At 40.6% G+C, this 62,193-nt stretch overlaps 1 protein-coding gene and 1 long non-coding RNA gene across 2 annotated transcripts; one reads left to right on the forward strand and one right to left on the reverse strand.

Annotated features, from left to right (window-relative positions):
* Nucleotides 1-12,917: 12,917 nt before the first annotated feature.
* On the reverse strand, nt 12,918-15,729 carry LOC131088992 (uncharacterized). Its single transcript, XR_009115204.1, has 4 exons — nt 15,625-15,729; nt 15,369-15,513; nt 14,217-14,327; nt 12,918-13,351 (listed from the first exon to the last, which is right to left on the reverse strand). It is a non-coding gene; the product is annotated as an uncharacterized LOC131088992 (long non-coding RNA).
* Nucleotides 15,730-28,793: 13,064 nt separating this feature from the next.
* KLF13 (KLF transcription factor 13) lies at nt 28,794-58,272 on the forward strand. Its single transcript, XM_058033804.1, has 2 exons — nt 28,794-29,739; nt 56,365-58,272. The coding sequence occupies exons 1-2, from the start codon at nt 29,199-29,201 to the stop codon at nt 56,655-56,657; spliced, it is 834 nt and encodes a 277-aa protein (XP_057889787.1). The 5' UTR covers nt 28,794-29,198; the 3' UTR covers nt 56,658-58,272.
* Nucleotides 58,273-62,193: the final 3,921 nt, after the last annotated feature.

A 62,193-nucleotide genomic window follows, 5' to 3' on the forward strand; every position in this document is an offset into this window, starting at 1 on the left:
AACAATAGGATATTCTTTGCAGGGAGAGAAAAGGAGGAGGAGGAGGAGAGGAGAAATGCAATTTTTCTTGCCATGGCAATTTCCCAGAAAATGTCTGAACATCATAGAGAAGGCAGGCCTGTAGAGGGGACAAACACATCCCTTCAGAAGGGGAGAGTTCATAACAGAATTATATAGATGTTTTTCCTAATACCAAATAAACAAACTATACAGGCCAGTCAGCCAGTCATTGTAGACAACCTATTCAATAAATCATAAAACCACACTGTGGGATAATGAAATCAGATGCCAATTACTTAAGTCTTTGTACAATCCTTTCCCACTCAAGTCAGAGGCAAATTTCTAAGACAATTACAAATGGACACTTGGAGCCAGATTTGTTCCAGTATCTTTTTCTCAATAGATGCCTCATGACGCAGACAATACTTTAAAAACATATCACTGTATACCTTAATATCATTTGCTTTGCTGTAGACATTTGAGATGTGCAACACTGAAAATCCCACTAAATATTATCTGAACTTCTAGAAGCTTAAATAGCTTTGAAGAAATGCATTCCTGCATGAAATTCACCCTGTGTTGGGGCCAGAAGATGATTTTGCCATCTTTGTTGAGAGCTAAGGAATATGGAGGCCTTGTGATGTACTGAGCAATGAATCTCATCCTGATTACTCTCTTTGAAGTTACATGTGACATGCTCTCAATTAGAGCTAAAACTCAGATCACAGAGTATAACTTCTGTATGTGAGATGAATAGAACAGCTCACAGTACAGGCTGTACACAACAAACAGTAGCTCCTTCTCATGACACACAAATATTATGTTCACGGAAGTCCCACAGTGCCAGAAGAGATTCCCCTTGCATGGGAACTTTTCAGAGACCTCAAGCAAGGTCCACTTAGCAAGGGCTGGTGACACAGAGTCCTGCCCATGTACTTTATCACTGGTTGAAATGAGTCCTTAGTCACTACCTGAAGTTTCTGTTGGACTCACTGATAGCAATTAGGCCAACAGTTGAGTTTAAATTTTAACTCATAAGTAATAAACACTGTTTTTCTAAGAGTAGTTCAAGTACAGTCCAAATTCCATACAAAAATCTATTTTCCAATAGCAGAAGAGCTTCTTGGGTTGGACAGCACTGAGCATGTTCAAGAGATCACTGTGCTCCACCTGACTCTCACCAAATAATATCAATCAATAAACTCCATGAGAAGAGACACTGACAAAGTCAGTTTTCTGTGGACCTTACTGCTCATGATACAGTCTCCTTGTCACAGAATTATTTGGTCTCTTCCAGCCTAAGATGCTATTCAGCCTAGTTTCAGACACTGTTTTGCTGTCAAAGCCAGACAAAGTTAGCCAGGGAAATCCACATTACTCAGACAAACAGCAAGGTTGCACTGGGTCTCTCCCTGATTTAGAAATCTAGGCTAAAAATAATCTATCCTCTGCACAACTATGGTTAAATTACTGTTAGAAAAGATCCAGAAGATAAAATTCTTAGCATTCTGAGCATGTTTACTCTTACTTTCTGAATACAGAAATCAAATCAGAGTGAATTCTTTTCTGGAGGCCAAACTCCAGTCAGCCTAGGGAAATATAGGATTCCTCAGACCTAATACTGCTTTAATTAGCAGAACAGTGCCTGAGTCACAGGCCTACCTATGTATTTGAAAGTTAATATTTAACAGTTCTGGCCTCATTGACCAGGACAACCTGTGTTTCTTCAGGCCATCAGGGAGAAAAACCAACTTGCTTCTTTGGAAGACTGTGGCTGTGTTTCCATCCAGACCTTAAAAAAACAGCCAGGAAGAGGATAAGCTTTAAATGTTAAAAAGAGCATATAGTCAATTATCCAAGACATGCCCACTAACAAAGCAGTACTGCTAAGTCACTTTAGACCTGAATAAATTCATATTATGCCTCATTTAACAAGCAAAACATGATGGAAACAATGGTATACACCATTCTTTACTGCAATATATATTTTTAGGATTGTGTGTTATCTATAGAATTTTGAACATGCAACTGGTCAGAATGAACTAAATATTACTGTATCTTCAAGAGAAGGAAAATGAGCATATTTGGCAGATTATTTAAAGTGCACATGGGCAGAGATTTTCCAGTCCACATATTCACTTCCATCAGATGTTTTGGGGTTTTTTTCTAAGGGTCTCAACAAAATCACTTGCATTTTTCTTGAACAAATATGATATTTCAAAAGCCATTTGTTCATGAAACTGTCCAAATCTTATTGCCGTTTCAGACATACTAAAACAAAAGCAATTCTACAGTTTCAAGTCAACCTTTCCTAACTGGTATAACCAGCTTAAAATAAAAATTCTTCCCCATTTCTCTCTTACCTATACTAAAAGGTTAAATACTAACAGACACTGTTAAATGTATGCCTTCCTTCTGTGGTTCAAAACACATTTGAAAAGGAGTCTAACACAGATCTTTACTTATCTTCTGGATGGGGATTAAAAGGACATATGGCCCATTTTACCATCAGCTGTGAACTTCTGACCTCTTACTCCTTTTTCCTAACTACAATCTTCTCTTTTGTTTTTTCCATTGGATATTTTCAGCTATGACTCTGAAAAACTTCTTCAGTCCCTAAAGCTTCAGATTGTAAATTTCAAATGCAACACATTGTAAAGGGCAATTATTTGCAGTAAAATATGCATCAAAGTTTGATCAACACAAATGAACTTACCAAATGACTCCCATCAGATTCGGTGGGACTGCTTGACTAAGGACTTACCATTATGACACAAAAAAAATTGAGCAATGTCTCTGGCTCATCTTGTTATACAAGCTGCAGAACTAAGTGACATCTAAAGTATTTTCCATAGTACAAAAAATAATAATACTCAGCCAAATAGTCCAAAAGCAACCATTACAAAATTAGTTCAAGAGCAAAAAGTGAGAGTGTAAGCTGCTGAAACTGAGTTCTGAAAGCATCAGAAGATTGCTGTCCTTTGAAGAATTATTATTTGGTTTACTGTTTCCTCTGTTAGGTTCACTGATAATTCTCTTTGGTGTTTTGGAGTGATGGCAGGATGACATCAAGCGTGTACCTGGCTGATGATCCACACAGAGTTGCCTCCACTAACACGCCAGTCTCTGTGAGAAGCTTTGGCACCACAAAACTTCAGCAGCCCAAGTCTACCAAATGCCAAACCTCCTGTCTCCCTGCCAAAATGAGGAACATGCTGAAAAGACAGTAAGCAAAAGCCAAGGTGAGCCAAGCCTCATCTTTTGAAGCCCCCAATAGAATGATTTGCAGCAAGGCTACATGAAAGAAAGTTGTTACTCGGGCAAAGCTAAAGGCAGAACGTGGATATGCAAAGAGCTGAGGTCCAGCAGATGAATCAGGCCCACAGCACAGGTATTCTTATTGACACCTGAAGCTGCTCTAAGCAGTTAAGTTCTTTTGATGTTCAGAAATACAATTTGTATTTCAGCTTTACAACAAACAGACTATAAACTCCAGACCAAAATTCCCCACAGTACAAACTTTATCAGGAAAATCCCCTCTGGAAACATAGTGAGATGACCAGCCTCAATGCAGTGACTTCTGCTACCCAGCAAAATAAAGGTCTGTGGATACATAGCCCTCAGTTTATTTGATTCAGCTGTGCTCAATTTGTCAACTATTCAAAGAAAATATGACACCCCAGTACACATAGCATGCAAACAAGGCTACCCTTGAATGATTTACTAATTTTGTTTGTCCATTTCAGAATGCACAGGGCACTCAACCCTCTCACTATTTTCATAGAAGATTGATCTTTTTTTCCTGTCTCAACTGTTTTTGTGTGATTCTACAATCACACAGACCTGTATTTATGAAGACAGCATTTGCTTATGGTTATTTAACATGTTGCGACAGAAGCTCATGCTCTAATCCAGTGGGAATTAACTAGTGGACACTTTTGAAGAACAACATGGTGCCACAGTCTCAAGAGGTTCATAAAGTATTTGTGGAGCAAATCAATCCTCTGAAGAGCAAAGGGCAAAAGCATTACAAATGCACACTTGAGACTCCTGTTCTAATGCTGAGGTTTAAAGTGCTGAGGGCGTTCCTGCACTTAAGAGATTACTTTTGCTCTCTTCACCCTAGATACCTCCTAGGTAAACTCTCTCTCTGCCACTGGTTGATTTGTTTGATATTAAAGGAGGTGATAGCAAAGGGAATGGGAAGGAACACAACATTTGTGCTGAAAAGCGAGAAAATCCCCTAATACCCAGGGAAACCTATAAAATGAGTGTCTCAGATTCTCCTAACCCACTCCAACTCAGTGACTCATTCTCATTTGCTCTTACACGGCTTTGCTGGCAGAGGCATTAAAGCAATTGGCCTTATTTTCAATGCCTGTCACACTCGGGCAGTTGCTGATCAGTGAGATACCACTCCTGCCAAAGGGCTGGGTGCATCCAGTTGTGCTCCAGGGTAAAGGAGGAGGGAAGCTGTTCCATAAAGTGGTAATAACCTGCTGCTTTTCAGATTAAGACTTGTAGGAAAGGTGCAAAATTGAAAGCATCATATGTGGATGCCTGCTCCTCCATCTCTACTACTGACAGAGATAGAGTGTTTCTGACTAGATTTATCCTTTGTTAAAAACAGTGGCAATACAAAAAAAAACGTGTGGGAAGGGAAACTGTTGCCATACTCCAGTGGATTTAGAGTGAAATAATGCCATTTTTAAATTACTAACAGGAGTATTTATCATTGTATAGAAATAAAAAGCAAATAGAAATTAAGGTTCCAAGGTGCATGCAAACTATCAAAGTAATTTTTGCAATATTCAGCAACATAGAGCAGTATTTTTTGAGTTAAAAAAAAAAAAAAAAAAAAAAGGAGATGCACGTTCCCTTCCTCAACAGTGTTGTTTTTTTTCTGGCTGCATTCACACAGGATACTGATCCAGTATGGCAATTCCTATGTCTCATTCAGCACAGCCTCTTTTTCTCTTTGATTACAGGGGATATACAAATACATTACACAGTTACACAGCCTCTACAGTGAGATGAAGGCTCTTCACTGGTTTTACAAAGTACAGTGTGTCTGTAGTAAATGATATCCCTCTGCAAAAGGGAAGCATTCCATTCCTTTCTCCACAGCTCAGAGCGTGGGAGCACACGTCGGCCTTTTCCTTACATGTTTCCTACTGACCAGAAAGAAGGGGAAAATCCAGCATTTGCAGTTAGAACAGGTGGAGATTCCTGTGCCAAACCCCCAGGAGAAAGAAACGCGGGGGAAGGGAAGAAGACAAGTGTTCTGTCCTCAGGGGACAAGGGACAGGGCAGAAACCTTAGCTGTGGAGCAGTGCTGTTGGCTCGCCTTCCTCTCCTCAGCGGGAGCCGCGCAAGCCTCGGGGCTGTGCAGCAGGGAGGGACGCGCCGCCCTTTCCCCGCAGGGACAAGGGGCACGCACAGGGAGAAAGGGCACCCACGCTATTTGCCCCCGGGAAAGGCGCCCACACAGCGCTGTTCTCCCGCAGGGAAAAGGGGCACACGCACTGTTCCCCCCGGGGAAAGGCAGACAGACAGTGCGCCCCTACAGGGGGAAGGGGCATACCCACGCTGTTTCCCCGCAAGGAAAAGGGGCACACACAGCATTCCCCGGCAGGGAGAAGGGGCACACACGCTGTTCCCCCGCAAGGAAAAGGGGCACACACAGCATTCCCCGGCAGGGAGAAGGGGCACACACAGCATTCCCCGGCAGGGAGAAGGGGCACACACGCTGTTCCCCCGCAAGGAAAAGGGGCACACACAGCATTCCCCGGCGGGGAGAAGGGGCACACACAGCATTCCCCGGCAGGGAGAAGGGGCACACACGCTGTTCCCCCGCAAGGAAAAGGGGCACACACAGCATTCCCCGGCAGGGAGCAGGGGCACACACGCGGCTCCCCGCAGGCAGAAGGAAGGGACACACACGCGGCCCCGGGCCGGGCTCGCTCTCGCGTGTCGCCACAGCCCCGCCCCCGCTCTCTATGAATAGCGCGGCGCGGGCGGGGCCCGCCGGGGCACGCGAGGACAGCGGCGGCCGCCGCTTAAACGGGCAAGGCCGGCCGGGCCCTCCTGTGCCGCCGCTTAAGCGGGCAAGGCCGGCCGGGCCCTCCTGTGCCGCCGCCCCTCGGTACCAGCGCGGCCTCACCTCCCCCGCGGCCCCCCTGCCCCGACTGCTCCTCCTCTGGGTCCTCCCGCTCTGTGGCTTTAACGTCAAATTCCAGGCAATCCTTGAGATTGAGCCTAGTAAACAAGGATATGCCAGATATCAAAATCATCCACGTTTCGCATACTCCCTCATTTTTAACAGCAGGAAATGTAGAAGAGAAGGTTTCTGAAGACCAAGAAGGAAAGGTTTCTGAGGTTTAACCTGTCCTGCACCAGTACTTCTGCCTAAACTTGCCTAGAGTTAGTCCTGACTGACAGAATACCACTTGCAGTAAGGTACGTACATCAGGAGTGGAAATTTCCATTTCACAGGGAGACAGTTTTGTCGGGAAGAAAGTGGCTGAAGAGGGAGCCTGCCCCTCTTATGTGATCCCTACGTAAGGTAATTTAAAATGTTGGGATAACCCAAACAATGACCTTCAAAGCCTCAGCTTCTGCTAAGATCAGAAAGACATTACCCTGTATCTTCTGAACGCAAAACACATGCTCTAACCAAGGCAAAAACCTTACCAGACAGGACTTTGATCTTATCAGGCCCTACCTGCAAAACAGCAAGCATCTAACACGCTCCTAATGTCTGAATCTGCATTTCAGCAATAATTTCACCAGAAGGTCACTGAGGGCTGGAATCCATATTCCATGAAAGGGACTACAGAGTTATACTTGGCTGTGCAACTCACTTACCAGGAAACAACATTAATTGCTGATTTCCACCTCTCCCTCACTGTCAACAAGCCACAAAACTTGCTACACTACATTCAATCTTTAGGGCTTAAACAGAAACTACTGGCTTGGCCCTTTGCCTTCCTGAATTAAGTCAACCTTGAACTTTGCAAGATGACTAAATTTATATTGTAGTCAGCAACATTTGTGTTTCTCTACATCCTCACTTAGTGGCCTGCACACAGCACTTTGACATAAGCTGCTGACTGCTCTTCTTCTTTCTGGTCACTCAAGCCCAATCATGTGTAGAAGTCAAAATAAGAACAGAATGAACTCCATGTGCCAACCAGCTGGAAATCTGCCTCTTGCATCAGGATTGCTTGGCTATTGTACTACTAGCAGGATTACTGCTAACATTCTGAGAAATTAACTTAATCAGAACAGCAATAAAACTCTCATCCTAATTTTTCTGTAGTAATTATGCTACCTTTTACTCCATTTTCTTGCTGCTATCATGATGCCTGTCACAGACAGAAACCTGAACTTGCCTGTTTTGATCCATCTGAAGGGAGTAGACCCAATTCTATACCAACAGCTCTTTATCTCCCCCTCCTTGGCCACACAGAGATACATACATACTCTCATTTTTTATGGGTTTGGGATTATTTGTCACATTGAAATTTCTATGCAGGAAGAAAAGAAATAATCACATTACAGTTAAATCATGCTGCCCTTTGTGTTTTACATCATGTGGTTACAATAAAGATGCACACAGATAGACAGTTTACAACTGCTGCTGTAATTATTGTCATCTCACAGCCTTTTAAGTGTTTAGCTGACCAGCTACACTGCATGGTGGCACAATCACAGGAGATTTACCAATACAATGATTTTTCTACAAACCAAACTCTTCATTCACCAAGTGTTAAAACACACTTCAGAATTAGAGGCAAACATGATGTTCTGCTCCCTACACCCACTTGCCAGAATACCCTTATGGCAGACAATATATTTTGGTAAGTTTATTTAGTGCATGTGATTTTCTGGCAAGGTACGGTAAATTTAGTCAACCACACCTGGAACTAATACCTTTGATTTTCCAGTTTTCTATGCCATACAGCCATGTACACATGAGCTGGAATGCTCTGTTACCATTTTTAATGAATCTGCACCTTTGCACCAATGTGAAGTGAAATCCCACAGGGCTGGGATGGTGGATGTACAGGAGCTAATTTAGTTAAGCCTCTACAAACAAGAAGAGAATTATAGTTGGGTCTGTCTGGATTTATACACGTTTAATGTGGAAGTTTTCAAAACTGTTGTTTTTCTGGCCAACAGTCTTCAAGAGGTCTTTGCCAAGTTATGAACAATGCTTCATCAAAACACAGAACACAGTATTGTGCAAAGCATGTAAACATTTGCCATAAAGGTTATGCTGTTATTTTTTCCAGCCACTGAATTACTCTTGTTTTCATTGAGATGTTGCACGAGGAACATCTAATTCAACTAATGTGATTCTTTTGGTTTTGAAATTACATACATACTTTTCAGAGGCATCACCAAAGTTTAATCTCCAGCATGCTGAAAATAATGCACCACAGTTCCCAGAGTGGAGATTTATATGCAGTTAAATTACATATTCATGGTGAACCCAACAGCAAACAGACATACTGCTGAGAAAGGAAGTCTCAATCAAGTCAAAAACCAAAAGAATCTACTTGTTCCAAACAAATACAGAGATAAACTAACCTTCCTACTTGGGGGTAACATGGTATTTTCATTACTAAACTTTAGTCACATGGGTATAAACATGCAATGGTAACAGAAAAAGAGGTGAAAAATCTTTAAAAGAGAAGGAAAACAAAAAATAACAGGATAGAGAGGAGGTGTTATGACTGGCAAAAAGCATTCAGTATTTCTAGAAGAAAATAAATATTTTTCAACAGACAGACAATACTAAAGTTAATAGGAACCATGGAAGAAAACTTTTAATGGGAGGTCAACAGGAATGGTGTTGAGACAATTTAGTGAGGAAAAAAAAGATGTGTATATCACATACTTAAATATCATATATTTAAATAAATTAGCTGCATGAGCTATTTGGAGTCTGTTAAATTGATAGGAAATGGCTGACATTGAACTAAAATATAGCAGAGAATTTAATTCCATATAGTATTAAGGAATGTGCACAATATTCTTTGTTCTTCAGCTTTTTGGCATCTATAAGCAGCAGCCTGTATTGCAGTAATATCAAGCTCAGAAGTCTCTCTGCCGAACAGAGCTCAGCTCTCGTTATGGCCTGGGATCCTATGGCAGCAGGATTAGAAGTGGTGGTGCGACCCTGCTGTTGTAAGTGAGGCTGTGGAGGTCGGGCTGAAAAACCCAGCATTTGCCAGACTGTTCTTTAGTTTCAGACTGTGCAGTTTTGGATAAGCTAAGCACTGGCTTTGCAGACCGCCTCAGGTCCAGCTGGAAGTCCAGAAAGTTTTGTACTTGATTTAGCAGCCTCCAACTCAGCATCCAAAATAAAAAGTCCAAAAGGACTGGAAAGTTTTGATATACTTGAGATTAAAGGCTTGCCAAAGGCCACACAGGAGATCTGGCATCTTACTGGCTTTACTCAGAAAAGCAAACATGGCACATATGAACTTCACTGGGGCTTTATTATCTCAGTGGCACATTTCCTAGATTCAAGTAACGTAACAGACAAGATACGTCTATGAACAAACTTATATGCTTTTTAAAATGTTCCTTAAGAAGGAAATAATTTTGACCGTTCTGAAAACAACCCCTGAGACACTGTAAGGTGTTGCTGAATGCAAGAGTTGTTGAAAATTTAACTTGTGCAGGTTTGGACCAAAGCAGCCTGTTAGTCTTCCAATATTAAAGTAATTTATAATGGAAATTGAATATCTAAAACTAGAATTGGAATGGTTTTCACCCAGTGCAGGAGGGTTGGCTGCACTTTCCTGAACTGCACCAAAGCATTAGTGATAGAGCCTGCAGTAAGGATGGGCACAACAACCTCCAGCAGCTACCCCCTGGCACTGGAACACACCTCCATGGAAGCAGCTGGGCAGAACAACTTATACAGAAACCTCTGGCTGTGTTAATGCACTGCCGGGCTAAATAGGCAATGGCTAGGAAGGAATCACTGTTTGCAATACAGGAAACCCCACATCAACATAATTCATACTTGTGCCCCAAAATCCTAAAGAAAAGTTAAATGTCCCTTGGAGCTCTCGTAAACACTTGGAAGACTTTTTTGCCATGAATTCTTATTTCCAGCTCCCAAAGATGAGATATGTCATCTTATGCACGTCATCTATGCATAGCAGAGGTTAAGCCACTAGAGAGCTATCTAGTTGCTAAATTTAAAATAGAATTTAATTGCTTTAAATGCAACTTTTTGTTTCCAGTCTTGTTTCTCCAAAGTCTGAATTAATCTTATTAAACACTTCTCCAGCCTTCTTTGGGACTTGGGACAAAGTGAATCAAGGAGAAACAGAAGGTAACACAAGTTCAAGCAGTTTAGATAACACAAGTTCATGGGAATCCCTGGGGGATCTGTAGTACAAAATACATTTAAGAGATCCAAGGCTTGAACATTATTTACTTTTCACAGCATAGGGACACTGCACAGACTGATACTCCTGAGGGAAAAGAATTCCCATAACAAGTCCAAACTACTGCATGTCCTATTAGGAAAACATTTCGGAGTTGTGGGTAAACCCTGAATCATAGGCATTAAACTACATATTTTGCTTAGGCATTAATCCAGGCAGAGAGATCAGACAGACACAGTATGACACCCTTAGTAAGTATTTCTTCATCAGCTCATATTACAGCTGCTGACTAACAAATGCATAGTACCTAATCAGGGTTTCTGCATGTCCTGTGCCATGAAACCCTTGGAGGAGTATGTAGATTAACCAATGTAATTTTTTTGTAATACGCCATTTCTTTCCCACAAGCTCCATATCCCACAGGCGTTAAATAGTACAGTAACAGAGTTAAAATAGATGCAGGAAAGAACATAAGATTTAAAAATAGATGAGGAATCTAGGAGGCAAAGATACGGGAAGAGGTCTTTGATACAGGCTGCAACAAGCATATGAGGGCTTTGAAAAAAAAACACAAAACTTGAAAATTTTCGCCTCATTTAAGTCAGTGTGGGTTTTGCCAGTGCTGTTTACTGAGGCAGCACTTCATGCAGAGAGAGAAAACTTGGATTTGATCATGAAGTGAATGAAAAACCACTAGTGTAGTAGGAGACAGTGACAGACACAAACATTTCACTGTTTATGTGGAGTGCAGAGTCTGGTGGCCCTTGAAAGACAGAGACTGGCTTCAAGTCTGCCTTTATGCAAGCAAGTCTGATAGCTTTTACATGAAAGTATTCGAACAAGATATGCTTTTGTTCTGCAGGGACATAACATGCTACCTCATCCAGTCACCCCCCAGCCTTGTGTTTTAAGGAAAAGCAAGGCTGGAAGAAGCCTCACTGGGTTTGAAACTATGAAAGTTATTAATTCACAAATCTTTACCTTTAATGCAACAGTGCAGCAGACTGTTCCGAGTACTAAGTACAGTGCATGCTTAAACAGCAAGACTAAACTACACAGCTGAGTTTGTATACATTTTACAGTGACATTCTTGAGGTTCTTTAACCTACAACATACAAGTCACTGAACTTAAGAAACCAACAGTGTAACCAGTACATACTATCGCAGCAGTTCCTCAAACACCTATTAGCATGTGTTGACAGTTCTGAAAGGAAAGTTGTTGAGCAATTATGCCAGGAAATAAGCATTGCCTAACCCTAAAGAGTAACCACAAGAACAGAAAAACAAGTGTTACTGCGTCTAGTGTCTGCCTCCCACAGCACTGATCCCTGACTACTGAAATAAAAAGACTGAAAGTCACCTCAGGATATAACTGATACTGAAATAACTTTCTTATATCTGTATAGTCTGCAGTTCAAAAGTCTGGTAACCACTTCCACCTCATTACTTTCCACTCCTCCAAAAACTCCGGCTACTAGCAAATACATTGTCTAAAAATACACTGTCTCTCAAAAGCTTTCTACTAGGTGTATTTACAAGTACTTATGGGTATGATCTTAGAGTCAAGCAGAAATAACTGCTTATTCTAACATTTGTATTCACAAGCCTGGTAGACACAAACATGTGGCCCTGTTGTATCTTATTGCAGGGTTCCATACTGTTGTCTCCTTATCACAAAGGTTCCAAACCTTCTTGGTGTTTCTCGTGGGGCAGCTCCTCAGAGCCCTGACTCTTTCCCCTCCACAAAGGAGCCAGCTGACTCCAGTGCCCCTCTCAAGCAGCCACCCCACTCTTTTATAGCATCTTCTTCTCATTGCTTCAGCTGTGGCCTGTTAAAGGCAGGCCTGTTGCTAAGCTTTGATAATTGGCCCAGCTGCAACTCCTTAGGGGTAAGATTACTTTCTACACTATCTTTATTTTCTTATATTCTATCCCTCTACATGGCCCAAAATGGACAGCAGCTAGAATCTATTTAGAAAATTCTGACTAAGATAATGGAATTTTGAAACCTTCTCTCAGTGGAAACCATCAAGTCTCATACTAGTTAGCATCCTTTACCATTAAGATGTTATGCTGGAGGATAAATGGCTTGACTTGAGGGGAATGGAGAGGGCCAGAAATCAACAAAATCTCTTTGCCCTAGTTCTTTTTCAGGGGTTGAGATGAGCTTGTCTTATCACTTTGATATGCTGAATAATCTTGAGAATTATCCTCCTTGGAAAGAGAACACTTAGGTGCGAGGCATCTGGAAAGGAACACATGTGCCATATGTAGCTGAACGATCAGTGAACCACATGTGGTGATATGTACTGGGGCAAATGGGGCAAATGTGCAACATGGCCTCAGAACATTTCTGCTTGATACTCCCAACTAGAAATAAACAGCAAATGTAACAAGGGAGACTCCCAGAAATTCCTTCTACCTGAGTGTTATACAAGCTCTTCAGAGGTTAAGATCTGCTTACCTTCAAACCATAGAGTGGGATGGTAAACCTGAGATTCAGCAGCACATCTAGTTCTTGGCAGTAAAAAAGAAAACATGGCATGGTTGAACAGGTCTTCTTTCACTTGTGCTTCTATATTTCAGATTGCAGAGAAGGATCACATTCCAAATCCTAGAACAATTTTAATCCCAAGCACCTTCTGGCCAAACAAAAGTCTCTGGACATGCAACTGCCCCCAGGCTTTCAAGGGTCAGATTCACTAAATCCACCACTGTATTATAGTGTCTGGAATGGAAGACACACAGAACATAGTGCCCCTCTACTCCCAAAAACAGCACCAGTTCAGCCTTTACTAGGAGGGAACAATTCTCATTGCCCACAGCTCATCCACAGATGAGATGTGAGCACCATGCATGCAACGAACTTGCACACTTCCACCACTCAGTGCACAAAAATTATCCAATTGGTGAGGGTGATCCTCTGTAATTACACCAGCCTGTGGGAGAAAAAGAAATGTGAAATAACCCTGTGCTGTACATTCAAATTTCAGCCAAGAGTAAAACTGAAGTAAATGGCAGGAATTACATATTTGCTGTGAGGCATGAAGCCAGAGCTAGAAGAATTGCCTCTATTCACTGTCTCAGCTTTAGAAACCAGGAGTAGATAAACAATTAGACAACGGGTTTGGTGCACAGTTTCACTGCACCGACTCAGAAGTGGTGGGGATGTATAGATTAGTACTTTTGGAGAACCCACACTTGCATGAGGATGAACTGTAGCACCATTAGTGCTGATCCATGAGAAACAAAGAAACCTGACTGAGATTGAAATGCACTCCTTTCCCAAGCCATGGATACCACTTACTTCAAACCACCTGGAATGCCTGCTACAGTTCTCCAACGCCAGCATTAGACTAAACTGCATGTAGTAGTAAACACAGGGAAAACACAATCCACAGCCTTTTGATGGGCTTTGGGGCAGGGGTGGCCAAAGAAGATTTCTGTACTTTAAGGCCTTGGCAAGTACAGTCTTCATCCAGGCTTGACTACAATTGTGACTGCCTACTTTATTCACCAATTTCAGTAGACACTGGCCGTCCTCCAGGTACTGATGGGGATTTTAAGGCAGTTTTCCCTTTCCAGCAATACCCCTCATATGCCTCCAGCAGCCATCCTGGGCCTCTGCAACCGGGCCACTTGCTACCCTTCCTGTCACAGCACTGCCAGCTGAGGACTCCTGTTTTATCAAAATGCCGAGACTTTGGCCAAAGTTTTTGGCTCCTCCTTAAACAAGCCCTCAGCTTCAGGTATCACACTCTCAATAGCACATGCTATAAAAGATAACAGTATAAAAGTAACCACCTTAGCTTGTTTGGTGCAATCTGTGAGTAGCACTTCTTAAACCCCCTCTTATCTTCCTGCTGTTGAACACCTGCAGCAGAAGCCACAGCATCTCTGGAGTCCTGCCTGTACCTGGGAGGAATAGGAGATTTCCCCTTAGTAACACAACATTTAATTTCTGGAGTATACTGTGCTTCACTAATAATATCCAGGCAATGCAACAGTTGCTTGTCTAATTTGTAGTGCTCTCTCCAGCATAGTTACTCTGTTTTTAACAGCCTCCTTATCTATCAGGGGGCAGCTTCGAGTTCTGAATGAGGCTTATGAGTGCTGTGCATGGCAGGTGCTGCCTAATTGTGTGTGTTTGTGCCACAGCTGCCAGTGCTGCTCTGTCCAGCTGAGCACACCAGGGCTCATCTGAGCCATGACTGTGGTCAACAACAGCCCAGAACAAGGGACTGCTTGTTCCACAGTGGTGACAGCAAAACGCCACGGGGTAGGGCTGACTGTTTAACAGTTTTTCATGATTTTGCATAGCATAAGTGCTGAACAAAGCACAGTGGGTGAGGGACATGATGTCATGCATTTTCTAAGAAACCTAGATATTAAAAAATTCATAATAAACGCCTTCAGTGAGTAGGATGCTTTTTGGGGAACCAACTGGGCCTTTCTGATAACAGTGTATTTATTCCATAGTGCAGAATTGCCCTACTGTATCTCAGAATAAGAGAAATAACATCATGATATAATCTCATTCAGTTACTTTATACATGTTTGTGTCCTTCTCCCATAACTGTCTCATTTTTCAGGTGTACTATGAAGGCTGAGGCTTGCAATAGAAATCTTGTACAGACAAAATAAGGATGGAGGCTTAATTACTTCTTGAAGTAATTAGTATAGTACCATGACAGCACTTGTTTGTAAATTATAAACATTCATTTAACAAGTAAGGTAAATTTTATTTTCATTCTTTGTGTTTCAATGTTGTAACTTGCAATACCTTTCAGAAATAATCCCATACAGACAGTTCAGATTGGAATATGACGATACTTAACAACATATGGAAATGCTTTACTGATTCTATAGTGCAAGTATTAAATAATACACTTGATGCCATTGTTTGGGTGAAAAGTGTAATGTGTACATTACAGTGCTGTGAGCCAGAGCACTCACCGTCTAGCTGGAGCTCACAGAACCCACAGAAGTGAAGAAGATGCCTGTGTATTTCAAAGTAGCTGCACAAAGAGAGTCTTGACTCTACAGCTCATCTCTAAACAACAGATTTTCTTTGGGCTAGGGGATTGCCCAGGTGAGAAACCTGCAAATGAGGAAGCAACACAATGAGGCAGTTAACAGCAGCTGACCCTTAGTGAAAGGGCAGGTGAGTTGTGGTTTCCTTTGGACAGGAAGGAGTCCACCAGGTGCTCACCTTGATTGGGATTCTGCTTTCCAAGTCTTCTGCCTGCCACCAGGGAGGCCTTTTTACCTCTCAGGTCTGGCTTTTTTCCTTGAAGCTGCGCTCGAGCCAGCGCCCCTGTTTTGGAAAGAGCTGTATTCAATAAGGGCTGCCTAATTCTGTCCTTAAGGTCCACCAAAATATTTTTCTGAAGCAGGACCTTAGAGTCCTCACGCAGGCAGGGAGTAGAGCTGGTGCTGCTGCACTGCATGGGTGCAGCTCAAATAGAGAACATCCAGAGAAAAGAAATATTTAATAAGAAAAACTAAGGCAAATAAATTCAAACAAGGAGGAAACAAAGGGGGAGGAGAAGGCTTAGCATGTAAAGGACAATAGCAGCAGCAGAGTCACTTTGAGATACTGAGTCCAAACAGTATTCTGCATTTGGAAACCCTCTCTGAATTTCTCAACACTGTCTTCAGGAGATACATCATATATGTTATGGACTATGCACCATCTTTTGTCAAGATTACTGGAAGGACTTTATGTAAGTAGTGAATGACATAATTAAAAACACAAAAAGCATTCTTAATCTGAGTGAACCATGGGGCAAGGATACAGGGTTCCAAGGGGGCCCTTCCCAACCCTGGAGCTCATTGCTTGTAACCCAAAGAATTAGCTGTGCTGTACAAAGTGTCCATTGTATTCTGCACACACACTGTTCCTGCACATTTCTAGGGATGTAATACACTGCAGGAAGTAAATGGCACAATTACAGACAAAGCCTATGGATGATGTCTCAGAGAAGATTTGAGCAATAAAACATCACACTCTTAATTAGTATGTTCCATGTAGTAAATAAAGATGCTCTGATAACCAAGAGAGGGAAGGCTGTGAAAGCTTGACTGTAAATTTTGCTTAAGCAAAGACTGCACTTACATTGTGGGAATATTTCCTTGTGTGAATGGTTTATGCAGTATTAAGAATAGGAAAGTCCTGCAGTTTTGTATTCAGGGGGGAAACTGCTAGAAGAATCTCATCTCTCTCATTTCCTGCTAGAATAGGCTCATCTTTCTTTAATTCTCCAATTTCTTTTTAACACCCCTCTTGCCCTTCTGCCATAACTCAATTTAATTTAGATCTGATTAAGTATTTGCAGAAGTGCATCTTTCCAGCAAGCTGGTGGAAACCAGCTGTGGCTGCGGGTCAGACAGAGACAGAAGAGGAACAATTAGCACAGTGGAGTTTCAGCATTCTGTTGCATCTGTTATATAGATTATCCACAAGTAACCCATCAACTAAGACTACCTGTTTAATTCTCTGATAACAGAGATTTCAGGCTCTTCAGAAAAGTTCTTCAAGGGGTCTTGTCTTCCAGGAAGCCTGGGACTTCTGATGCTGTGAGCAGTGCAGTGCTGGTAGTAGTTGTTGTCTGGGGGAAAGTCCCATCTGCTACAGATCTTGCCACTAAAAAAAGCAGGAGACTCAGGTGTGTCCCCATTCAGCAGATGCTAAGTGAGGCTGAGAGACAGACAGGAGAGAAGGCAGTGGAAAACATTTGTCTCCTAAAGACTTGGGCGTGGAACATAGGAAGAAGAGGTTTAGTTTTCCAAGGAGACAAGTGAAGAAGGTTGGTTGTGTAAGTGCTGGAGTGGAATAAGGCTTGCTCCTTTCAGAGCAGGGCTCTTGGCTAAGAGAAAAGGGAGAGCATCTGGTGCTTGGCTTACCTGCAGCGAGAGGAGGAGGTGAGTCAAGGGCTTGGAAAGGTGGAACAAATGTCTTTGATTTTTATCAGCCTTCTGCCCATTACTTAATTTAGCTGGTAGCCATCAGTGAGGGGAAAAGGATAATTTCTCAGGGCAGCAGAAGAGGAATCATTTGTTGTTCTGGTTGCCATGACAATCCCCAGAAGTGTTTTAGGAAACCAACATTAAAATGTTGAAATGAATAAAGAAGTGAGTGGTGTGGGACAAAACTTGCTATCTTGCTGCATTTCTGTATTATGTGGATTATTGGGTAGTCTTGTGCTGGTTTTGAATATGTTTGCTAGAAACTGACAGCCTTTTGAGTCCTTGCTTCTGTAGTAAGACATATGTGAATGCAGAGTCTTTGAGTCTGTGGTCCTCCATTCATTGCCCTTTAGGAAGGCTGGGAGCACAAGGGCTACATAATTTGGCCTGCCTTTCTTTTTTGTATAGAGGGTAAAAATTTAAAAAACAAAGTAATTATTTACCTTCCCTTTTGACATAATATCTTGGGATTTCCACTGAGATTAAACCCTCAAATTGTCAGCTATTTTCGGAAATAGCTTATATTCTAGATTAACAGAGGGTTACAGGGAATGATTCTAATTTTTTCACATTCTTTGTAGGATTCATAGACAAAAGAGAAACAAAAACAAGAACTGTGATTTCTGATCAACTTTGTACCTATGGGTTGTGATGCATTTTGTTCCTTGTGCTGCAAGTGAGAGCAGGCAATTCTTAGCAGGTTCTGACAAGTGGCACATCTATTCAGGAGAGGAGGATAAGACATTATGAGAGGGGCTGCCAGTCAGTACAGCAGCTTTGTGCAATGCATTTCAGGCCACTTGGTCATGAGGAGTTGTGCTCTTGTCATCTGTGACAAGGAGCTCCTGCTTCACCAGGAGCAGATGTGACTGGCAGTCAGATGAGTGCAGACAAGCCAGCAGGAGTGCACTTCAGCAAGGGAAGGAGTAAAAAAGTAAATGAAGACCTGAGAGTACCTGTAACAGAGCAGCGCTCAGAGATAAGGAGCAGAAAATGGCACTCAAAGTGAAGGATTTGGGAGATTATTGTTTGAGTATTGTAGTATGTAATGGATGTATGATCTGTCCTTTTTCCTCCTGTCCCCAGAGCAGGTAGCAGTAAGTAGCAAGTACCTAGTGAGGGATACAAGACAAGATAAATAGGTATCACATTCTCAGTTTCAAGTCTGTAATTGAATCAGATGTTCAGATGCATGGCTCTGACTGTGTAACACTGAATTAATTGTATAAAGTATTTGTATTCTTCTCCCCCATCTCTTATTACCACTCTGTTCTGGTTTGAAAGCAAAACCAGTGAGAGACTCTAGTCTCCTATGGCAGTTATATTCAGAAAATGGAACTACTGCATGAATTGGAAAACTAACCAATAAGACAAAAGGCAAATTTTCAGTCACCTGTCTGCAAACCACCTGCATAGCTAGAATTCCCCAGGACAACGTGTGAACAGTGCTGAACAGCAAACCATGTTTGTGATAAAACCACAGGCAGCTCAAGAATAAGCAAATAGTTCTGCAGGCAGACAAATTTAAGAAAAACTATTTCCTAGGCTAATCAGCATGGGATAACCTATACCCCAAAGGCTGCAGCTTCCCATCACAGATAGGGACCCATCCTCTAGCCACTTACCTCTTTTCAAAGGACATCTACAACATTACTTGTTTTTATCACTTTAACTCACACAACAAGATGAAAATGTGTTAAGTAGAAAACAGACATGGAATTGAGTGAGCCTGGCTTCCATAACAAAAAACCTACAGTAACCAACTAAGTGAAAGCAGGATCATGCAAAGGAGACTCCAGAAATTTGGCTCTGGATTTTTATGTTTTTCCTTTAGCAAAAATGATGTGGTGACTGCACTGGTTCCTCTGTAGTCTAATGAGATCCAGATTTTCTATAATTCCAATATATTTGCTTTAATTGCTGATGCTAAGTCTGAAGTGTTACAATCCAGGTACCTTTGATTTCAGTCACATAAAATCCAGGATTGTATTCTAAGGACTCTGAAGATTTACAAAAACTACAGTAACAATCTCACCAGTCATTTAAGCAATGAGAGGAAGCAGTTTTAGAGCTCACCTTTACTGTACATAGCCATCTGCACCAAGAAGCTATTTGGTAAATCTGACTTTGCAGAAAGATGGCCCATTCTCTTCCTCAAATGTGGGATGATCAGATTGAATGACAAATGCTGGAGATTTAGGATAACTCCTAGGGAAAACCATTACCATGAAAAATCACTCCTGATCCTGAAAAAGCCTATTTAAGTGAGATAGCTCTCTGAGCTAGTGAGATAATTACTGATATGGTAAGCCTTTCATGAAGTACATTAGATGATTTCAGATGTCTACAGCATGTGGGTCAGTGTACGAGTCATAGAATCACCTAGGCTGGAAAAGACCTTTAAGATCATCCAGTCCAGTCTTTAATCCAGCACTGTCAAGCCCACCATTTAATAATTTCCCTAAGTGTCACATCAACACATCTTTTAAATTCCTCTAGAGGTGGTGACTTAACTCCCTGGGCAGCCTGTTCCAATGTCTAATAACCCTTTCAGTGAGGACATTTTTCCTAATATCCAGTCTGAACCTCCCCTACTGTGACTCGAGGCCATTTTCTCTTGTCCTTTCACTTGTTATTTGGGAGGCTGACACCTGGCTACACCCTCCTTTCAGGGAATTGTAGAGGGCAGTAAGGTCACCCCAAACCTCTTTCTCCCCACATGGAAAACTACACACCCCCAGCTGCTCCTCATCAGACTTGTGCTCCAGACCCTTCCCCAGCTCTGTTGCCATTCTCTGGACTCACTCCAGTACCTTAAGGTTCTTCCTGTAGCAAGGGGCCCAAAAACTGGATACAATATTGGAGGTGCAGCAGGGCAGCCTCACCAGTGCTGAGTGAAGGGCACTGCACATTGAACTCGGGTAATGCTTTCTGGGAAAGACATATTTCTTAGAGCTCAAAGGGAATTACATAGCTCAATGGAGCACATAGGCCTGCTTCAGAACAAATTTTCAGGTAGTAAACTAAACTACTCTTAGCTCAAAAAGAGGAAACCACACCCAGAATTTACAAAATTGATGTCAAAGGTCTCCAAAACTACACTAAAGGAGCCCACTTTTCAATATGTCTTTGAGCCCAGTACTCTCAGAAATGGAGAGCATTGATATGGCTTTGCAGGGACATACTGGACGATGGGGACACTTGTGGGCCAGCTCCCAGAGCACCAGCTGGTACAGCTCCTGCTTCTGTGCCAAATGACATGCATAGCTGTCCCTGCTTGCCTGGCTTTCCTGGAAATAACTAAGCTTCTGCACAGCACTTAGTTATGTATGTGGTCATTTCTGTACTTCACTTTGCAAACTGAGCCCTTTTTGTAGTTTGATGACATTTTTCTGCAACTGTCCTCTGCTATAGAGATATGATCTATCTTCAACATCAGGAAGTGACTCAGGAGAGGAGAACAGTCATGTTAAATGATGTCACTGTCACCTAGTGTTCCTGAAAAAAACCCCAAAAGACCTCGCTAAAGTCGGTCTGCATATGACAAATGTCATATCTAAATTGAGTGTCTACCACTTAGTCCATTTATTGGTATAAACTATGCTGGTAAAAAGTATTTGCTTTTAGGGTGTCAGAAAAACTTGTGCCTGGGCATTTCTGAAAATGCAAGGATCAGATTCTCAAAACCCAAAGGTATCCCAGCTCTCATTCTACAAGAAAATTGCTTGGTTGGACTTAAGAGTGCCTTTTTCTAGTTTAGATTACCTTCCCACATGCATTAAGTTTGGGCATCTATGAATTATTATGGGGTAACTCATTCTATCTCCATCAAAGTATCTGGATTTTAGGCATCTGTAGGGTCTCCTTAAAAGAAAAAGGTTAAGCAGAGGTTCTTTTATGTATAATTTGTAGCTACTTTGCTAAGCTCTCATCAGCCTCATCACATAATCAACTGCTCTTGAATCTCCATTACACTCTCACATTTATGTCCAGATTCAGATTATAAATAACATTTTGCCATGGAATGCAGCCATTTTCTTACTCACATAGGCTCCACTGGGATGCACAGCCACCCAGAAATACACAGAGTTTCATCACCTCATAATGCTGTCTGAAAGACTTTCTTTTGTTCTTTGCAGTGGCTCAGCTGAGAGGCAGAAGAAAAACTGACAGAACTCCCAATTCCAAATTCAGTTTGCAGTCTCACACAAACATACCAACTACCCAATAGCAAGCATTACTAATCAACTGTACCCAAACATCCTTTTTGTGATGATTCTGCAAATATAAATTCTGATTTTTGAGCATTGACTACCCCAATAGGCTTAACATATTACTCATCTGACATTATAATATCTGCCTCAGAAGGCATATTGCAAAAATATCCAGCATTTTTTGCAATATTTTGCAGTGGTGTTTTCACCTGTGAGTCACTGCTGACTTGCAAGCATGAACATGAATGAATGTTATGCAACTTTTACTGAATAAGCTACTGGATCAATTCACTCATCTGAGCACTTCCTGATGACATGCTGGTGTTTTCTGTGCTTTTGAATGAAAAGAAGCTTAGCAGAAGTGACAACACGTAATATTCACACATTGCAAAAAGCACAAAGAAGTGAAGAAACAGAAATAATAAATGGGCAAATAACAAAAGACCAAAACCAACACTGAAACTAATTAAACCAAGCTCAAAGTAATGATTCTGTGGATTAAACTAAGTGGAAGTGACTATGCTCAATCACAGTCACTTCCACTGGATTTAATCCACAGATTAACTGTGGCTTCTAACTTTATCATTTCTGCTTCATAGCTGGCAAAACCTGACAGAAGTCTGGTTACAGAATGAAAACAGAAGTAGTAATTATTTTATGTTTTACCTTCCCATATTTGCTGTACCTTAACTTGAATATTCTTTTCTTTGGTAAGCTTTATTCAACTTGATGTTGCATTTAAAGTAAGTTCTTGTCTTTTTCTGACCATATTCCTCACCACATAACAGACACAGAACTTCATGTCATACTTTGAAGTTCTGTGATTTTCTTATGGCAGGAAATTTGCAATTCCCAGTATTCTTAAGATTTTACATCAACAGTTAGGTCTTTTACTGGTGCAGTTGCTGATTTATGATTAGATATCTCAGAACCACTGGCCATCAAACATAACTCCTTCACCTGGAAGTTTTTTCACAGTGTGTTTCAGACCACTTACCTACAGCTTGGCTCCCAATGAATTGCTCTTCTGTAAGGCAGGATGAACAGCAACCTTATGGAAATTAAAGATAGAAAGGTAAAAAAAGATAAAAAAGGAAATCAACAGCAAAAATCCTGAATGTTTAGCTGTGGGTCACCACTTCAGAGGTCTCACCACAGCAGAAAAGCAGGTCTGTATCTGGAAATGAACCAAGAATCTCGTGCCCCAGCTGCAGAGGTCAGGCACACCATGGAGCAGGCCTGCTTGGTGTATTTAGGGATGTTGATCACTGTCAGATTTGATGATGACCAGCTCATTGTTGTTGCAAGAAACAGCACTAGCACCTTGAAGTCCTCTTCTCCTGCTTCCTGGCTGAAAGAAACTAAAGAAATAAACTTTTACAGTCTCATACATGACATTTTTTTGATCACAGCTGTCTCAGAGGTTGTCTGTAAGAAAGAATGCCATGAGCATAGCAATTGCAGGTGTCTACTGTGATCTGCTGAGATCAGTGCAATGTCTGACAGCTGAAGCAGAAACTGAATTTCAGCTACCAAAATTTCAGTTTGCTACTCACAAAGGAGTGCTTGACTTCTGCCTCTGGGCTTTCCAGTATGGAAGGGGGTAATGCCCAGAAGCCACAGAACCTTATGAGCATGTAAGGCACCCCACAGTACCCAGTCAATGTTGCCACTTAGAAACTCACATGCATTATTTGCACACACAGTGACTTTGATGATTCTGTGGATAACGTCATTGTGTTCTCTCAAAAAAATCCATTAAAATTGATTCTGTTTGCATACAATGTCATTGTTGCTCACTTCTAAACTATTATTTCATGCTTTGTGACAGAAAAGGACTAAGCACTGAGCAACAAATGCACTTCCTTTTGTTTCTCAGGTTTCAGCATTTTCAACAAATATAAAACATTACCCAGTGAATACCAATTTCCTCATACCAGTGGAAGGAAGGGAGCCCAGTTGGGACTCTCCATTTCCCTGTCCCTTACATTGCCATACTGGTCACTTCAGTCTCCTACTGCAGAAATGAACAGCTAAAAAAAATAAACCTTTCAATCACTGCTCAATGCAAGATTGTATTTACATTTATATTAAACTCACTTTTCCACAGTACACACAATAGCACAAACTACTGTGAACACAATCATAGAACAAACCAGAGAACACCATCTCTTTTATGTTCTGAAAGTATCCAAATACATCTTAAATGTGGTATTTTTTTTCTTTCAGTTTACTTTCCTAATTATACTATTATCGCTGCCATGCCAATACCTTCTCCCATTTTGTGTGCAATCATTACTTATAACATCACAATGGGCAATATTTTGGCATTTTGGATTACTGTCACAGCCAGTCCAGGGAGGTCAGTGACAGAGCACACTGCTTTCACTAGAGCTTACAGTGCTTTCTCAGCCCTCCAAAGCTTCTTGCTGAGTTTCTGAAATGCCAAAGTTGCTGACTTACAGGTAAACATGGCTTCCTGACTTTTTTAATATTTAAGCCTTACCTCCACCTTCTGCAAAAGTACTGCTAAATGTAAGCCACTAGAGCACTTTTATTATTTTACCAAGTCTTTAACAACTGGAGACTTATTAATGTTGATACACATTCAAGCAATTATGTGATGTAACACAGTGATGTGTCCAAATTCAAATGAGCTAAAGGGATTCTGAAGATGAGGCTAAACATCTGATACTCATTCTTTTACTGAGACAGCAGGATGCCTGGTAAAAACAACTCTGGGCAAGCATTCAGGGGAGAGTGTGGCTCACTTGTGGCAAAAACCTGTTCATTGCCTCCTTCTCTTCCTATCTTCTGCCCTTCTGAATTATTATTAACCTGATACCAACAAAACAGAGTGTTACGCAAGCTTATCTTTGAGAAAGCTGCAGGCCATAGGCTTTATAATTCCCCTTTTATTCCCTTTTCTTTCCAGAGCCCCCCTAAAACCATGAAACCAGTAAGGAAAGCATCAGTTACAGACTGATAGATTCTGTCAAAGTATAGGATTGTGGCTACAAGTACTGCAAGAACAAAGGCAGAGATAACTGGTATTTTCCGTTTCCTTTTTTCCTTGTTTCTTCTGCTTTATTGGAAAAGGAACTGTTTACATACACAAAATAAAATGAAACTATGTCTTTTCATCTTACAGATGCTTTGTAGGAACTGAAACAGGGAGAGCAGCTATGCGGCCTTTTCCTTTCCCTGTTCTCAAACAGAGCTTCCTGAGAGGATATAAAATAATGTTACTTCCCTGAAGTCCACAGAACTCAGGTAGCTTACACTTCTTGCATCTTACTCACTGGATCTAAAACAGAAGTGTATGAAAAGAGAAAAAATTACTGAGCAAACTCATGCAGGCAAAGTGCGGATGAAATATCTACTACTATAAATAAATAAAATAAATATAAATAAACTGCATGTTTAGATCTTACCATGTTCTTCAAAATAGTAAACTAATTTCTCTCAGATAAAATTCCTCATATTTCCCACTCATAAAATTCTTCCTTCAGACAGCCCAATTTTGCATGTTGCAGTCTTTGACTATTATTTGGTTTACAGTAAACTTTTAATTGTAATAACAGTTTTTGCACCAGTTATAAAAAATGTTGCTAGAGCTCAATTATTTCTTTATTTTGGCCATGCCATCAGTCTGGCATTTGTAGAAGGACTTTATTCTGTTTAAAGTTCCTGTTAACAGAGTCCATAAAAGTATTTTCATTTCACAAAGCACTTTAGAGTTCCTTATTCCTGTAAATTAAAACAATAAGCTATTTTGGGAAGGGCACAACAGGGTGGATTCCATGTAAAATTATTCTGCTACTATGCACTTGTAGCTAAACAAAACTCTAACTGATGTAATAAGAAAGCAATAAATGTTAAAAACCTCTGCCAAAAAACAGGCTGTATTTCTTGAGAGGATAGAAAAATAGTGCCATAACAGAGGGAAAAATTCTCACCTTAGTCTGTGTTAAGAACACATCAATAATATACTGAAGTAAGAAAATAAAATAAGAAGGTAGGATCTATTTTTATTACTTTTTTTGTAATCTCAGTTTCAAAATTCACCTTCTTTGGTAAGAACAAGTCAGGTATAAGATGTTCAACACAGGTGAATTCAAGATTTACTGTGTACTTACGGAATTCACTTTTCCAGTCAATCAGAAAAAATAACATGCAAAAATTATCCATGAACTAATATATATCATTATAAGAAGGAGTTGATCAATGGCCACAGTATTCTGTCTAGTGATTTTCCACAAATTGTTTTTGTTCTAGGGATCTCATGTAACAACTGAGGTTCCCTGCAAAGCAGACAGACCCCCCTACCCCTGCTACTTACAGGGAGGTTATTTACTACTGTTGGTTCCCACAGCTGCATTTGAGATTTGCAGTCCTGCACTGAAGCCAAAGCTGGTCCCACAGGGCGGATGGAAATATGTCTAGGTGACAAATACACTTACTGCACACCCTCCTGTTACACATGCAGCGATAGTGACTGTCACACTAACTGCGTGCAAGACATTACTTTTTTTTTTTTTACTTCTAGTGCGCTATAAGAAAGTCAGAAGTGCACTTTTGTTCATAGCTATGATTTAAGAGAGAGCAATATACGAACTCCATCTACTGAATACCATTAACTTTTCTTTTGTATTTCAAAGCCTTTCTATTAAAAGCAACCTTCATAACACTACTCTTTCCCAAATGAAGAAGGCAGCTCATAGGGCTCACCCAACCAAAGAAGGAACAAGTTCTCACCCAAGCAAACCTCCTTCCCCCAGTTCCCGCCCCGAACGCCGCTGTGCCACGTTCCCAGCCCGGTACTAACCCCAGCACACACCAGCAGAACAACGGGAGAGGCCACGGACCGTGGGGAACTTGATACAGCCGCTGGTTTTACTTCAAAGGCACTCACTCCGACACAACAGCAGCTGCTGTCTGGACAAGGCCTGAACTCAGCAGATCTCCTGAAAAAGACGGCCCACCCCTCTCCCGGCCACCAGCTGTAGCAGCCATGGCCCGCTCACAGCCGCCTCTGCCGTCGGGCCTTGCCGTGCACACGACGCTGCGCCGCTCTCCGCTGCCCAGAGAAGGCAGGCACGGGGCGAGCCGGGTTCTGCCCGCCCACGCCACCAACAGCAGCGGATTGTCTCGCGCAGCGCCCCCGGCCCCACGGACACACCGCCGCCCGCACGGGGCGAGCCGCGCGAGCACCTGGACGAGGGCAGCCTCGCACCTCACAAGGGCCTTCCCCATTGGCCGGCCCGCCCCGAGGGGGCCGGGGCAACCAATCACAGCTCTCGTCTCTGCCGGCGGGCAGGCGGTGAGGGCCGCGCTGAGGGCGTGAACCCCTGAGGGCTGCGAGTTCTCTGCCGCCTGTGGCAGCGCTTGTGTCCGGCCGGGGACCGGCCACACCGGCCCTTCCGACCCCAGGAAAGCTACTGCTGCACAGCGGGAAAGATCTCGACCCGAACAGCGCGCGACGGGGTGAGAGAGCGTCGAGGAGAGGCGGTAGGAGAGGGGCCCAGCGGCGCTGAGGAGGTTGTGTGGGCTGAGGGCACAGAGAATAGCAGGGAGCCTCTAGAACCCCCCATCAGAGCCTGCTGGTGGTTGGCAACCAGAATAGTCCAGATCTCCCTTTTACTATACATTTTCTGATCGATGTCCTTGATCCCAGAGTTAAGACTGAGAACTTGTGCTTAAATATTGCCCTTTCCTCATTTCTCTGAAAATGGCCCCTGTTTCTTCTCACGCTGAAAGAGCTGCAGGGTTTCTTCTCAGAGTCTACTACTAAAGAACCTCCAGGTAGGTCTGCTTAAGCAATTCTTCTCTCTCAAGAAGGAGGCTGAGCTTAAGCACAAGTAATATTTCTTTTAATGATATTTTCCACATAATTCCTTTTTCATCTAACAGTTAAGTCCCAAACTCAGCCTTTTTATTTGGAAATGTATTAACATTTCCTGCAGATCTGCTCAGAACAAATGGTATAGTACGGTATGGTTGCATCAAAATGTTCTGTCTCAATTCAGCATTAAACCACATCCTCCTGCTCTGGGTGTACCTTATTTCTCTCTTTGCTACAGAGACTGCACCACAGGCTGCCGTGTTCTGAGCAGACATGGGGGCACTGTGGCTGGTTATGCCATGAACCTGGCCCTGAGGGGCAGTGCTGCATGGGGACATAAATTCCATTTTTTCACAAAGCACACTGGTAACATAAGAAGTCTTTACTCCTGAATGTGGTATTCTCACATGTATGAAACCAACTTTTTGCTCAACCTAGCAGCAAAACTGTTTGGGTTTCTGGAACAAATGTTCACTTCCACTCACACTGCCTCAAACTCCACAAAACTTTTCCTCCAGAGAGAAGGACTTCCAAAGCAGCCCTTCTCTGATCATCTCTTGTCTCAGAGAAAAAAAAGTCTTTGCTAAAGACATGAATTTTATAGGAATTACTCTGGAGAAACATGGTCCAGCAAAAGGCAATAGGTGTCACAAGTGCTTTCAGATCTCCATTCAGATGCATTTCTTCTTCTCGGTAAATTACACATACAACTCCTTGATTCAGGCATTAATCTCTATAAAACTGGTCGAGCTGTATTTTTTACAAGCAGAGCATAATTATGAAACCCAAGTTATTAGCGTTTGTACTTTTAAATAATTCCGAGGCTGCGGAGTGCTAGAGTTGTGACAGGAAGGTGATTCTAAGTGTGTTCCCTGGCAGTTAATTAAACCTGTCACAATCCATTAAAATCCACACGCGAGCTCCATCTGTGGAGCTGCGGACCAAACCGTGCAGCCTCACTTCTTCCTGTCACTTGAGCCAGTTCCAACTTCACCACGTTTTCATCTTGTAAAGTTCAGCGCCTGTTAAATTGTCCCTCGCAGCGCCGCTCTAACACGGCTGTTCCCGAATCGCTCGCGTCCGTCAGAGCGCGCGCGGGAGGCGGCCCAAGGCGCGGGAGCTTCCCGGCCGCGCCCGGCGCCGGCGGAGGGGTCCGCGCGCGCCGCCCTGCGCGCTGCGGCCGCGCCGGGGGCGGAGGGTGCCGGCCGCGCGCGCAGCCAGCCAATCGCGCGCCTGCTCCCGCCGCCGGGCGCTGCCCCCCGCGCGCGCCGCCCACCTGCTGGCGCGGGCTGCGGCCCCGCGCTTACGTCACGCCCAGATGTTCCCCAGGCCACGCCCCGCGGGGTCCGGGCGGCTCCGGGCAGCGATAACGGGGAGCGCCGGGTCCGCTGTCACAGCGCGATGGGAGGGCTGCGAGACTGCATCGCCAGCTCGTTGCCTTCTTGAAAAACGGCACTGATCCATGCTCCGAGCAACAAGCTGCCAGTGCCAGGATCTATCTGCTGTTCTTTTTCTCTTCCATTGGACCGCCAACGCTTTTTCGATTTAGTGACAAGCTGGGTGTGATCGTCACGAACAAAGTGTGGGTTTGATGGCTGCGATATCAGCCTTTACTCCTACAAACCGATCCTAAGAAATAAGGGAGGGAAAAGTCTGCTTGTGTAATCTTTTTAAAAAGGGGAAGAGCGCTGTTGTGTTGGGTTTGTTTTTTCTTTTTTTGTCTTCATCTGTTTGGATTTCTTTTTAAACTTATGAAAAATGGCAACAGCAGCATATGTGGATCATTTTGCAGCAGAGTGCCTTGTTTCTATGTCAAGTCGTGCTGTTATCCATAGTCCTAAAGGGGAGCCTGATCCCCAACCTGATGCAGCAATATTTCCTTCATCCAATGAAGAAGATAGACGGGAAATCAGAGAAACTGGGAAAGACAATGGATCATCATTACTTGTGGTAGCTAGCATTTTAGCAGATCTGAACCAGCATGTCCCAAACTCACCTGCTCTAAGGACGGAAAAAACAGAGACGCTTGATGTAACAGAACAAATACACATTTCTATTGCTCCTGAGGAGTTTGGGGAAGAAAGTCTGTCTTCAGCTGGTAAGAGCAGAGGAGAAAGAGCAGCCACACCTACTAGCCTGGCTGCAGTAACTGAACCAAGCCCCAGACAAAAGAACAAACGCATAAGAAGCTGGACTGACCCTGGATCACCCCAGAAAAAGCACAAATGCCACTATGTGGGGTGTGAAAAAGTTTATGGCAAATCTTCCCATCTTAAAGCTCATCTAAGGACCCATACAGGTTAGTTATAATCCAGCCAGAGATTTATTTGTTACAGCTTGGTAATTAAAATGAAAAACAAAACCAAACAAACTTTTATTTGGCCACTGTTATGGTTTCACCTCTCGGAACTCAAGCTCGGGAAAACCAAACAGCAACAACAAAAAAAAACCCTCTGGGAATAAACCCTTACTGGGCATAGATTCAAAGCTAATGTTGCCCTTTTTTGTTAATGTCTTAGGGAACGGCATGCGGGTCACCTGTGTGGATTGTACCAAGCTGTAATTTTTAGCTGCTGGCCTTCTTGTTCTGTGTGTCTTCTACTTTCCATTCCAGTACTTCTTACCTCCCCATTTTCCCTACTCCCTGCTCCAGTCCCTCTCTTTATATCAGCTTATCACTTCCCATGCAAGTATCAGTACTCTTGATATTTTTAAATTAAATGTTCTAGAGGCACCTACATGGCTGTGTATCTGTTTCTTTTTTCAGCAGACACTTTGGGAAAGCTAGAGTAAGCAGAAGGTAGATGAGAGGCTGAACACGAGTCGCAAGGAGACACCATGAGTGAGGAGAGAGGGGGATATAGGCAGTGTCTAAAACACTTTTGGCAGCTGGGTAGAACCAAATTCAAAAGAAAAAAACATTTGAATGCAGTCAGTAACTTGTACTCATCAGTGTTCAGTGCTTACTTCTTGCTGAAGGCTGAGCACTTTTTTTGTTGCTACTTTAATTTATGAGACACACCCACAGAAAAAGTGGAAGTCTTGCAAGCCTTGAGAAAGTTGCACTGAAAGTATTCGGAGGGCCATCTTGAAATAGGCCCCATGACTTGCCACACCTCATGCCTCTGCCTGGTGCTGGGAAACAGAATGGCTTCCAGTCAGAAAGGGGACACCAAAAATTGAGGAGCCCAGTCTCTGCTGAAGGCACCAATCATAGCACATGTGTGGAGGCACTGCACCGACTAGAGCAGACTTGTGCAAGATGTTCCACTGAGTAATTTCAGATGGCAAATTAGTTTGCTAAGATGTATGGTCAGTTCTCTTAAAAAGAGCAGTAAGAATGAGATCCTCAGAATTAAACATGACATAACTCCTGAGCAGTTTTAGCTCTGAGGTGTCAGCCTCACCCATGCTGGCCTTACTTTCCGTGTGCCTTCAGCTTTTCCTGTCCTGAGATAAAGTAAGAGCCAGTCTAATTTGATGGTATGCTTTGCTCTCTGTGGGAGAGAAGAAAGCCCCATCAAATGTGAGCATATGGATGGACAATTCCCTGTGGCACACAGCCAAAGGAACAGTGTGTTCCTGGCACCCCAGGCAGCCTGTCCTGCTTTGCACTGTGTAACTGCTTTTTGCCGCCTTGGGAGTTACACAGAAAAGGTGTTTCCACTTGGCTTGCAGGGAATTGTCTCCATTAATTTTCAGTTCTTTTGCTTTCTTATTGCTGGCATTTGCCATTGTCCTGAAAGGGGAAGATAAATTTAGCAACGTTTCTGGGTTTCCAAACCAACCAGAGACCAAGAAGGGGAACTCCAGCCCCTGATAAAGAGAGGAGGGCTGGGCATGCCCGCCCTGCCGGGAGAGGAGGGAGGGCAGGGCCGGCAGGGAGTGTCGCTCCAGGCTGCCGGCAGAGTGGAGTCATTCGGGGACGCTGGCTCGCCTCCAAGCTCTCTCTTTTTTTTTTTCTCTTTTCCCTTTTTTTTTTTAACTCTTCATTTCCTGTATTTTTTCCACGACTGTAGGGCTCAATTTGTTATTGCTGTACTAATGGCACTAAGAGAGCACATGTGTGTCTGAGAGCTAAAGGAAAAGCAGGGAAGGGACTGTTTTTGCCCAGGGAGTGGCAGGACCCTCAGGGACTACAGCTTCTTTGTTTTCTTTCGTCTCCAGTGTCTGTGTGGGAAGCTTTAAGCAAAGCTGCCAAGTTTTCCTCCTCACTGGCAACAGGTCTGTCTCTGTTTGGACTGAGTTTTAAACAGGCTTAAATGCCTCTTACTCTCCTTGCAGAATATTTTCTAAGATGTTAGCATTTTTTTTTCTGTCTTTAAAATAAATTGTTACAGCCTTGAAAAAAGTTTGTAAGACAATAAGAGTTAAGCTAACAGAGAAAGTGATCACTTCCAGCATTGGTAAATGATTGTTCTTACAAACACGTTGGTGTTTTACTGCTTTAGAACGAGGGCTTTGGGTCTTCTCTGCTTTCTAGTCATCCTGAACTAGTCAAGTAACACATCAGTCTGCCCAGCTGTCAGATAGACAGGGTGATGGCTATCCACCTCACAGAGCAGTGGTGAAAGTGCCCCAGCTACACATGGAAGCTGCTTTAAACACTGATCCAACTAAGTCCCAGCCATGTTTGCTAAGAGTGGTCAAAACTTCTGCTATGGAGCAGAACTTCTTCCATGTGCTGTAAGACTAGATGAGCTGGTATTTAGGGGTGACCTGAAGGCTGAGGACAGCACTGCAGGCTAGAAGATAACAGATGATCATGCAAGAGATACTTGAAAAAACAGTTTATGATCTGCTTTAGAAACTTGCTTGTCCTTGTCTGATACTTTGCTGAAAAAGTAAAGGTTTTGGTCTTCATGGTGTGAGGAAGGATAGACCAGATGCTTGAGCTTATGTCAAAGAGATAAAGAGCCTTCCAAGTACTATTGTATCAAATCCAGCCCACATTGATAGGGACTGAGAGCTGGTACAATTTTCCAGCTGTTTGGTGCTCTGTGTGAAATCCTTCTGATAATTATAGCCAGATATCAGAGCTTATATACATGAAGTAAAAACCATAGTGCAGAGGATGCTAATTCTCCTATTTAAAGCAGAAGAACCAAGATGGAAATGCCAAGAGCATCTGCTTTTTGTTCTTTACTCAGTGCACAGTGTTTTTTAGTACTCCTATTAGGACGAAATGTGCTGGAGCAATCCACAGTTTCTTGTGAGCTTTTTTGTACATTACTGGTTAACCTGTCTCAGCCTTATGAATACTTCAGCTTTATTACACTGGAAACCCTTGAACCAGGCAAAAAAAAAAAATCACCAAAATCTTCTGTGTTCTCTCCACCAACTTTCAAAGTTCCCATCCCCCTATGTTTCTTTTCATGTTTATGTTTTCTACTCTAGTCTCACTGAATGTCCTGGAGTTCAACATGATCATCAGCCACAAAGCCCTTGAAGTTTTAATGTTTACCAGAAGGTTATATTTAGTGTCAGTGGGTAGTTGTCAAGTTCAGATACTTTTCTTGTGGATCTCAGAAGCTGTTGTGGTCCATAGAGGCAGCACCCCCATTTATCCTAAGTTATACTGACTCCACTGATAAAAAAAAAGATTTTATTGATGCATGGATTTTAAAAATCCTCTCCGCTGAGAAAATTCCTAAACACAAAGGACTTACAAAAAATCAGATAAATAATTCACATGACAGAATTCCCCTTCATCTGAGCAGGTTTTCAGCGCAAAGGTTTTCAGCACATTTTCTGGAGTTACTGGAAACCAGTTAGTCTCTTGGTGCACCAGTGGTAGAAGGGAGACAGTACAGAGCCTAACAGAAGTCTACAGGCTACAATCTTACAGAGTTTTGTCCAGGACCACTGTGTTCTGAGAGACTGTAGAGAGTCCTGGCTTATTGCACTGTATTACACATTTATACATAGAGAAAAAACAATGGCATTTTGAGCAGGAATCACAAGAATCCTGTGCATTGCAGCTCCCCACCAAATCGTTGGGACCTCTCAAGATATTAGCCATCCTCCATTAGCACACCATCACCATCAGGAATGCAGAGAAAGCATGAAATAAACTTTCATTTAACTCCTTTAAACTGTCCCTCTAAACTTAACTAGTTCTAAGCACTAAGCAGCACATCATAACACAGAAACAGCCTTTCAGTCAGTCATCAGAATTAAATGAGCCTGCACAAATTAGCAGAAGTTAAGGAGAACTGGGCACCAGTCTCAGCCTGGAGTCTTAGTAATTGGTATTTGAAAACAATCTGAGAATAAAGCAATCAGACCTTGCTGTGTCAAGTATGACAAGAGCATAACAGTTGGGCTGGACAAACAGGAGGAGTATATGGTCTGTGTTCAGGCTGGTAAAGAGGCCTTTATGTAAAGTACAAATTACCCATTTTAAATAGAGGTTTGGATTTCACTTTCAGTTCTAGTAAGTCTGATTTGGTCACACTATGTTAATTCAAAACAAAACAGTGAAGCACAGCTTCCCTTAAGTTGTGAATAAAGATGCCATCCCTGTATGTGGAAACTAATTAACCAATGGAAGAAACAAGTTTTTCTATCATAAAAATAAACTTTATCTTCCGTTTTAGCACCTGCCAATTACCAGAACCATAGCTAGTTAAATAAAAACCCATGGACTAGACCTGGCTGAGGTTGCTTTTAGCTTGTCTCTAGGCACACAGTGACTCTTGAAGGCATATATGTGTAGGTGTGTAGCAGGTAGGCAGTGGTGGTGAAGACCCAAGGCTTTGAAGGAAAAGATTACAAGAGAAGAAACTCAACCTAGGGCCTTCTGTGCTACTCAAGAGCAGTGCAAAAGAGGACTGCAGACAGCTCTTGTCTACAGCAGGATGAAATGAGTGGTGCTGGTGCTTGAATCCTTCCTCCTGAGCTGCCAGTTTGGCTGCTCTGCATACCGGGACTTACGGAGGGCTGCACTCCCTCTGGACAGGATGCCAGAGGAAATTGAAAAGGCCTTTCCCCAGCACAGATTTCCCAAAGGCAAAAAGACTAAATGAATTTGTCCTTCTGCTTGTTGGGCCTCCTGGGTTTGATTTCTTGTGTTAAAAGTTGTCGGCTCTGAATGCTTCCTTCAGTCTCATTAGCATACACCCAGATTATCCAAAAGCTGCAAGGTACCTCTAGGCTGCTGTGTCCCTTAAGTGCCTTCCACTCCTTACTTCGCTGAGTGCATCAAAACATTTTCTATACATTTTTTGTTGTTTGTTTTTTTCTGAGATGGGCCCAAATGGTGACTTCTGGGCAGATTCAAATATCAGCCTCACAAAACATTTGTCTTTCCAGCCTAAGGCGACAGCCTTCTTTCCCAGCGTTAAGAACTTCAGCAGCCTGCTACTTTTTTTCTGAAAACTGCTGATCTTAACTCATTTAATAAACCTGTATTTTTAAAAACAATACAGATTTTCAATGCATTGTTTGTGTTTCCTCTGAAAGTACTCTGCAACTGCTTTCTTACTCCCTCTAAGAAAATTTCAACATATAAAAAAAGTCAGTAGAAAACATAGAACAACTTCCCTCAAAGTCCTGTCTGAGTCTTCCCCCTGCAATGCAATTTGTCTCAAGACTAAAATTCTTATTTAAAAGTATTGATTTTAAACCTGGATCAAACAATCTGTGTTCATTGAAGAGAGCAAAAAAATATATATGCTATAAGTTTCTTAATATAAGTCTTTGAAATAAACACAGGGCATAAACTTCTTAAAGAGTAAACAAATTTTAAAACATGTTTCAAAAGGACCTGAAGTCAGAAAGAAAAGTAGAACAATTCCTACTCACTCCTTTTATGTGGCCGCTTCAAGACTAAATAGTAAGATTCAGTTAATTCAGCTGCAAAAGAGTTAGGGCTAAATTAGTTGCATGGAGAACCCAGCTGGATGACATCTGTATTTACCACACACTTGATTAATATTAGCTATTAGGGGGAACTACCTGTCCTGATGGTTATACAGGTTTCTCTATGAAAGGCTTCCCTTTATTTCCTTTTCCCCCTCTTTCTCCTCAGTCTTTGTGGAGATATTAATCATGCAGAAGACATAGAAATAAAGTTTCTGGTAACAACAGAATTTAGACATTGTAGGTAAAAAACATTTAAAGTAAAACTGTACTTATCATTGTTACAGCTATGTGTCTAATGAAAAATCAGAAACATCACAGAGTTCTCTTTTCATAAACCATTTTTGTTTTAGCATGGAAGTGGGACATAGGGCCAGCATAATGAAACCTATTACTATTGGAAGTAGTGAAGAGGGATGACCCTCCAGTTGCTTTCCTCAACCTAGGCACTGGTAGTAGCACTTTCCTTCTCAGTGACAAGACCTAGGTCTTACAAACAGTCGGGAATAAACTGGCAGGCAAGGTTTTTAATGAATGGACAGTTGCAATTGATTGCTGTGTTTGTATTAGAAATTAATCACAGCCCTATGGACAAGAGTGTTCAAAATGATCTGCAGAAGACTTTCCTGCAGTAGCATTTCTCTGCAAGACACTGGAAAGTTTATCTGACAGAAGTTTTGCATAAACAAACCTTTTGGTAAACTGGAATTCCATATGAAACAAACTCACAATTGGATTCCATCTGAAAAGAAGGCACCTTTAACCATTTAAAACAACTGTTCCATTGTGTTATTGTCTGGCTGAACATGCTTAGGGCACATCCAAAACCAGAAACCTGGAACTTGTTTATATTGGACATGTGGTTTCTAGTTCTGTTTTTTAAGTTAAGCATGTTCCAACTTCCCCCCCACCCCCTTCCAATCTTGGATCAGCTGTCTGGAAGTTGGTGCTGACAGAGCCAAAAAAATACTCTGCTGTTCAAATGCAGGACAACTTTTGAAGGGTCCTTTCTGTAGAATTTCTATAGGTATACTTTTTTCCCTTTGTTACCCACTTGGCTTTTATGAGGTAGATTTGCATGGGCAGTGAGATCATTATCTTGCTGTGTTCAGTTTAACAATAGCTAGACAATGTGGGTTATTTAAGTGCAGGCACTGAAGTCAGACACACATATCCTGTATTTTTCAGGTCTTGCAGATTCAGCAGATCTTAGACGGCCTCCACTTAATATAAAAGGAAAATTTTTAAAGTTCAGATTGCCACCGTTGTGGTTACTTGTAGAAAAACGACCTCAGAAGCTTTTTTGCAGCCTAAACATAAAAAGCATTTACTAACCAAGAACTTGGCACAAGTCAAATGGTATTAAAGTAAGCATATCCTGAAATGACCTCTAGTGCAAGGAAAAGATTTGCTGTAATCACTTACAGTCCTTTTGTAGTGCTCTCAGGAAATATAGGCAAAATACTGGTGACTGGGTATCTGCTGATGTTACAGTCAATGGACCAATAAGCTATCTTAGATTTATTGCACACTATATTCCTACCAGACCACTCTCTATTATTTGGTTTTAAGTTATATGAGTTTTTGGAATAGAGGACCTTGAAAAAGTCATATGAAAGAACAGTATTGCTGCTGCATGTTTTGCATCTTTCCATCTGCCTCGGTCCTGCAGCTATCTAGAATATCCCTTGACAATGGGTGTGCTAGTTATGGCCTTACTATCTTCAACAGTAGCTTTTAAAGCTGGTGAAGGAGAGCAGCAGAAATGCTAACTTTTCTAGAGTAAGATCAGGTGAGGTACAGCAGCCAGAAGTGATGTATTGAGCTTTTTTAAAGTAAACAACCGTCAGTATTTCCACTACAGGAACTTAGAATGGAGGCAGCTGAGAAAGATTAGTACATTCAGATGTTTCCTGCAAATTTTTGGTGAAATTATGAGCTGTTTGTTGATAGATCAGGGAAATATTTATTTTGCATTTTCTGGGTAAATAAATGAAATTACATTGGTACAAATTTACATACTAGACTGGGACTTTAGAGACTATTTTACATTCTTGCAAACGTCCCAGTTGAATATAGTGCTTTCCTACATTTTTAATCTAGTAATTTAGGCCTTATTCTGGTATAACAAATAGAACAGAGATGCTGCTAAAACCTCACAGAACCATGGACTAATTTTTGTTATTTATATGTAGGGACTTACTGAATTTTAATTTGCAATCTCTTTTAATTGCCAGCAGAAGGACTGCAGATGAGCATTAATATATAGGAGCCATGGCAGTTTTTGATTGTTCTGGTGATTGATATATTTTCCAAGCCCTGTGTAAATTGTGTGCAGCTTTCTTATGCTTTCAGAGCGCTGAAAGCCCCTCAAAGCCAATGGAAACTTCCATTTGCTGTATATATGTCTATACAAGCAGTGCCAATAGAATGTTTAGCCTGACTGTGTAATAAATTCAGGATGTATTTGTAAATATGTCTTCTGAATTCTCCTAACATGGCCAAAACAAAACTGAATTTCTTAGATACCCCAAAGGATTACTTTCAGACTGGATTCTCATTGATATATATTTTGCCCTTAATGCAAACACCATCTATTTCCTCAGCTTTCATCACTGAAAACTGCTGAATTCTTCTTGCTAGCATTTAAGAATTACTCAGACTGGCAACATTTGGAACCAAATTCTAGCTTAAATAGAAATGTATTAGCAAATATGTGGGCAACCAGAAAAGCAAATACTTTGGAATTTATAGGTACCCATACATAGGTAGGAGGTACCCTACATGTTACTAGCATAAACAGGTCTATAAGAAATGTATCAAAAAAGCTCTTTTTTTTTTTTTTTTTCAAATGACAGAGGAGATGTAGAATTTGATCATGAGACAAAGTAATTCTAATTACTGATTACTAATTTTAGTAGATGCTAGGTGTGAATTTAATAGAATCAATTTTACTTCAAGCTGGATGATATGAGGTAAGACTATCTCTAGCTAATCACCTGCTACTTGTCTTAAAAAAAACAACTCTCAGTGTCCCTAACAAGGAAACACACAGGGGGGTTTTTAAGCACAGAATCTTGTGTTTCATTGGGAAAGAAACCTCTTCCTAACCCACCACCTGCAAATATAATATGCATATATATCGCATTGCATTAATAATACACATAAAAGTGGGTTTGCACAGTTAAATATAACTTTTAGTGAACCCTGACTCTGATTCTGCCGCTCCTCCATACGCTGCTGAGACTTTGAAAGGGGAATAGGGCTGTCTCAGCTTGGTAGATTAACTCAGCATTGCTCAACTAGTGGAACCTGGAGGGAGAATTCTCCCTGTGCCCAAAACCTCCAGCTCTTACCCAACGCTGCAGAATCCCTTGCACTGCTGCAAGGGATTCTGCAGCGCAGGTAAGAGCTGGAGGTTTTCAAATGACTGCAGAGTTTGTGGGGGGTCAGAAACAGTAACCTTATGAGGAGCATAACTGAGAGTTGTGGGAACAGTGTTACTCATCATTCCTTTAGGAACTCCACAGCTTTCTTAACGTCTCATCTGCAAATGAGTTCAGATACAACACAAGATCGAGGTAACTACCATGCTGAAAGATTTACACCAGTTTTCCACATTTTCCTTCAGCTTGAGTGAGTTTTGTTGTGTTGGCATCTCCTTTCAGTCTGCAGGATAATATCATTAAGGGCACCACCTCACTGACCAAATCAGATATGATTTAAGCCAATATCTGTTGGAGCTTGGAGTGCAAATGGAGCAGTGTAACTTCTGGGGAGCCATTTTAATTAAAAAGTGTCATTGGTCACTTTCAGAGAATGAAGTGGTCAGGCAGATGACAATGTTATCTTTGCTGTGCTCACTGATGTAAGCAAATATTGTACAACAACTGGCACAAACGTTTTACCATGAACCTTGTCCCAGACTCTGTAACTGGGACGTGCAGATGAAATGTGTTTAGGAACATGACTGTCAGATACCTTATACTAAAGTGGTAATTTACAAAGCTCTAACTATATACTGCAGAGACAAAAGTGTAATGAGAAACAGCTTTTAAACACTGCTTGTCAAAGTACAGATGTTCAGCACCAGTATCTTCTAAGAAAAGTTTCAGTCAGTCCCCAAAGGGGTGTTCTTAAAAAAAAAAAAAGGCAACGAAAAGAACAGAACATTTTGTGATTCTGCTTCTTACCCTCCTGCAGTATTTGGAATTGGCTGATGTCTCCAGTAAGCAATGTGGACTAAGCAAATACAGCTTTCCACTCCAAGGATAAACTCTCACCCGACTCATACCAAAAGGGCTTGCATGGTGAAGGGCTGCACATTTTAGAGACTTTTTGCTAACACTGCTTACTGGTAAAAAGTCATGTAGAACTCGTCTGTTTTATCTGCATTTCTGAATGTGATTTTTCTGAGCAGTATGGCCTCTGGAGAAAGCAATATCAGTGACCTTATCAAAACAAAATCACCTCTGTGATGATATGATGTTTTAAACCTATGTCTTTTACTTGATACTTCCTTTTCTCTCCCTTATAATTTCAAATGAGATTATTTAATAGGCTGCTGTTAATTCCTTGAAGGACTCTGTAAAATGAAAAAAACCCTAGCTCTTCTTTTCACCATGTTTGATAGATTCATAAGGATTTGAGTACTTCCCTCCTCTCAATCTAACTTCAAACCTCTCAGTGAAAAAAAGAATCCTAACTGGTGTTCTTACAGATTGCTTACAGGAACGTAATTTAACTTCTACATGCAAGAGACTAGTTCCCCTTGATTGTACAAATCACTAGATTAAGTTTTGTCTTTAAGGCAAAAATTACTAAAATTTATTTTTTGTCATCAAGAATATAATAAGTTACAAAAACATTCTGAGAGAATGTTATCTGGCTGGTGCTTTGCTTTTGTAATGAATTCTTGAAAAAGCAGCTGTACTTTCTGAGGTTATGTCATCAGCTTGTGGTCCTAAGGTTAGCATTTGCAGGTGAATTACAGACTAATTAGTTTGGAAAAACATTCCATACCTCTGCTGTACTTCTGTCCAAATGTTTGCTTAAAGCCTCTTTCCAAGAACTAACTCTGGTTCTGTGTGTGGAGTATCCTTGGAAAGATTACAATACACACTGTCACTTGGATATGACCACTGTTGTTTGCAGGAGACTCAAACTCGTTTGGTATAAGCTATGTCTTTCTGGTGCTGACATGCAAATTGCTTTCTTAGAGGTTTACACAAATTTCTTACAAAAACACAAGGAGCTGATGTGATTGGTGTGCTTGATAGTTTTTCTTCTTTGAATACTCTAGAGGAACTGAGTTCCAGTCCCATTTGCAAAGAAATCCACATTATCACATAACTGTTTCCTCAATCAGATAGTTCTAAGGAGGCTGTACCATTCTCATCAGTGCCTTGTAAGGTCTGTGGTATTCCCTTTATGAAAAAGTGACTGCTGGTACTTTTTTCATTTGAGTACATATATTGTGGTTTCACAGACTAACACAGTAAGAGCAACAGTAATTTTCACTGCACAGATGTTTCTCACTTGGAAATCAGACCACCTTTGTTTTTTTTAATATCTAATTTTTTAATATATAAAAAGAGTCCTAAGTTCCTAGGTCTGTCTTGTGCTTGACTCTTCTAATTATAAAACACACCTTGATGAGCATGCAGACAGCATGGTGTACATAACTTTACAGTGCTGAGGTATTTCTCTTCTGGAAAAAATGCTAAACACATACCTGCTTTTGTGCAGTGTAACGATGAATCATTTTTTTTCTAAGATCTAAGTTTTTCTCTTATTTGTCTATTACTCACAAATTCTAAAATTGAGCTCTAAAAACTAATTTTAAAAAGAAAGTAGAAACAAGTTCCAACGAATTGGCTGAAAATCAAGTTCAATGTACTTTGTGCATCACATCTTTTGGGATGAATAATAAGCTGTCCCATTTGGCACTGTCAAGCTGCAACAGCAATGATTGGATCATCTCAGTCCCTCAAAGCTAAGTCAGGGTAGAACACCACAACTCATGAAGCTGCAATTCCTGTTTTCTTTGGGTTTATTCACAGTCTGTCTGTTGTAACAGAACCTCCCGATTACTCAAGTGTATGAACCTCACTGTTCTGCATATTGCAGTTCTTGAATCTCAGCCCAAGACCCAAGGTTGCCAGAATTGCGCTCAGCAGGAGCTAGGAATATGGACAGGAAATAAGGTTCAAATAATTTTGTGGTCCTCAGATTTAGGACTTTAGATTTAGATTAAGCAAGAGTCCAAATGGAAGTAAGAACAGCAGGGAATCTGTGATCTTTTTCAAAGTAAAAATTATATCCTGTGCCTAGGGTTTTGGAACTAGCCTGCAGACTTACATGATACTGAGGTCTTCTAGAATTCCATAGTAATGGTGCAGTTCCTATTATATTTCATAGAAGTCCCCTATCCCAGGAATCTTCTCCTGAAAAAGTTTGGCCACAATGAAATCCTGTATTTTAGAGTACTTCATTAGCCCCTGTGCGTCAGGCGTGTTAAATGTGGTCAACTAAATTCCTGCAAACAGGAAACAGGTGCTCCACCTCAGAAATCCAGAAAGACCAGTGGATTTCCTCTCCTAACCCAGAGGAGCAGGTCTGTTGGGGAATAGATCTGCACACTTAATCAAACAAGTGTAGAAGAGCAGCAATAAATGTGCTGGAGCACTAGGAATTTATATTTTGGGAAGTAATAGGGACCTTTCTACTACATCTTGCCTACATTTACAGCTACTGAATTTTTGCCTGAGGTATATGGACCCATAGAATTGAGAATCTCTGCTAATGAATCATTGATCTCTCACAAGGTGAAATGGTTTACATGTGAATAAGGTTTTTAAATCCTTACAGAGAAAATGGTGGCTGTTGGGCAGCCCTTGTGGCATCATTCATACGTATAAACCATATTCTGCAATGACACATAACTGGGTTTAACAGAGTTTTAACACTTTACAGAGTGCTCTGTAAAGGCAAGCAATGAAGACATGGGTGCAGTAGGCAAGGGAAGACAGAGCTGCTAAAGGGGCCATGGCGTATGTGTGTATATTTTAGAAATTTTAAAATAGTATAGATGTGCCTTTCAATACCACTTTTGAGATGGAAAAGTAGGAAAAGAAGTATTTGCTCATGAAAAAGGGAATCCAGTTGATTACTCTTTGTGAGTCCGTAGTAAGATAGTTTTTTGAAAACACCTCTCTATTTTTGAAAGGTATGTTATATATACCAAGATGCCCTTGGCAAAGCTGTCTTTGAAATATGTCTGTGTTCTACGTAAGATCTCAGCTTTTCAGTTATGTCTCACATCCAGAGTCATACTCAGACAATTGGTTCGTGACTTGGATCCTCCACAATGCAGCAAACGCTCCATTCATGGAGTTGCAGCCCTGGCCATGGCCTCTCTCCTACGCTGTGACCTGACACGTCAGGCGCAGCTGGTGGGGCCGCCTCCCCCCGAGCCTGCGCCCGCCCTCCTCAAAGCCGACATCAAACGGGCAGGAGGGCGGGGTGCTCGTAGCAGCTGAGGCGCGCTTTGGCCGTGTCGCGCCCTAGGTGTTAACGAGAGAAGTGTTGAAAACCTTCTCGTACTTGTTTTCTGATTTGATATGAGAATGAGGCCTGCATGGGTATGTGCTTAAAATATTGGTAGAGACACATAGAAAAGACTGAAAAAAGCTGGAACTGGAAAGGAGCAGGTAACTTGTGCTCTTTTTTCCTTTTCATACAGCTGTGGTTGAAGGGGCTGCAAGGAGATGCAAAGTAACAAGGAAAGCATTTACAAAATAGAACATGTAAATGAGACTTGCAAGAGTTGGATGTTGAATTGCAAATTGTTTTTTCTAAAAAATTTACCTGTTTTAAAAGTGGGCAGTTTAGAACATTAGAACTGTTACAATATAACCTAATTCCTCTATGGTATACAAAAAACCTGAAGCTTTGTTTAAACAGGGAGGGTGATTTACCAATCTGAGCAGAAGATTTTAGTATATATGCAATAATTTCATGTATACCTTGAATGGTAGCTGCCTTGTGTCAAGCAACAGATCTAGTGTTTGATTATCAGCCCATAAAACTACTTTCCAGAGCTGCCAGTTCCTTGAAGCTGGATGCTCAATATGGCCATTGGCAGATGCTGCTCATAAACTACTTCAACACCACCTTGCTCTCTGGCAAAGAATCCAGCCAGAATGAGAATAAAATAACAGGAAATCCCGCTCCCTCTTTCTTCCATACAGTTGCAATAAACTCTCAATATCAGATTTTTCACTTAGCTTTACAGCTTTAGCTGTGCTTATAAATGCTGAAGCCCCATGTTTCAGGCATGCTGTGTTACTGTGATGTTGTTGATTGAACAGTTCAAAAGTTCACAAGGAGACATTTCACAATTACAGCCAAAGACAACTTCACTAACTTCTGTTTGCTTGGCTTCTAGCAAAATGAAATCTCATCCTGTCCCCGAATCCTGGGAGCTGCTGTGCACATGAAATGTCATAACTTACCCGCAAGGTCTGTTCGTGCCAAAGTATGTGTGCTTCAGTTGGAGGCAAATGACATTCATCGTCTTCCAGAACTCAGATAAATAAAGTGCAGGTCTCAGATTAGATGAATAATCCTTTAGTCTGTTATTTTGCATAGCAGGACAGCCTTTCATTAATTTGATAAGCTTTGCTTTTACAAGCATTATCCTGTTTTTGATAGAATAGAATAATAAGAAAGTCATTGATATGTCAACAGAGAAAAGACTGATTCATGAGGTCATGTGATTCCTTCTTTCCAGCTATTCATGCAACTGTTGGGCAGAGCTCATGGAGACAAAGTTTCCCAATTTAAGCATGAATTCACTCACAGTTCACACCAGATTAATATAGGTCATTACCTATTTAATTGCTCTCCCACTTAAAATATTTCCATTGTCTAACCACAGATCATGAACATTACTGTGCAAATTTTTTTGAAAGTCACCGCAACTAAAAATTTGTGAGGGAGACTTTCATTGAAAGCAGTCTAAACCACTGCAGAGGTTGTTCCTGTGGTCATTGTACAGACAGGGATGGTTTATGAAGTTTCAGTTTGATTTCAAACATTCTTGCACTATGAGCATCTTCAGGTTCAAGTTTTTATCCATGGAGATATTTGCGAAAGAATCTTGTGAAAAAAGTTATGACATTAAGAAGTCACTGTATGCCATTTTTGGTTCCTGCCATTTGATCTATGAGTACCTATTGGTTAATTCTGCTACATATATAATTTCTCTACGCAATGATCACACCACTGAGAATGAATGGCTTGAGAGCCTGTGAACTCTGTTGGTGCATAATCCTGGGCTTCACAAAGAGAAATTCCCAGATTGGAAAGAGAGGTGCAAGTGTCCTGTAGTGAGACTGTAGTGTTTTTGTCGACTGTAAAGAGTGGGCTGAAGAAGGATGGGGTGACAAGGAGTGTCATAGTCCAGAGCTCCCATGGAGCTGCTAACAGTCAGATGTCTGATCTGGAGCTGTTCTGGGTTTGCAGAGTGGGCTGGGTAACAGACTGAGCAGTTCTGAGGTAGCACAGGAAGGATCCAGACAGGAGTCGGTAATGGAAAACTTATGCTTCTGTTGGTACCTTAATTGCACCTTCCCTGTTGATACACTTGGATCTATTGTTTCCACTACCAGATAGACATTTTTCCCTCCTGGAGAAGAAAGAATCGAGTCTGGGGAGTTTGTTTTCTTGGCTTCAGTTGCTGTCTGCATAACATTGCCATTAATCACCTTGTTTGCTCTAACATAGGGTGAGTGGTGCAGCTGAAAAGCTTGTAGCAGACAACAAAACAGTATTGCTAGGGTGCTGCAACAGGAGTAACACGAGACCTCAGGTGACTGAACAAGGCCTCAGTCCAGCATATGTACTCATAAAGGGCCACATTATTACTTTCAACTTTTAACTGGACTTGTTCAATAAAAACAGTGCTTTATTATTACGTGCATTTGGAGAGCCCTACTGTAGTCCCTTGTCACTTTAAAAGGTTTGAATTGGCTCATCAACAAGACAGAAAAAGAACAAAATCCCACATACCTTCATCAATGTTAGTCTGTTTTAAGAGACCAGAATTTTCTGACCTGCGCTGAAGCCACAATCTTTGTATGAAAGGAATGAAGAAAGTCCCTTAAACAACAAATTTTTGGCTCAAGGCAAGAACTCTAGGCTGAAATTCCTTTGCTGGGGTGATGCAATAGGTCAGATTTGCTGATTAGCACACAGATTTTTTTGATTTTTAGTATTCTTTTCAAGTATATTTATTTAAAAGTTTAATTGACCAATGGAAAAGGAAAACAAATCACCATCATTTAGCTTTTTGTCATTCAGTAATACCTAGATGTGTTTTGAGGCTCTTTTACAGATGCTTTTTTATTTTCTAATCACAATAGATGTTTAAATAATCATCTTTCTTTATTACATTGCATAAATTACATAAATATTACATAATTTTAAAATTACTTAAATATTACATAATATTACATATTACATCCTTCTTTATTACATCTACTACAGCTGAGTAGAAAAAATTAGAAAAATACAGTAATTAAAGGGCTACTATACTACAGAGTTCTCTTCTTTGCTGAGTGTCCTACTTCAGTGTGGTTTGCAAATGATACATAGCTGAGATACATCTTCCTCTCCCCAGAATTCATCACTTCATCATTTCAGCATAACAGAATTTAATTATCTGGCATTTAAATGCAAAGTCAGCTGTTGATCTCCATTCTTGGAACAATCCACAGGAGAGACAAAATCAAGTGGAAGTTGCTGCTCTTTTAAATTAGTGGATTTCAGCTATTTTACTGAGCACTGGTCTAGGATTTAATGCCTTAGAGATAAGGAGCCCTAGTAAGAGTTTTAGGCTTAGTCAGCAGAAATTATATGCAGCGATTGCTGGTACTTCACTTTGATAGAAACCCCAACATTTAGTTTGCAATATCTTAGAACATAAACTCTCTGTCACTGAGGCTGTTGCCTTTCATTTTTTAAGTTAGGCTTGTCATTGGTATTCAGTATAAGAGCTTTATTTACCCATATATTCCAGCAAGAAGGTAAAAAAATGCTGCTTTTATAATTGGATGTGGCCCAAGTCCATGTTAGCAAAGGCATTGCACTTAATGGAAGCACGATCAATAGGAGTTATTCCTGTGGGGCAGGCAGGGTCCATTCCAGTCTGCACTCTCCTAGATATGGAAGTTGTCCCTGTTAGTTGGGTACATTTCCAGCCTCATGGGTGTCCTAATGGCTCAGATGTCTCCCTTTTTGTAGATGAGAGGTCTCCATTTTTGGTCATGTGTCCAAACCTTTGAAAAAGAGAGGGAAATAGTGAACTTTATGTTTCAGTGTTAAAATGGAATCCACAAAGAGCATTAGGTAACAATGATAAATCCATATAGGACTATAAGGAGATCAATACCTTATTTTTGAAATTGTATGCATTGTAAACACCATGTCATACAATTGTCTAAATTACCATTTTTCTGCATGATGGATTCCTACCAGTAGGAGATGGCTAGAGTTTTGATTGCTCCCAACTTTACAGACTAACAGGTATTCCTCTACTGATAGTGAGTGCCCATGCTATCAGTACAGTCACATAGCAAAACTACAGCAAATACAACAGAAAAGGGTCAAGAGAGGTAATATTTATGTAGACTTTGACAAGGCTTCCTGGAAGATACAGCAGTAATGCAGTTGCTCCCACAAAGTTTTAAAAAAGAAGCCCTGAAAAGAAAACTACCTGCCCTGTGACATGTGGGGACCATCCTTCATGCTCATACTTCTGTGAGAAGACACGTGTGCATCTCCTTACCTAACATGACTAACCAGAACACCAGAGTATCAATGGGCAAGTTTACATCTGAGAGGACCTACTCTTACTATGTTTGTATATGATCAACCCTAAGTGCCCCAGAAACACCTTGCTAAGGATTTGGAGCTGTTTTGCTAAATTTCAGTGCTTTAGATACCAACAAGAAAGCACATTGATTCTTGCCTTCTTTGTTGTGGCTCCTAGCAATTTTGTGACGGGAAGCAGGGGAGGGGAGCAAAACCAAAGATGCCCTCATCAACTTTTACTGAATGAACTCCCATCATTTTGCTAGTAATTGCAGATTTGTGACCCTTGCCTAAAAGAGTGATGAGGAATCCCTAAGCCATAGGGGTGTTTTAGACATTACATGTCTGTTCCCTCCCACCCCCTTTCTGATCCTTCACTTTCAGAGTTGCCTTTCTGCTGGCTTTTCTATTCCACTGCATTCTTCTGATGCATCAAATCAAGTCATCAGATGCACACATTCATACCTAAGTGATGAGTGGATGACCAGGTTAATTAATTATTCAGAAAGTTATGGAAGTGCTGTTGGTTCAATGCATGCAATTATTCAGCTAATTCAGCTTCTTTGCTGAAATAGCTTTTAAAACTCCAGTTACTTCTAGAGAGGATGATTTCAAAATTTGTGTCCATATATCTAGGCCCTGCAATAAAAAGAAGTAATCTTGTATGCTAAACTCACCTTAATGATTTTATCTCTGGTTGTGTTTCAAGAGAAAAACTCTGTAACATATTTAACACATCCACATCCCCACCCACCCCAGCTGTGTTTTGATGTAGTGTTATAATTGACTTCAGAGCTTCACAAAGCCCTGGCCTAGTGCAACTGGTTTTTTGTAGTTTCAAAAGTGAAAGGAACACACAAGACTGGGAAGGGTTGTGTAAGGAGGAGATAGAGCATGAACTCTTCTGAAACCAGGAAGTGACAAACTGCACAGGAGAAAGCCAATATTGGCATTTTGTGTCTTAGTACAAGGATGCAGTAAAACAAGTAGCATCTCATTGATCAGGTCTACAGATATGAATTTCAAATTGGAAACCCTTAAGGGCTTTTTCATGATCTTCAGTTGATAGGAAAGGATTGAATTTCTCAATTGCCCAGCAAGATTACCTGTGTTTTGGAGTACTCTCTTGCAGAAAGGAACAGCAGTGTGAACATAGTTAGAGAGAAGAAAACCAAACAAAATTCACTATATATGTATGGAATTGTACTGTAGCAGTGCAGAGAAGATCATAAAAATACATATTTGGAAAATGTGCTTGTCTTTCTAGCATGAGCTTTGGGTTGGTTGTTTCTTTATCATGGCAGTGTGTGGCACATTAGCTCTTTAAAGGAAGAACTCAAAACAGACCCAGTGTTTTGAAGACTGCACCACTTTACCACCAGTTTGCAAAATGACTCCAGAGGACAAAAGTAGAAGGAAGTGAAAGCAGCTCAGCGCAACTCCAGAAAATGTTTCTTGTACTTAAAATGCTGTGGAGAATCTCCGAGGCTTTTTCGGTCATAGTGCAATGCCACAGGGCATATTCTCAGCCACATTTTCAGCATAGATCTAAAATCTATTCCAAGATTTCTCTGTGAAGGATAAACTTTCATGGTCATTACCCTTGGCTGTCTTTGGAATTCCCTTGTGCTTATAAACACAGGGAGTTTAGTGGAAGTAGAAAGCACAAAGTTGTTCCCTTCAAAGATCCCTATTGAAGTTGTTCCCTTCAAAGATCAGATCTCCAGTTAGTCACTTAATAAAAATGTCTTCATGGATAGAAAGCTGCCAAGAAATGTTAATGAAGAATATTAGAAAGTTTGTATTTCTTTACTAGCAAGAGCTACAGGAACTACATTTTTTGGTGGACAGTTTTTCACTGACAAGTAGTCAGAAAATTGTTTAAACTTTTTTTTGTTTCAGAAAAGTTGTGTGTTAGTGTATTTTATTAATTCATTTCAGATTAAAATCCTCACTGTCTTGAAAACTGTCCCCAGAGCTAAAGGAATTTAAATAGTGTTACAAAATCCATACTGAAAGAAGTAAAACATTTTGGTCAACTAAAAATAAAATTACTATGGGTTTCTTTGTTTGCAAAATTCTGCAATTCAATGGGTTTTTTTGATTTTTCAATTGAGCAGGCAAAATGTTACCCACATAGTTTTAGCCTTTATTTCCCTTTTCTATTCAAAATCTTAGATAAGAATAAAGCAGTATTTCCTTTTATTAGATTTGTGGCCATTTAATTTTAAAGCAAATTTGCTGTAAGAATTATTTTCCAGATCCTGAAACATAGCTTCTAACTACTTGCTGCCTGTGTGAAATGGTCTGGAACTAGGTTTCAGCTGGGAGTGGAACGCAGAACTTAATTTACTGTACACACAGTGGTGTGCAGCAGAGATGAAGCAAGAACTAAACAGGAGTCAATCAGGAGTTAAAATGGCAGGCAGAAAATGACTTGGTAAAGCAGGATCAAATTTCAGATTCTTAATTCACTGTGCAAAAATACAGGATAAAAAACATGGTTATTTTAAAAATGGTAAGCTATATATACTTGGAGCAGTTCAACTTGGGCTTGATAAAAGATTCAGTAAATATGATGGGATGCATATTTTGGACAATAGAAAGATTATGTGATGGAGGATCCTGAGGGGTAAAAAAAAGATGGAATAGGCTTGAATGATTCTGCTTTGACAAAAGAGAAGCAAATGTGGCTGATAAAAATCCAGTTAAGTAGTTAAAATTATTATAAATGGTGTTTTTAAGACATTATCAAACAAGTTTGAAATTAAAGCTGAGAATATAACTGATAGAATGCAATCTGCTTTTAAAAAATTGTTTCCATTTTGGTGCAAGTGAGTGTTAATTTTTTTAAGAGGACCAGATATCTTCATGGAACACACCAAATGAGTTATATTGGTTCTCAGACAGATCTGTCTGTGGTTAAGGCTAGGGCAGGAATTTTTCACTAGTTATATTTCTCTGGCGTTGTAGCTGTTATCATTATAGTCTCTGACCATGTGTGCTCGTCATTTGCTATTTGAGTTGTTCTAGTTACTGTGGCTGTAACAGGGTGTAATCTGTGCTCCCAGATGGAGTAACACAAACACTTCCACAGCAAACGGGAACACACATGGACTTCAAATATAAACTTGCCACTTGGAAATTCCTCTTTCAATAAACATTCATGTCTAAATAACTTAATGAAAATGTCGAGGTACAGAAAATGACCAAGGATTTCAATCATGGATGTTATGGTAGCTGTTGCAGTCCTGCTCAGTAGCAGTTTCCTAGGCACACAGGCGACATAAGATCCAGTAATTTATAAATGTAGTGACTGGATTTGTTAAGGTCAAAATAAAGACGTTCACATTTTAAAGTGAATGAACTTTGTAGATGCCTGGGTTTGTGCCTGCAGGAATTCTAAGAACTCCAGTTCCTGAAAAAAGGTCACATGACAGATAATGGAATTAGCAGGACTTTGCATGTTTGTGTCTGCAGGTCCTAATGCAACCTAGCTGCTGTTGCTGTGTGTCCTATGTGCCAGTGTTCAGTAAGATGGGAACTCTAACAGGAGCTTTTCTTAGATTTGGGCATTCACATCACACTTCCACACTAAGTTTCCGGTGTCTAGTGACAGTCTAATTCACCCTATAACTCCTCTTTTCACTGAGAACATTACTAAAACATCCTCATTTCCCTGGAACTAGTGAAGCTTAATATTGCTGAATCTGCTACCTCTGTTAGATGTGTGTGAAGGTGGCCGAGATACTCCAAAGCTGTTGGACAGACACAAAGAGCAGATGTAAAAAAACCCAATTGCATTTGGCTTATTTAGTTATGAAATATCACCCCTAAAGTCATTAATTTAAAACTAAGTGGTTTCATATTATAGGAATCTGAAAATCTGAGGCTTTGGAAATTTTTGATCTCTTTTTAAATACTTGATAAAGAAACCACCATTTGCCTAACATCAAAGCCTTATTCTCTCTTGCACTGAGATTATGGCTTTTTTTTTTTTTTACCATGCAAAAGAACTTGTTTATAAACAAGAGAATATCAGAAATTAAAATAGCCATCAATACATGTCAGTACTACTGAAGAATGATCTTTCCTCATTTTTTGGAGGGTTTTTTGTTTGGTTTTTTCCAAGTAATAGCCCCATCTCAAGGAGCATAGTCTGCTTGGCTGAATGTTTTTCCCAAGATAGCATTTCCTCTCCTGGAGGAAAGCCTCTTCAGTCACATCTCTTAACTGTCTGCCCCTCGTCCTCCCCACCCAGCCTGCTGATCTGTGTTTCTAAATATACTCCTAATTATGTATATGAAAATGTAGAAATATAAGAATAGCATCCAGTGGCATGTTCAGGCTTCTAGTCTGTTTTTATAACAACATTCAACTCTGTTCTGGAAAGCAGCAGAACAGATTAAAGATCACAGAAAATTGTTTCTGGTTTACTGTTTCTGGTTTTGCAGACACTCATTGAATTCCCAGGATACAAATTTCTTTGTTACTGCATGGCCTTGACATGTGCTTGAACATGCTAACATAATGTGCAGAGCTATTACATTAGGTAAATTGAAAAAAATAGCCCCCAGTATGTGGTTTGACTTGATAATCTGGCCTACTGTAATCTGTAGGACAGTGGATAGCACACTTCAAATTCTTCATGTACAATTGCCTAATCTTTGCATTATAAGTTGGAAAATGGTTAGGTTCATAATTGTCTCAAACTGTTTGGGCATTTCAGTCAATAGTAGGTTATTTTTAAAGTATGCTTAGGCAGTACTTGCTGTCTTTTTAAATTGATATTCAGATGCTGGATATCAGACAGATGAATTGCTGAAGCAGAAAACAGATTACTCCAGGGTCTGTACAGGAGGCTCTCTATATAGGAAACGAGTCCTTAAAACTATATGTGCACTAAAAGGACTGTACAAATCAAGCTCAGTAGACATCAGATCTGGTGCCACCATCTCTTTAGATTTTGTTTCCCATAACTACGTACAGTTGCCTCACTATACAATGGTTGAAAAATACAGAATAATACAAAGGACCTTTATGTAATATCATAAGAACAGGCTGGCTCTAGTTACTTCCGAATCCTTTCCAGCAAGAGAGGATAGAGGTGCATTTTTTTAATGCCGTTTCTATAGCCCAGGCAACTCTGGGTTTCCTTTGGCAGGCTGCTCTGCCAGACAATGAGCAGCAAGGCCTGTGCCCCTGAAAGGAATTCAGAACTCTGTGCACCTGCAGAGCTCACGTACTTTCACTTGGTGAGCACTGCAAGTTTCTTAATGTGCCTTTACACTACCTGCTTTTTTTTTTTTTTTTTACTGGATGAAGGTCAGGAAAAAGCCAAAAATGTTCTTGCTTGTGTAATTTTCATTTGAGATCAGCAGAATCTAATTCTCCAATGTGATGTTTTTCTATCAGTTTGTGTAACTTAAACACAAGTTAGATGCCATGTGCCCTGGGAAAGGAGCTAGGAGGGTTACCATTTAGCAAAATTTGGAACATGAATATTCAAACCTATTTTAAATGGTAAAAAAAAATTACAGTATTCCTTATCTTTGAAATGCATCTTTTGCCTGCGTCTCCAAAGATAAAGAAGGCAGAGTTGCATTTTGATTAATTTATTTTCAAGCACCTTTATCTTTTGGAAACTTACGACTCTTGGAGACCTGTTCGTAAGGCTCATAATGCACAAAGATACTGCTGCTGCCAAGGCACAGCATTAAGACTCTCAGTATACATATTCACATGCTTGATGTGTTCCTGCCATATCTAAGATACTTGAAAACACTTCTACAATTATCTATAAGATCAAATTCTTCACTGAGTGTATAAAGGTAAAATTCTGACTTCAACATTGCCTGAAATGGAGTTGAAAGAATTCTTATTGTGTCATGTTACAGCCATTTTAATGGTGAAAGCTCTCTGTTGAGTACAACATGTCCATGAGTTATTGCTTATGTAGGAACGTTGTACTGTGGCTGCATGTTCCCTAATGAGATTAAGCAATCAATTCATATAATCTCTCATTCTGTTGATTGCTTTACTGCTGGTAAAAGGACATTTAGGTAACTTACCTGCACAGAAAACCACATCCCTTCTGCTTGAGAGATGAGAATGATGACAGACTGTGAATTTCCATGTGTGGTTTTGGAGCAGCAGCTGGGTCTTGCCTTAATTAATACCCCCCGGCAACTTTGTTCCAGACTGTGTACTAATTTTTTATGAACAATAAAAATGACTCTTACATCTTCACACAAGGCACCCAGCATTTCCTCACAATACACTTTTTCTTTGAAGAGAAATTGCTAAACCTCAACAAAGCTGGGAAGTACTCTAAAGAGCTGTTAGCACTACTAGAGTGATGCCAGCTGTCAGTGGAAAATCACTTGGCCAAGAAACTTAAAACCAAGTACCAAGAAGATATAAAATGAAGACTAGAGAGGACTGAGGGGGAAAATAGTCCCTAGGAAGGAGAAGTACAGGATTTGTGGAAATATAGTGGAAGAAATACCGCATTTTTTGGCTCAGCACACAAATCCTCACCACCATCAACATCAAATCAGACAGATGAGTGGGAACCTGAATGTTCTCACCAGACCTGATGTGCAGTGAGGAGAAGGGGAGATGAGTTGTGCAATACCTTCATCACCTGCTAGTGCTGGATAACACTGAGCTTACACAATCCTGCTTCAGAAGCATGTCCCTCTTTAGGAACTGGAATGTTGTGCCTACTGGTGGCTCCCAAATGCTAGAATCATGGACAGGAGCAGCTGGTGCCATTAAACTGATCAGAACAGAAGGTGCCATTTTCCCTTTGCTTCATGGTGGTGTCAACAGCAATGCAAAACATTGCATGAAAACTTTTGCTTTCCTTGTCTGAAAGCACTCTCTTCATGGGACAGTTCTTCAAGTGAAGAACATTTGCTGATACCATTTGTAATGAAAATAAACAGAAATGTTAACTCAGACAATAGAAAGCTCCAAAGACCATTGTCTTAGCAAAAACTGATGCCATAGCTCAGGGATGAGGAACTCTGATTCTGCAGGCCACATCTACCCCAAGACCATGCCTCACTGCCCTTCTTCCCAGGGGTTCTAAAGCCCTCTTAGATGTATATCTCTACTTGACCAAAACATAGGGACAAGACCAGTGAATGTGTTCACACAACAGGGCTGTCACACCCCAGGCATGTCCCACCACAGGGAGGAACATATCTAAGAACACAACTGGATATATGACAAACAGCCAGAATACTTTTGTTTCCTGTTTCTAGCAGAGATGGAGAGTTCAGTCCCTGACAGTTTGCAGCCAGAATAAGGCTAAGGAAGACACTGAATGGATTTGCATGGGTTATTTTATGCAACAAGATTATATCCTTTAAATCCAGTTGTTTGTGGTTATATTCTTAAATTCATTTGTGTAACCCTGAGAATTTTAGGCTCTACGTCTGTTCATCTTTGGTGCCTTATGCAGTCCCTAGGCAGGGTGGTCACAGTTCTCCATACAACATCTGTGTGTACTGCACAGATGCAACCACTGCATTATGCATTGTGGTTGTAGGTGTAATGAAATCCACTAAATGTGCTTAAGAGCAATTTGTTTTAATGAGCTATGGTCTTTTTCCTAAATAATCAAGGAAACATTGGGGAAACTTGTTTTCTCCAGATTATTGAACAAAATCCTATTTTAAAAGAACTTGCTTGTCTGTTCATTGAGACACTGAGATTTGTCTGAAGTATCTTGGAGGCCTTGTGAACAGAGAGAAAAGGAACCTACAGAACAATTTTTCTGAGCAGGAGCCTCCTGAGCAGATTCTGGAGATAAATGTTATTGCCAAATCTGTGAATTTTAAGCAGATTATCGGCTGCTTAGATTGAAGATTTGCTGGGGTCAATTTTTTATCTCAGACAGTTTTAATTAAGCTGTATTGAGTTTCTCCAGGAGGCGATTTTCTTTCTTTATTTCCTATTCAGCGTACTGTGGAGAGAACTTCTATTTCTTAGCTTTGTCTAGAATTTATGTGGCTCTCTGGGACTCTGGAACAGGCTATTCAGAATTAGAAACATTAGGATTAGTGCAAGTAGGAAGTTACTAAAATTACAACTACCAAAAATGCTAAGTCTATGTATTTAGGTATTCACAAAAGAATAAGATGTTCTCAATTAATAACAATTAAAGAACACGTAATGATCAGATGCAGTGACAGTAAGAACCAAACCAATAAGCAGAAGTAGTAGACAGCAAATTTCATGATTCAACGTTTTCATTTTTATGAAATCGAGAAATTAAGGATAGAAGCATGAGGTTCTTCCTCATATGCAGCACATCAGTGATGAAGCTGGGAATAGATTCCAGATACCCATCTACCCAACAACAATGCTAATTCTGTCTGCAGTCTCTGCAGAGCTTCCTAGACTGCACATCCACCACAGTGCATGGCCCTAAAGCAGCGCCAGGCCTCTGTCCCACGGCTGAGATCTGTTCAGAGCTTCACCAGGTCACCAGATGGCTCCTTCTGTGAGCTCACTGCTCTTTGCTCCACGCTTAAGTGCCACAGCTTATGAGGTTTATGTTAGCTATTCAAAAAAGGCTGGTACCCTCAAGGTGACACCTGTCCCCTACTGGAATACAGCACCCCCACCTCACTTGAGTGAGACCCAAGGCAGTGAACAAGGGAAACTGCAGTACTTTGTAGCAAATGCAGAAACCACAGGCACAGCTGTGGAGAATACATCACATCCACTACATCAAAATTGCCATTTTGCATTTTTACCATAACTTTTAAAATAACTGGAGAAGACCTCATCATGCCTTCTTAACTTCAGCACTTGGTCAGACACATAGGGACAGCTTGGAGGAATAAGTGAATATACTATAAAGCTCAGTACAGCTATTATTAAGTCATAAAGTTCAACAGACACAAGAGATATCCATGAAAGGATCAGGAGCCCAGCATCCCTGAAGACCCAGTTATCAAACAAGGTATATGACTGGTCTGACAGCATTTTTAAATGGGCTGGAATACCACAGCAGCCTGCTCTGGCAGAGGATAACTCCTCCATCCACTTAGTGCCAAATGACATTCACCCTGCTTCCAACCTTTTTATTCTATATTCTGCATACAAAAAAAAAGCCCATGGAAGACACTGCTCTCCCGTCTAACCGTGCCGTGTTTGCTCTCTGCAGGTGAGCGGCCTTTTGAATGCAGCTGGCAGGGCTGTAACAAGAAGTTCGCTCGCTCGGATGAGCTGGCCCGGCACTACCGCACTCACACCGGGGAGAAGAAGTTCAGCTGCCCGCTGTGTGAGAAACGCTTCATGCGCAGCGACCACCTGACCAAGCACGCCCGGCGTCACGCCAACTTCCACCCCAGCATGCTGAAGAGGCGGAGCGGCAGCGGCTCCAGGACAGGCTCTGTCAGTGACTACAGCCGCTCGGACGCCTCCAGTCCCACGATCAGCCCCGCCAGCTCCCCGTAGCCTACCTGCACTGGATGTCAGCACTTTGCCTCTAATACCTAACGTGGAGTTTTGTTGGTGTTGCACACATTTTAAAAACTCTGTTGCTTCCCCTCCTTCAGTTCCTGCCCTCTCTTTTTTAAAAATCAGTAAATAGCTGCCTCCCACTGCAATTTTTAGTCAGATTTTCTTTACCCAACCATACAAGTGGCTATTCTAACCTCATGGACAGACAAACTTACATGTTACACATAGCGACTCCTGCTGTCTCCATATTTCATATATTTTGCAACCATATATGGATCCTCTTCATTATTCTTTATAAGAAAATGAAAAAAAAAATCTAAAAAAAAGGAAAAAATCTGCTTAATTCACCTCAGGTGTTGAAGTAGTTTGTAAAACTGGATTGCACAATATGAGCATACATACACTTAAAAATCAACTGTGTTGGATTTATGTCCCCCTTCTCCTTTCTCAGGGATGGATATTTATGTTACACAATAATTACAATGAAGACACACCCTAACCACAGCCTTACTCTGTAAATATAATTGCACTCAGAAGCTTTTTGTTAGGTTCTTTCACACACTGGGGAAAAAATAAAAAACAAACAAACAATACAGAAACCAGCGTAATACTGGAATGTAGTACTGGACTCTTCCATTGCTCATTTTCCTGATTATATACCTGTGTTGGGGAACCTCCAGACAGGAATCTTGTCTTTCTTCAAGCTGCCCTCTGCCTATGGTAGCAAGTTGTCTTCTCACTTCTGCTGAAGATGCTCCAAAGCCAACTTCCAATTGCAAAAATCTCTGTGACATTGATAAACTTGTTTGTTGGTTTATTTCATGCTAGATAAAATTCTGAGAAAAATTTCTCAACAAGATGCCTTAAATGAGTAACCTAAATCACAAAGAAATAAATTTACACTGGGTAACGTTTTATGGCAAGGTGGCTGGAATCTTGGAGGCATTCTATTGTCAACTCTCTCCAAGCTGTTAAGCTGTCTGCACTGCCTGTTCAGTATGGGACCAACAGAATATTCAATCAAACCACACTGACTTGAACAATTTTCTTTATTTCTTCTTCCTTTGTTTTGTTTTGTTTTTTAATTAACTACGGAAATAGCATTACTGAACCAATGCCCACCAAAACTGTTATCAAGGTACTTACCTACTGTACAGCTGTATCTTAGAAGGAAAAATAGGCCAAGACATAGTTTCTGTATTCTGTTGCATCAAAATTGTGGTTGTTAATAGAAGGAAGTGAAAATCATAAGGTATCTTCTGACTGGAATAATAAAATATGCATTTTTAAGTTTAAAATAAAATTACATTATAGCTCATCACTACTTCAAGTTTCTCAAAAATACACATACCAGCATAAAGCAAGGTGCTCTTATTTCTGCTTAATAACAGAAAGAGAATATTGGCTAGTTTTCAATAACTTTCAAATATCTAACACTAGATAGAGCACAAGGATTTTCATGTTTTATGTGGTAGAAAATATAGTAACAGGCCAGAAACATAGTGATGTACTGAAAACCTCACTGGCAGCAAATACACATTCCTTGGTTTGTCTGGGTCTGATGGTGCATATTATCAATTCAGGTCCTTTTGATTCTGGAATTTTGGGATTTTTGCTGTTTGGTTTTGGGTTTTTTTTTTTTTTCTGTAGGGTATAAATGCAGTTAAGTGTAGCATGGTGAAAAGAAACTCTCTATGCCAAACCAGTCATTTGATATTAAGTGAATGCCTCCACATTCCCCTTGAACCTGTATCTTACTTGCTGCTTTGCATTGATCCAGTTTTGCAAGGTTTTATTGTACTGTATGTTAACTGTGAGAAGCTAATATAGATTTCCAAGTAGTTTCATAGGTACTTCCATAATATACATTATTCCTAATACTACACCTTCTATTATTTGTACAAATAAATACTCTGAGTATTTATCAATACAAATACAACTATAAATCTAAACAAATGCAGATGTTTCGGTATTTTTTTCACGTTCATTTGCTCCAGATTTCACCTCTGTTAATTTCCCCCTTTGAATTGGAAGTTGTGACAGGCACAATTCTACTGTTTCATTTCACAGAAAATGAAAGAACACAGTAAGGGTTTTTTGCAAGATGACAAATGGAGTTAATGTGGTGAGTTGCCCAAGCTCTGGAGTTAGGGGAAAACCAGATCTGTTGGCCTCAAAAGATTTCCTATTTTCTTTTTTTTTTTAATGTCATGTGCTGAGAGACACAATTTTAACAACTTGATAGAATTCAGGTAACAGGAATTCATATTCCAATAATTTCTGTCACTCCTAGAAGTGCTCTTGTGCTGCAGTTAGTGGAGAGACATTTCAGACATCTAGCTCACGGAATTCTACAGGTCACTTCTGTCTTGTGCACATACTTCAAAACAAGTCAAACTCATTTCTCATTATCATTATACCTTAAGAGAGGTATATGGAGAAGCGGGGGAACAAGAAAATCAAAAGGAGCACTCAGTATTGGCAAACATTATAGGCTTCATGTTCCCAGTTCATTTTGCTGTAAAATCACCTGTTCAAACAAGAGCATCATTTAATCTTCAGGAAAGGAGGAGCCACTCAATTTCATTTATTTAGGACTTAATAATTCCGCATGAATCAGTTTATGCATAACAAACAAGTTGTTTTACTAGCCTGAAGAAGGAATATTTGCACCAGGTTTTATCACTACTGAGATTATAGGATATAAAGATTTTGGGACAACCTAATCTGAGGGACAGAGAACTATGTAATCTCTAACTCAAACAGTTAAGTAATATTTTACTCATATACTTCATAGATTTTACTAATAATTTTTCAAGTTTAAGCAGGAGAAAATAAATTGCTTCAAAGTAAAATTTTCAGTTAAGTCAGTTCTTTTAATGAGAACACCATGGGCCTGTATATAGCCAACATAAGAACAATTTCAGAAAATACTCTGAAATTGGTCATTAAAACTGTTTTGTTTTTACATCTCAGCTGTAAATAGCTCAGGATGTATTAGGCTGACAGTCAAGTTACTGTGTTTTAAAATCCCAGATAGAGTTTCAAATATTTCCATTAGAGGTTTAAAACTTTATAGTTTTAGGATAAAATGATAAATTCCAAACCACTAGTATTTTCCAAAATTGAATGTAAACAAAAACTTCTCTTAATATTTTCATATGAGAAAAGAATGGGGTTTTCTAGCATCTGCTAGAAATGTCTGATGATCAGCAAGGTCATAGGACTCCATTCTCGTAATGGTTCCTCCTGAGTTTTGCAGACATGAGAAGTCAGAATAGCTCAAATTATGTTTTTAAATCTGTTTGCTGATCCAAACTAACCTCAGATTCTTACCTTTCTGTTGTTTCACCCAGCAGTGTAATCTAAATTGATCTTCTGGCACAGCAACAAACATGTCACACTCAGGAAATAGTGCTCTGGCAAAGTGCAGGTTTCTCCATCTGGGGGAGTGTGCATCTCTCCTGCCTCCTCCTTTCCCCGTGCAATCTGTTGAGGTGTTCTCACAAAATACAACATTGCTGTGATTGTTTTTTCCATTTCAGATTATAGCAACAGCTTTATTATTATTAAGAAAGCCCTGGAAAGTTTGTTTTTCTCCAGCCATGATTCTAACTTCTCTAAGTGTTGTGTTGGACTGCCTTTCTACAGGAAATAGGTGCAAGTGAAAATCATCACCTCGCTACCAGGTGAAACTGAAGATGCTCTTAGAAACTCATTCACCCCTTCCATTAACCTCTCCCTATGCAAAGGCCTAATGGCAACATGAATTCAGTTTCCATCCTGCTTCTTAGAAAGCAGTCTTGGTAAATTCCTGGCAGCTAGATTTTGTGAGAATTTTTTGTATCTGCAAATTAATTATTCCTTGCTTTTACAATACATACCTAGTACCTGTTTACGTAACTGCAAAGGTATATATTTATGACAAGTCATCAGAAGCCTCTGTTTGATGGTAATGCCTAATTCCTGTCTGTATCCCACCCTCTTTACTGCATTAACCCTTGCAAGAAGTTGTAACTATAAAAGCCTCTGCATACCTTTAAACCTCATCACCCTCTACCCAGATATTCAGCACTCTCCTTGTCTCACACAGCCAGGCAGTAAAGGCTGTGTGAGGAGCATACCTGTTTCATAACTGCTCGTCTCCAGTGGTTTGTAATGAGTTACAGGATTTGTACTTTGTGAAGTGCAGTGTTGTTTTTGCCTTTTCATTGCCATTAGATTTACTAATTTCATCAGGTCATGCCTACAAACTAACTTTCAGGTGCTCTTTTACTCCATCACACCATCTGTTTGTGCATTAGGTGCTAACATCTAGTCTATGTCAGTGAATGGTATGATGAACATCGGTATTTGTAACTCTCGGGGATAAGAGCTATAGCCTTAGGCAGAATAAAATACCCAAATTATTCTTGTTTATCCCATAAGCCAGAATATAGAATGCAAAAGCCCATCCACTGGTATAGGTTTTTATAAATATATATTTATTTATATATATGGATTTATATAAGCATATGCACATATATATATATAAATAGATATATATGTGTATATCGTATAATGTATGTGTGTATACATAAATACACAGCAGTGTGTTTATACTACACACTGACTAATGAAGAGATGACCACAGAGCAAAAATAGATATCTATTTCATTATAACTAGTGATGGGCCTGAACCAAATTCCTAGATCCACATGCCATTGCATTTGGACTTTTTGAACCTGTTGGAGATTTGTGGTTGAGTTTCATCTCTGGTTACAGGTGCATTTACTTGTGTACATTGTACACGTGGGGGACATGTGTGTGCGTGCACATGTGCTTTTCCAGCAGCACATGCCCAAGTGGGGGAGCGTGCATGTGTTCACAGCTAAACTTTCAGCTGCAGTGAGCTGTAAAGCTGCCAGTGTCACCCTCACTTGTACAGGCTTGTCAGCAGCACATGAAAGCTTCTGTGGCTCACTTTTGAACTCTTTAAATCACTACATTGAAGTATTACAGTTGTACAGTTATATGTTTATCTATTCTTGCTCTGCTGTAACTTTTTATGTATTTTGTATTGCATAGTTATATATTGTGATAATGTCCTATGCAACTATAAAAGGAAAAAAATTAATAAGGAAGAAAATTAAGAACTGTAAAATATTGTCTTAACTTGTATGCATGGTTAGTGAGGTTTAGATTTTCGAAAATAAAACTTATAACTATGAAATATTGGTTTTCTATTAATTTCCTTCTCTATTTATCACCTAAAAAGCATCAATTATTAATATTTCTGCTGTTCATTTGAGACTTGATATCTTGTTTGGTGTCTTTATTTAAATTTCACCCAGTGCTATTGTTTAAAATGGGATTTCTTTTAATGTTTGAAAGTTTTTGTGATGTTTGCTTTGTATTCTGTGCTTTAGCTGGTATTTTGTAGTTGCAAAGTGAAATTCCTTTCTCAAAGGTGGTATATATTGCAATTTTTACAAGATGGTTATGGGATTGATATGTGTGACCTAAAGTTCAGAGAGTCAGCCATCCTTTC

This window comes from Melospiza georgiana, chromosome 13, assembly GCF_028018845.1.
Source record: "Melospiza georgiana isolate bMelGeo1 chromosome 13, bMelGeo1.pri, whole genome shotgun sequence".
NCBI classification, from domain to species: Eukaryota; Metazoa; Chordata; class Aves; order Passeriformes; family Passerellidae; genus Melospiza; species Melospiza georgiana.

Coding starts and splice junctions, on each gene's coding strand:
- KLF13 (XM_058033804.1), top strand. CDS start 29,199: ATGGCAACAGCAGCATATGTGGATCATTTTGCAGCAGAGTGCCTTGTT. Junction 29,740..56,364: donor TCATCTAAGGACCCATACAG/GTTAGTTATAAT, acceptor TGCTCTCTGCAG/GTGAGCGGCCTTTTGAATGC.